The 72,089-nt window shown below is 42.0% G+C and overlaps 2 protein-coding genes across 2 annotated transcripts; one reads left to right on the top strand and one right to left on the bottom strand.

Annotated features, from left to right (window-relative positions):
* Window positions 1-7,963: 7,963 nt before the first annotated feature.
* On the top strand, window positions 7,964-15,874 carry ATP6AP2 (ATPase H+ transporting accessory protein 2). Its single transcript, XM_072360404.1, has 9 exons — window positions 7,964-8,119; window positions 9,993-10,123; window positions 10,670-10,798; window positions 11,306-11,401; window positions 11,713-11,850; window positions 12,165-12,218; window positions 13,440-13,589; window positions 14,384-14,500; window positions 14,840-15,874. The coding sequence occupies exons 1-9, from the start codon at window positions 8,065-8,067 to the stop codon at window positions 15,032-15,034; spliced, it is 1,065 nt and encodes a 354-aa protein (XP_072216505.1). The 5' UTR covers window positions 7,964-8,064; the 3' UTR covers window positions 15,035-15,874.
* A 9,676-nt stretch (window positions 15,875-25,550) lies between these two features.
* MED14 (mediator complex subunit 14) lies at window positions 25,551-61,291 on the bottom strand. The gene is made up of 31 exons (XM_072351072.1): window positions 60,901-61,291; window positions 58,889-58,915; window positions 52,940-53,045; window positions 52,121-52,294; window positions 51,220-51,349; window positions 49,340-49,468; window positions 48,879-48,986; window positions 47,908-48,040; window positions 47,074-47,224; window positions 44,953-45,064; window positions 44,155-44,280; window positions 43,473-43,551; window positions 41,780-41,939; window positions 41,205-41,399; window positions 40,481-40,615; window positions 39,970-40,046; window positions 37,917-38,077; window positions 37,506-37,652; window positions 37,328-37,419; window positions 36,056-36,208; window positions 35,546-35,815; window positions 35,066-35,218; window positions 34,426-34,537; window positions 33,266-33,397; window positions 32,410-32,592; window positions 31,532-31,767; window positions 30,701-30,880; window positions 30,406-30,513; window positions 29,849-29,974; window positions 29,060-29,249; window positions 25,551-26,217 (listed from the first exon to the last, which is right to left on the bottom strand). Exons 1-31 carry the CDS (start codon window positions 61,080-61,082, stop codon window positions 26,144-26,146), a joined length of 4,341 nt encoding a protein of 1,446 aa, XP_072207173.1. The 5' UTR covers window positions 61,083-61,291; the 3' UTR covers window positions 25,551-26,143.
* Between the last annotated feature and the right edge of the window lie 10,798 nt (window positions 61,292-72,089).

Genomic DNA, 72,089 nt, shown 5'->3' with positions numbered 1-72,089 from the left:
ATCATAGTATCATAGTATCATAGTATCATAGTATTGTGTGAGTTGGAAGGGACCTTAGAGATCATCGTGTCCAACTCCCGGGATTCGAGCCCTCTGTGTAGCAGAGCGGCACTTCTACCCCTTGCACCACAGGGGGGATTCAAACCCGGGCCCTCTGGTGTTGCAAATTTTGCTGCTTAGGTCCATAACCAAGACCTTACAGAACAGAGCGTTACTATGCTCAGCTGCGAGAAATATTCACCACATACGCTCCCACAGCCTTGCCCAAATCTCACTCTATGTTTCTTTGTACGCCCTGAGAAAGATCGCAGCCTTACTCTCATAAGTAAAGGGGAAAAACTGCATATCACAGTGAGAGAGACTCGAGAATAAAAATGTTGCCTGCACTTACACATGAGAAACAGGCAGTCTCTACTGGGATTTCTCTGCAAGGAAAGACCAAACCAAATGGATTTTCCCCTGCAGCAACAGAAATTACTGCCAAACTGTCCCCACTGAGACCGCCCATCCATTTATGTCATCTTCCAGTAGAGGAATGGAGCAGCCCATTGCCCTACTCAGTGCCCGCTAGACTGAGATAGATTTTCTTGTTCCGCACATCATTTTCTACGTTCTGTTTCTGTCAGTGGAAAGGACTTGGGAGCATTCTCCAGGCTGTCAGTAAAGGAGGGTGGGGTTTCTGTGAAAAAGAAGTGATGAGCAATCAGAATCAGCCAAATCACTTAAGAGCAGCATTTGGAGGAGTTTAGGGAATTATGAGAGGTTTGTGTCAGAATTTCTTTCGATGCAGTATGTTGAGAGAGAAATAGTATCTGGTGGAAATACCAGTTCAGCAAAACGTTAAGTGGGTACTTAACGTAAAGTTAAATATAACATTAAAATTAATTGAAGACAAATACAATCCACAAAACTCCCAGGAGTCCTTTCCCCTATTTCTTTGCATGGATTTATTGCTTACCTGACACAAGAAACCACCACACTGAACTAGTCCTATTTTCTCCCTTCCAGGAATGGGACAGAATCTATTTTTTCCCCCCAAAAAAATGCTTTAGGAAAAAAAAATATATACATATCTCCCCCAGCCTCCTGCTTATGTACAAGATGTAGAAAGGATTACATACAAGGGGTTATACCATGGATTTAACTCATAATTACATAAGTGTTTTCTCAAATGAGAATTTGGAAGAGAAACTGGAACAAGCAGTAAAACACTAATTATAGCCTACTGAAGTCACTGAAGTTGGCCTGGCACTACTATGGCTGAATTTGATCTGACATGAGCACATGTTGAGTGTTAGTTTTAAAAGCACGTGAGTACGGAGCATCAAAAGGAGAAAATTAGTATAGTTTGATATATTCTCATCTCAGAACACTGTGCTCAGGTTCTGAAGTAATAAGTTTGATATAATCTCTCAGATTCATCTATGCCACCCTGTACTCTTTAGAGGCACAGGGAAAAAAGATACATACCAAAGCAAGAATAATAAATTTTGGATCTGAAAAATTTTAGATCCCAGGAGAGTAACTATGCATGCAGTTATAAAGTAGAACTGAGATGAATGCTAACCTCATCAACCTCAAGTGAGCCCAAAGATGGGAAATCTTCGCTTTGCTGAGTGTCAGACACACTTCTAGCTCAGTAGCACTCACCTAAAAGTAAAGCAAAAACAAATCCACAAGATGAAATTATGACACGGGTCACAGCCAGCCAACAGCCCTCGTCTGCCCAAAACTAAACTTGGTGGAACTTGAACCTTATCAGAGAATCATAGAACTGTTTGAGTTGGAAGGGACCTTAAAGGCCATCTAGTCCAACCCCCCCGCAATGAACAGGGACACCTACAGCTACATCAGGTTGCTCAGGGCCCCTTCTGCCTGACACTGAATGTCTCCATGGATGGGACATCCACTGCCTCTCTGGACAACCTGTGCCAGTGTCTCACCACCCTTATAATAAGAAACTTCTACCCTACATCCAGTCTCTGTCTCCCCTCCTTAAGCCTGAAACCATTTACCCATATCCAATCACAACAGGCCCTGCTGAAGAGTCTGTATATAAGATTCTTTATCATAGCCCCCCTTTAAACACCGAACTGCCACTGCGTAAATCTTAATGCACATATACTGCACGCTGTAGAAACCAACTTCCAGAGTGAAGCACTACAGACTCTGAAATGGCCCACTCTTTTCTAAGTACCGGTCTGTTCACAGCCTTGTTTATGGAATGCTTTATACAAAGGCTTTTGGCAGAGTTAAAAAAGAAAAGAAAAGAAAAAAAAAAGCATGATTTAACTAACATACGGACTTCAGCACGATAGGCAAGATTTGTTCCATTCTTCTGATGTAGTTCCTTTATTTGCCCTATTTACAAAGTTGGAAGAATAATGCTCATTCTTCCCTTCTACTTCAGTAGGCTGCTACGTACCATACATGCAGTACACCGAATATGCAAAGCTGTATTCAGCTGTGATATCTGGTATCATATTCAGTAATTGGAAAATTACGTTCCTTTAAATTCCAACTAGCTTTACTGGAAAATTATTTGCTTCGGGAAAATCGTCTGGCACTTTCAAAAACTGTATTGCGTGATAACTTTGTTTTAGCCCCATCTTTTACTGGTTTGTTAAGCCATTTCATATAGTGTTAATGATGCAAACCATCTTATTTAATGCTTTGATGCTGCCTAACACATTATTGCGCTGGTCCGCAGAATAAAGCGCTTTTAATACCTCTCTTTCAAAAAACATTTCACTGTTTAATTTTTATTACATAAGTTTCAAAAAAATGCTGTCTCAGGACAAGTCATTTATAGATTAACTAATACTGCAGCAGCTTCTAAACATCTCCACATTGTTCCAGAGCATTGGCCCTAGACATCGCAGCACGAATTTTACAAGCTGTCATGTTTGGGACAAGTGCCGTGACTTATCCACACTACAATGTCTCTCTTCAACAGCCAAGCAGTGTACAGTACAACACAGTGTCAGCACAGCATCAGCACGCTGGAATGCTGAATTTATTTGCACAAGAATGTTCTAGGCAGAAGTTTTCCAATGAAAGAGACAGCGTAGTTCTGAGGGTAACCCTTACTGGAACAAAGCTCCTTGTTCGGTGTCAAGAGAAAGTGACATTTCTGATTCTGATAGGATTCTTGACTGTAAAAACACGGGCTGAAGCAATTGGCAGAGGCAAGATGAGCTGCTATGGGGAAATACTGCAATGCTTTCTTACAACGGCGACTAACTGGCTGGTGGAACACCAGCGGGACCACCCTGAGATCTCAGCAACATTTTCCCAACCAGAGCTGCCAATGAATGTAGCCCTGTATTTCTTACTGGAGGTCAGGGAAAGAATGGGAATAAGTTAAACAACCAGAATTCCTGCACGGTGGCATACAAGCACACCAGAGGTACTGTACTTGTAGCTCCCAAACCACCCCTCAGAGCACCCTTACTAATATACTTCAACTAGAAATTTCCTCTTCCTTGAGTAGTCCTTTAGTTCCAGCAGGTAATTACAAAACCTCTTTGGCACCAGAACGGCTGTGCTGCAGTGCAAATCCATGTATTCCTTTCGGGCAGATGTTTATGGCATCACAGTCCCAACTCAGGTTTAACAGTGCCACTGATGCTTCTATATTGTTCCTAGTGAATGTAGCAGTCCTTTGGGCTTCATTTAGATTTTGAATGGTTTACAGGGAGGTGAATATTTTTACGTGCTCCAAGAGCAGACAGTACAGAGATCCATGAGAAAAAAACAAACCAACACTGAATTCTGCAAATGCACACTAGACATGGTTACATGATTAATAGACATAAAAGCAGCACATAGGGCCTGTACAGTAGGGTCTTCAGAAGGTAACTGCATATTAGAACGACATTTGTTTTCATAGGTTTTACTATGCTTATTTTCTCTAAGAAATAAGCAAAATTTAATCAGTCAATCTAACATATTTTTTACACATCTCCAAAATAGTTGTTTATTTGTTGGTTTTTTTAATCAATTTTCTCCACTATTCCAGATTATTCAGATCATTATCCAGACTGTGAGAACTGTTCCACCAGTTCTAGTAACAGAATTGTTCAACTCAAGGCTGTTTCTTTCTGCGTGATCTCTAGCTTGTGTTAGGACACTATATGAAAGACATTTTAGAGGCTTATCTTTATATCTCATTTAAAGTCACTTCATTCAAACCAGTTGAGATTATCCATCTCATCCCAAATCCACAATTGCTAGGAACGCTTCTTCACAGAGCTGGTCAAGGAAAGCCCTCCTATTTTTAAGACTACTTCCTTGTCTTTAACCTGTTTGTTTCTTTCATCTTCTCATAAGCTTTTTCTGTTCCCAGAGGTAGGAAAGCTCCCTTGACTTGGGCTCCGGTGCAATGGAGACAGAGCAAATAAGGGCAGAGAATGTAGAATTCTTCTGACAATAGCAGCAGCTGGATTAAAATGAGTGTTTAAACATGTCCTCTGAGCTTAGATGTAAGGCAGAGACACAGTGTGGCTTGAGCTTACTGAATGCTATCAGGTTACTGATATGGGAGGACTTCTATTGCCCCGTACCCACCTATGCATACTTGCCTCTTCCCCTGCCCTAGCTCTGATGCTCATCTCACTTCTCAACAAATCAGTTCAGTTTTCTGAAGTTCAAGAAAACAAGCTCTGCAAAAATGGTTTTCTGCAGAGCTAAGAGATGGGTTAAGTAACAACACAGTGACTGCCATCCATGTCAGTGATGCTTTTAGCCACTGTTTACCAGAGAGGCTTGGTAGTGGGGAAGAACTGGGCCCTATAGAAGGGACACCATACAAAGTGCCCTTGAGAAGCTGTTTTTGTTTAACTTTTGGTTTGAGTACAAATCCATAGAGACTGCAGCGGTATTTTCGACCACAAGATGGTGCCAAAAGTGTTCCCTATGAAGCGATGCTTATTGAAATCATCCACCAAAGGCTGCTGGCAAATCTGCTTTGCTTAAATCCTTTCTGCTAAAATTAAGAAAATATGAATGAAAATTTAATGACCAAATCAAGTATAATTCACATGCATCATGAACGCATCTTAATTTCTCTCTACGGTCTCAGGAAAATCCTGTTGTTTGTTTTTTTTCTCCCAGGCTTCCTTCCTCTTTAGTGCAACAGTCTCAACCTGTAGAATCTGTGTACATTTAATTAAATCACGTATCTTTAAAACCATACTCTCTGCCTATCCTCAGTGCCACTATAGCACATTCAACTGTGTTCTGACTATGCTGACTTCATTAAAATATAGTGAGTAACGTGACTTTGAAACTACTGAAACGAAGTATCTCTCTGGTGGGTGTTACAGATGACCATCTTCCTCAGACCTGTTAAGTGAAAAAGATATTCTTACCAGATTGCAGCGTTGTGTATGGGAACAAGAAGTTTGTAAAATACATTTCTTAAGATCAGCCATGGTCACTGAGGGCAGACAGACAACTCACAGGCTGAGAAGGCCGCATAGGCCTAGGGGAGAGAGGCAAGGCCCTCCTCCATGTCAGCTGCATCACCGATACCTTATTCCAGCCCTTAACACTGTTCAGGCTGCAAAGGCCACACCATGGGGACTGCCCTCTATGGCATGTTGACCTCCAGTGAGCCCTTAGGTTCTAGCAATGCAATAAACAAAGTAGCGGAGAGAACTGATATGAAAACATGGAAGAGTATAGCTATCGTTATATGAAGCATGTAGGATCTAGAAAGAAGAAGACTAAAGTAGGCTTCTTGTGCATATTTTGTGGCTCAGTCCCACATATGAGAAAGCTGGTAATCACTTTCAAAGCAACAAAGCCAGCTATCAACTGACAGAAGAGAAAGGCTCTTTCACAAACAGGTCTGGAAAACACCTCCGCTTTTCAGAGATGGCAGCATTTACACTTTGCATATGATTTCAGTCTTCAGGAAATCAGCTCTGATGCAGCCTAAGCCTTAGCTCATTAACAAATGGTGTTTTGTTTTGTTTTTCCCCTGAGCCCTTTTGAAATTGAGATGCCTCTGATTAATTCAGCCGCGGTGACCACTGTGGCAGGAACACAGTTTCTGCTCACATAGATAGAATCTGCAAACAAGGACAGGAGAGCTGAAACCACAAAGCAATTCAGTGGCAGAGGCTAACAGCTCTTCACTTGAGACTCATTGTTTGCAAGCAGTGTAAACGGACAGCCAAGATAGTCACATGTGCTTCTAATCAATCATCTCACCTCCTGGCCTCTCAGCATGTCAGCAGTCCCAAAACTGCCTGTCAGGCTCTTGGACTTGCTCCGTTCCTTCAACACACAGGCTAGGGGATGTCCAACCATACTGTGTTATGCATGCTCTGTTAGCACGCCAAGATGAGAAAGTGCCACAGAAGACAATGTTTTATGTTCTCAATTTTATTTTAAAAGCTTACGCTTCGTTTCTGTATATAAATTTTTTGAGACAGTGTAACGCCTGGTACCACAGGGAATGATTCTGGACCTGGTAGCTCTAAATCATAGAATGGCCTGGGTTGAAAAGGACCACAGTGCTCATCTAGTTTCAACCCCCTTGCTATGTGCAGGGTCGCCAACCACCAGACCAGGCTGCCCAGAGCCACATCCAGTCTGGCCCTGAATGCCTTCAGGGAATGGCTGCCCAGTGCCAGGAATTCATTCTCTCCTGCAGAATAGGACTGGCCCGGTGTCTACAATAGTTATGCAAATATTGCTCAGTTACAGCAGGATTTGGGAAATGATGGTTAAGCGGATTACTTCTGATTGCAACCACCATAGCAATAGAACGAACCCAAATGATGAGGTAACAGTCCAGTACAGCCAAATGGCTGGCTCTTTGACTTAGCCCTTTTCTCATACTCCCTCTTCTACCATCTCCGATGCTGTTAGTATAGACAGAGCTCGAGGCAAAGGCAGCATCTAAACACCACATGAGCAATTGCTGCCGCAGACGTTTCTGCACAGCACAGTGCTAACACAGGCAGTCAATTCCGGTGCTTTGCCTACAGCTGGCACTTTGATTTTGTGACTGCTACTACCAGTATATGGCTTAATAAATATCATCTCTGACCTAATGTGCATGTTGTCTCAGCTTATTACATTATTTTTCTCCACTTTGCCCTGAGCAGAAGCTCAAAAAGAAATCAGTTGAATAGAATAATGTAGATCTGGTCACAAATACCGCTCACAGGGCTACAAAACCCACTCTTTGCCAAGCACAGCTGGGATCTAAATGAAGCCTGGAGAAAACAGTGAGAGCTCTGGCAGCCTGTAAAGCAGTGGTATGACGTGCAGACACCAGCAGGCACCGGAGAGCATTTATTTCACAGCATCACAGAACGACTCGGGTTAGAAGGGCCCTCAAGGATCATGAATCTCCAACCTACACTGCCACAGGCAGGGCCACCAACCTCTTTGCTATATAATACTACACCAGGCTGCCCAGGGCCCCATCCAACCTGGCCTTGAACACATAAGTTCATTAAAACAGCCTTATTCGCCCTACCCTCTGCTTTTACCCCTCACACTTAGAACCTAAGCTCTCCACTTCGCTGTCCCAGCCCGCGCCAGCCGAGCCGACAGCCCACAGCCGCCCAGCCCTGACACGGAGCCTTCGCTTCCCCACTGGTTTGTTCAGCTGTCAATCAGAGCTTCTTCCCACCCCCCGCGCAGAGCCCGCCCACCCGGCCCGCGCCTCCGCCTAACGCAGTGGGCGGGGAAAGGCTTCGATTGGCCAAGTCAGCTGTCCATTCGTTCCTGTGAGGCTCGGACTCCTTACACCGGACGAGTGAGGGAAATGTTGCGGAGCTCTCCCGCGATCTGATTGGCCGAGTGGAAAAGCCATTCAAACCAAGGCTCCTCCCCCACCGCGGCAGCACTCAGCTGACCGCTCGGTCCCATGACAAGGTTGGGGGGGTCGCTTCTCTGCCCAATGGTCAGATCCGCTGTCACTCTCGCAGAGTCCCGCCCCTCCGTCTGAACCTCGCCTGCGGATTGGTCGCGGCTCCCGTCCTCGGCAGGCGGGCGCTGGGGGTTTTCGGTGCGGCGCTGTGTGGTGGTACGGCGGGCGGTATGGCTCTTCGCGGCCTGGGGGTGGCCGTACTGCTGGCTTCGGCCTTTCTCGCCGGTGAGCCGACGGGGCCGGGGCGTGAGGGAGCCGGGCCGCGGCGGTGGGGATGGGGCGGGGGTTGCGGTGAGCCTCGGGCCTGGGGGTCGTCACGCGGGCTCCTGCGGCCGTCACCGCTGTCACCGGGCCTCAGTGGCATTGGGCGAGGGAAGCGTGGTGTGAACTGCTGCGAGCTGAGCCGCCGGTGAGGCAGCACCTCCTGTGTTGGGCCTCGCTGTGGGAAAGGCACTGAGGCCCTGGAGCGTGACCGGGGTAGGGCAGTGAAGCTGTGAGGAGTCTGTAGGACAGATCTCATGGGGAGCGGCTGAGGGAGCCGGGATTGTGCAGTCGGGAGAAGAGGAAGCTCAGGGGAGACCTCATAGTTCTCTACAACCGCCTGACAGGGGATTGTGGTGACTTGGGGGTCGGCCTCTTCTTCCAGGTAGCAGTGATAGGATGAGAGGTAACGGCCTCTCCTTCCAGAGGAGATTCTAGTTGGATATTAGAAACCATTTCTTCTCAGTAAGAGCAGTGCTGCAGTGGCACAGGCTGCCCAGGGAGGTGGTGCAGTCACCGTCCCTGGAGGTGTTCAAGAGCCGTGTGGATGTGGCACTGAGGGATGTGGGCAGTGAGCATGGTGGGATGGGCTGCTGGTTGGACTCAGTGATCGTAGAGGTCTTTTCAGACATTAATGATTCTATGAAAAGCGCATATAGCAATTCTGTGAGTTTCTTCTCAAGCAAACGAGCATGGAAACATTGCTGCCCTGGAGAACACGGGGATGTGTGCTGCTGTACCATTGATGCTGACGGCAGGCTATCCAGAGAACAGATACCCAAATAAAGCCACATTTGGATCTACACTACACATCTATCAGTCCAGCCCATTTTCCTTCTGCCCTCCTTTTATCCATGCGCAGTACTTTGGTCTTGTGGTGTTTGTTGTAATATTGCTCAGGTTTACTGTCAACACTGTATGCAGGGTCACAACCAGGCTTTAAAGCAACACCCTGAAGGTCAGATTGGTTATCATTTTACTTAACATTCATTTAACCTCAGTGTACCACCTTTTTTTCTTTACCTTTTGCATTTGCCTGTTGATAGACAAATTTGCACCAAGTATGTTTTCAAATGAATTCAGACAGGCAGCTTGGTGCTTGCCTGCACATAGTGTTGCCATCATAGGAGTTAGATTGGACTATCCCATCTGTCCACTCTGACTTTATTACAGAATCATCATCCCACTGTACTGACTTTAGTCTGTTACTGAGGGTAATGTGGAAAAGAGTGAAGAGGGATCCCAACGTGAGACGTCCCGCGGGTTGTGGCTGTGCACTGCCAGCCTTGGCCCAGTGCTGCATGATGAAAAGAAATGTCTTGTTGCCTTCTGTGCCTGAGAGGGCAACTGGAGCTGTTCTGCAGGAGCCAGATCACTACTAGTAGTACTCTGCTTCAGCCGGCACAGGTGGACTTAACTGGTCCTGTCTGCTCTGGGTTCAGTGGCTCAGGCTGTTTTCTGCGCAGAAAGAGTTCTTATGCCAAGCAGTTCAGGAAGAAATCAGCTGTGCTGGCGTGTAGCTGGGTGTTTTGAGCCTTCCTGACTTTGCTGAGGGCTGGCTTCACTGGGTCTGCATCGTAACGTTTAGTCCACTGTTAAGTGTACATATATGTACTGTGCTGTTGCTTTAATCCAAATGTAGATTTGTCCATTCTTAGTCTTAGCTATATAGAAACCTTATCCAGAGCACAAAAACAAGCGTTACTCATTACTTAACTTTGCCTAGATGGGTAGCTATGAGAAGGATAAGAATGAATGAAAATTCCAGCTTGCTTTGTTTCTGTGGAGGGGAGGGAAAGACTGTCTGAAATTGACAGCACTTTTTCCTTGCTTCTAGGTGTGTGCGGGGATGAGTTCAGTATCTTACGGTCACCTCAGTCAGTTGTTTTTCAAGATGGAGGCTGGCCAATCCCCGGCGATCGGATCCCAGATGTAGCTGCATTATTCATGGGCTTCTCTATTGAAGAGGTACGTTTGAGGTCTTGGCTGCAAAAGGACTCTAGAACTACAGAGCTGCTCGGTTAACATGCTTCCTGTCATATATTGGAATATATGTGAAATATATGTCCTGTTTATTGTGAGGCATGTGTGACTTAACAGAGTGTGGTTTCCAAGCACAGGGTTGTATCAGTCATATGAGCACAAAAAAGGGCTGTGCTTGCTGGCTAGTTTGAGTCATCAGCTACAGAAGGAAGCCAGCCTGCAGAGGCTTTAGCTTTGTTCTTCAGTTGTTCTGAGACCCATCTACATGCAGTTCCCACCCCCCTGCACTCAGCAGACAAACAGTTTCACTTAGGATGCTTAGGAAATAATCCAAAGACTTGAAAGTTAAGGTGGAAGTGTTCCAGTGGTACATGCTTGCCCATGAATTTCCAGCAGGCTGTCCTTTATGGAGATATCTACAAGGCAGTAGTTAATTTTGCTGTAATGGTCAGGATGGGTTCCTTTGACTTCCTCTGAAATACAAACTGTGGTGGTGGTTGTTGTGGTTTATTTTTCACTGTTCTCTAATAGGACCTTCCCTGGCCTGGGCTTGCAGCTGGCGATCTGTTTCACAGACCTCGAGCTGCTGTGTTAGTGACTGTGAAAGGGGTGGACAAGCTGACGTTGCCTGCAAAAGGAATCTCTTACCCTATTGAGAATGTGAGTATGCACATCTGGAGCAGTTATGCAACTTCTGTAACTCTTGCATTCTGAGTACAAGACTTCCTACCGTAGTGCTTGATGTTCTCATCATTTTACCTTTGCTTGAAGTTCACGTATCCCCCCCCTTGAATGATGGGTCAGGTTGTAGCCATGAATAACCCAGTCTGACTCTGATCTAGGCTTTCCTTTTTAGGTTCAATAAAACTGGTTGAAGATTGTCCGAACCATACCATGTAGCATAACTAACGTGCAGAACCCTTAAATATAAAGAAACCTTCAGTCATGTTCACACTTGTAACTTCATGAAAGTTCTGAATCCATATTTTCTGTATGTTTCTAGTCTTTAATTGTTTCAGAAATTGCTGCTGTCGCTCCAAATGAGCTGCCCCAAAGTTGCTCTGGTCAACTACTAGATCTCCAGTATTTGTGAATAATTTCAAGTGATCACAGCTGAGTAACTGGGTTCTGTTTTACCCCAAAATCTAACCAGGCTTTGTGTTTCAGGCTGTTCCCTTCAGTCTGGACAGTGTTGCGAATGCTATTCATAGTTTGTTCTCTGAGGAAACTCCCGTAGTCTTGCAGCTGGCCCCCAGCGAGGAAGTGAGTATTACTTCGGTTCTGACAGCAAATGCTCTAGGTGGTAAACACTTGTATGACTGGAGCGAAACCAGTTACTATATGAGAATATTTTGCTTTGGAGGGTGATTTGCAAGTATGGTTGATGATTATTGTGTGGTTGGAGAAGGTAAAAAGCTAAGGAGGACTGTAAAATAAAGAGCTAGCAGAGGGCTGTTAGTTAGGGTAGTATACTTAGGTTGTGGTTGGACTCAATGATCTTTAAGGTCATTTCCCACCTGAGAACTTCTATGGTTCTAACCTCTGTTCTTACTGTACAATGGCTGTTCCTGCAGAGGGTGTACATGGTGGGCAAGGCAAACTCTGTATTTGAAGATCTTTCTGTCACGCTGCGCCAACTGCGGAACCGCTTGTTCCAGGACAACTCCATTCTCAGCTCTCTTCCTCTCAACTCCCTCAGCAGGAACAATGAGGTAAAAAAGCCATATTGAGTACTTCTGGAGTTTGTTTTCTTTTTCCTAATATGCTTTTCCATTTTATTTCTTTCCCTTTGCTGAGGAGGGCATCCCTTTTTATTTTTCCCCCAAATTGACTTCTAAGAAGTCTTAGTAAACTAAGGTTTAAGTTCTTGTGTGAGTAGCTTTATTAAAAGAATAATTTCCATCTAGCAAGTTCTGATGCTGCAACAGTTACAGTCTGCTCTGAAATACGTAGAGTTAAAACATAATGAGGCTTCTCAAATTCTGGTGCCATCAAAGCAATTACCCATTTTTGTCTTTGTCCCCAGGTTGACTTACTTTTCCTCTCAGAACTGCAGGTTCTACGTGATATCGTAACCCTGGTAAGACTTGTTTTTTTTATAAACACTTTAGTTACACCTGAGGTCTCAGACTTCCCAGACATTATTTAAAGGTAGCAAATCCATGGCCAGGATACTTGGCAACCTGTTACACACTCAAGCCTGCCATTACTGGGTTGCAACAGTTTAAATAATGCATTCTTGAGGTATTTGTTACTGATGGAAGAAAATGAGACCTTCAGTCATCTGTAACTTCTTTTGTGTTGTTTATGGAGAGCAGAGGGCATTCTGAATTACTATTTCTCCATACCAACAGGAAGTGCTCCGTGTGAAACTTGCAGAGCTTTCCTTATTTTCTTACTTGAGAAGCCTGTCTGTCATCTACTTCAAAATGTCACTAACATTTGCTTGAAAGGGATGCAGTGACTTATGCAGCATGAACAGTGGTGGTGATAGAAACGTTACAACAGAGAGATGAGATTTTAATTACAATTGTTTCAAGCTCATGTTAGGTGAAGGACCGTCTGAAAGCAATGGGACTCTTAGAATCATAGAATTACCCAGGTTGGAAAAGACCTTGAAGATCATCAAGTCCAACTGCAGCCTAACCATAGTACCCTAACTCTAACAACCCTCTGCTAAATCATATCTCTGAGCACCACATCCAAACGGCTCTTAAATACATCCAGGGATGGTGATTCAACCACCTCCCTGGGGAGCCCATTCCAGTACTTAACTACCCTTTCTGTAAAGAAATGTTTCCTAACATCCAACCTAAACTTGCCCTGGTGCAACTTGAGGCCATTTCCCCTCGTCCTGTCACTTGTCACTGGTGTGAAAAGACTTGCCCCACTCTCGCTGTGAGGACCTTTCAGGTACTGGAAGAGGGTGATAAGGTCTCCCCTCAGCCTCCTTTTCCCCAGACTAAACAGCCCCAGCTTCCTTAGCCTCTCCTCATAGGGTTGATTCTCCAAGCCCTTCACGAGCCTCATTGCCCTTCTCTGGACAAAGAAAGACTGCTCATTTTTCTTGAGGAAAATGAGGTAAACTAATTTGTTTCGGTCCTGCAGATCAGAACTGCCGTAGTTGAAGTTGATGGGAAGATAGGAACAGATTGCTTGTTTTTGGAGGCTGTTCCCATCTGCAGTCAAATGTCAGTGCTGCATCTGGGGTCACTCCCAGCAAACTGATGTTGTGGCAATGTGTTTCTAAAGTAACCTATTTGTGAACTAAATTCTTTCTGCCCTCGATGGTGTTCCAAAGCTGTCCCGACACAAGCACTTGGCCAAAGATCACTCTCCAGACCTGTATTCCCTGGAACTGTCTGGTTTGGATGAAATTGGAAAACATTATGGAGAAGACTCTCAGCAATTCAAGGATGCTTCTCAGATTCTCGTAGACGCTTTGCAAAAGGTATATTTCCTCTCTAACCAACACAACTCACACCGGTACCATGGAAGCCATTTTTTATGTTAACTACGAGGGAATTAGCTTACTGATGTGTGTTTTGTTGTGAGCTGTCACTTCACTAGTAACAGCCGTACGCATGCTTGGGTTCTGGTTTCGTTTCTTTTTTCCCCCTTGTTTTTTCAATGCAGTTGTTACAAACCTCTCACTCTACAGAATCATGTCAGTGATTTTCAATGTGTTTGCTGTTTTGGATAAAGGAGTAGGAAGCTATTAAAACTTGTATAAACGTGAGCTCAATAGGTCTGTTTTCCCTAAACAAACATCTTTCACTTTAAAAACACCAGTATGTCTCACAGAGGCTGGCCTAGTGAAATGTGAAAGCCCTTTTTATCCCAGGATGCAGTGTTTAGTTTCCCCTTGCCTCAAAGTTGTATAAGTGTAAACATCCAGGGCTCTAAGAGAGTAACTCTTTAGCTGGTCTTACATAGTGATTAGCTAAAACTCTTTGTTAAGACCTGAGGCCAGTATGTTTTGAGTGTCAGAAGTGTGATGGAGAAGTGTAAAAGCGTGAGTTTACCAAGTTGAATAACTGTTTAATCTAGGAGATGTTGCAAGCCAGTTGAAACTTTGTTGGTCCAACTATAAGACGGTGGCGTATCAGGTTGGTTTGTTTTGTTTTTTAACAACTTCCCCCAGCCTTGGTGATCCTGAAGGTGATGTGTTATGGTTTATTTTGCTAACAAAGCCCTCCTCAGTTCCAGTTGAAGTTTTAAATTAAACCTCTTTTGCTTTTCCAGTTTGCAGATGAGATGTATAACCTGTACGGCGGGAATGCAGTGGTAGAAATGGTGGCTGTAAAGGCATTTAATTCTCCCCTCACAAGAAAAGCTCGCTCCATTCTGCAGTCTTCAGAGGTAGTATCTGTACATGGTTCTCTGTCTTGCCTATTGAAAGCCTGAACGTATCCAAACTGCATCGCTTCCTTACTTGAGTAAATCTTTGTACTTAAAGAACAGAATACTGACTGATGTAGGCAAGTTTTCATTGACTTTCATGAGGCTCCTGTCAGCTCAGTCCTTTGGATTCCATTAATGTCAGTCACAGAATCACTTCAGCATTTTGTGCCCTGGCATGAGAATCACTGGACAGAAATGCATCTCTTTTATTTAGACTGTTTTGATCTTTGATGTAATCAGCACGTGTTTTGTATACAGGCAGACTTTCAAGTAATGCACTTCTTTTCTTTGTTACAGGGTGAAACAGATAATCCATATAACCTTGCCTATCCTTATAACTACAACTACTCTGTGATCTTCAACATTATTCTGTGGATGATGATAGGCTTTGCTTTAGCTGTGATAGTAATCTCCTACAACCTCTGGAACATGGATCCTGGCTATGACAGCATTATTTATAGGATGACGAATCAGAAGATAAGAATGGATTGAACTAAACTGTATTCCAGCACATGGAAATGATGAGTAAGATCTCCCTTAAGTTGAGTGAAAACAAATATGTGGTTAATTGTGGAATTTTAAAAAGGTGTATTTATTTCTAAGTATGTTGGTTTTTTTCCCCCTCTCTTAAGCCTATTTTAATAGTAAGTAGCACTAGATTGGATTTAGAAATGGACAGCTACTTGTTTAAGAGAAGTAATAATCCACCAAGCTAACTGTTATTAGAGTACCATCATTCCATTTCTTTTTTAATCATGTTAGGAAATGCCCTGTCCGGCTGTGTGCAAAACAGATAAACTGAAACGATGATAGCAGCGTTGTTTGAATCTTTTTCACGAGGAAATGATGAGTTATAGCTAAATATTGTGTTGTATATTATGAACCAGTTGTAAATGTTTGATGTAAATATTTATAACGTCACTTCGGAAAGGATAGTCGTTATTCTTTAGTAATATATTAAATGCAGAAGTATTTCTATGAGGTTAGGAAACTTGTGGCAGAAATGGCTTTTGGATCACACGATGATGGCTTAAATCCGAACCACAGCCAGAATGGCTGAGTTTACCTCGGGCTTTAATGCTTTGCAGATAGTGTGGCTGGTCTATACAGTGGAGAGTCTAGAAATATGGAAGTAGCACCAGTCTGGTTGTGGTGTAACATTGCATACAGCTCAGAATTCCTGTTAGGATGCTTCGTATTCCTTCCATTTGTGTTGATATTATTAAAGAATAAAAAGCAGGCTTTTTGATGATAAGACTGGACCAACGCCTGATTTAAATCTACCTGGATTGTAGTCCTGCTTCTGTCGTTCAATAAAACAAAGAATAGTTCCTGGGTGTGTTCACTGTTTGTTGATTCATAGGTGCGGCTGCTTCTCTTCAGTGCTGCTGCTTAGCTGAGTAGAGCAAGTGCAGTCAGCTGCCTGTGTCTGACAGCGGGCCCGTTTGAGACAGAGTAAGCTTCTTTGAATTTTCCCATTACTGATTGACGGTTCTTATGTCCTCTTCTATTAGTTCTTATGTTCCTTAAGGAGATGCTCAAGCTCCATTTCTGAGATCTCTGCGTGGACTTCCTGGTCAGTTACAGCATCTTTGCCACAACGTACAGTTGTGCTGGGATGACCTTGTGTACCATAAGAAACGAGGAGCTCGTGTCTCCCACAAGAATATGTGTATCTCTGGGGTAAAAAGGTATTATGTGGTGATTCTGGTAGGCCAAGTATTGTTGTGTCACACATTTTGATAGATAAAACAGGCTCTGCAGCTACTGTCTGATACCAGGACAAGCAATAGTTTGGAATCTATTCACCATCTGTTGGAAGGGCACTTGCAAATTCCCTCCTGTGTTAGCAGTGCATTTGTTCGTATCGTGGCTGTGGGCCCCCAGTGGGTACTGAAGATGTTTTTGAGCGCTCCAGTGTGCTTCTTAAAGAACAGTTGCTTCATACAGGACAGACTGCTTGTAGAACCACTGTAAAGCCATTGTGCTTTAGTTGGAGCAAGACGTTATGTTATACAGTAGTACTGCTCTGTCACTAACCAAATATACAATTACAATACGGATTCTTGAGCCAGGAATAGTCTTTTTTAGGTCTTTGTTAATTGGAATGAAAGAGCTGTCGACACCATTAGACCTGCGATTGATCATTCCCTTTAGGTTTGATCTTCCTAAGAACGTAAATTGTGAAAAGATTTGTCATGTGGCAGAAATTGCAGGTTTTGCAAACCTTCCTTCGAGGAAAGCAACATGACTTGCATGGGAAGCTCTGAAGAGGACAGCGGTGTGAGCAGAAGCCCACAGTTTTGTTTCCCAAGGAGAAATCAGCACAGTTTCTTCAAAGCACTCCTACAAAGTCAAGAAAGAGTGAGGAATCAATGGATTCAGGATGTACCTGCTGTTGGTGGAGTGCTGGCTGCCAAATGGCACTTCATCCCCAGGCAGCTGATCTAAGGGGAGCCTGGGTCAGATGTCTAGGTTCAGGCTTATTTTATACCTTGTCCAGTTGCGGGATGGGAGAGGATGGGAATTTGGATATCTGTCCTCATAGTGTGCCAGCATTCAGGAACAAAGAGAGAAGTCTGAGGCAGCTGAAGCCTGAGTGTTGCTTTTGATAGTTAGAAAAGAGAAAGTGAGCCATAAATATAAGGGATCTTTAAGGAATCAGCATGCTGTATTTTCTAGATGATCTTCCAGCCCTCTTTGTGGCAACATGGCAACCTTTAGAGTTCTTCCAGCCCCCATCCTACTGTTGTGACATACAGGCAGAGGAAGCTCTAAGTGGATCTGAAATATGCAAATGTTGCATTAGTAAAAAAAAAACAGTCAGGAAACCACATTGAAATGCAAATGTTGAGCAACTCTTCTGCTGCCTGCTGGGCTTTATGGGACAGTGTGAGTGGAGGCGACAAGGACACTGCTGGTGTTTAGGGAGATGAGCTGCTGTCTCCAAAAACATCCCAAACCACAACAATCACACATTTGTATCCTATTGCTGATGGTATTTTATGGCTGCTGTGAAGTGGATGGTTGGAGCTGAACCTCAGTGTTGATCTCTTGGAAAAAATGGAAACATTTCTTGATAGAGCAAGTGGTGGTGATGGGCACTTAAAGATCTTGTGCAGGGAGTGATGGGGGAGCAGCACACATAGCAGGACAGAAGGAGACAGATAAGGGTGGCTGAAGTGGAAGTGGACACTTTCACGTCTCGCAGAAGAAAAGACACTGAAATAAATCAGGAACTCAGCGTTTGTTGCCTGTCCTGTTCTGCCAGTAATGCAGGGTGGCTCTGTGGAGGAAATACACTTACTTGGAAGGCACTCAAAGCACAGCGCTTCTGCAGCTCACGGCTGAAGGAGAGAGGAGCAATGAACGACAGCCATCTGGTGTCTGCAGAAGCCGTATCCCTGCAAGAACAGCTACTGGTGCCACTGCTGCCAAAAGCTCACCCAGGTGAACACACTCTTTAAATAAGACCAAGTGATGGTGTTGCACATCCCAATAACCTTTGGCAGTTTCAATCCCTCTGTATCAGAGCCTGTTGCCTTCTGTACCGATGGGCTTTTAGCAGTTTGGGAAGGAGAAAACAGTGAATATACATCATAAAATGCCTTAATGTTTCATAGGGGAAACGGAATTAACGGGTGCACCAAATGGTTTTTATAAAGGTAGTCAAACCCTGCTTCCATTGTGCTCCAGTGCGTGAGTTTATGATGACAAATTGACATGCCTTTAATTTGGGGAGCACATGCTTTACATTAGGCCATGGGGATATAAGCAGTACGGCCAAGCCGAACTCACAGTAATTTAACTGGTACCACACAGCCAATGCTGTGAGCAAAGTGGCTGCTGGAGGACTTCAGCACTGCCTATCATGATCACCCCCTCTGTCTAACACAGTTCCTGTGCTCGGAGTGCCCAAGGAATTGATACGGTCGATAGCAATACCCGTATAATCAATTAGAGCATTTGAGCACAGCAGCGCTAAAAGGGTGCTCTAACTACATCCTACAGCAGGTCATCAATCAAACTCTTGACTAATGTGCAGCAGAAGCTTGGAAATAAAAATCCATTTAAGTGATCAGACAGCTCTGAAAGCTTAAGAATCTGTTTCTGTCACCAAGTGCTGCAGCAGCAGGGGAAGAAAAAAAGGGAAGAAATATATAAAAGATGGAGGCTGTTGTCTAAAGGGAGCACTTGTCTAAGTTTTACAGCTAATCCTGAGAAAAATCATAGGATGTTTCAAGCTGATGGAGTGTTACAGTCTAAGCTGCGTGAGGCAATGTGCAGCTCTGCCCCATAGAGAGCTGCTGGGAGGTGAGAGCTGGGTGGGTGAGCGTGTCCTTGGGAGCAGGGAGGCTCTGCTTGTTGGTCGTGGGGAGCGAAGAGGTCTCCCCTGAGCCTCTTCTTCTCCAGACTGAACAATCCCAGTTCCCTCAGCTGCTCCCCATAAGCCTTGTGCTGCAGGGGGAATGCCAGCCATTTTCTTTCCTGCTCAACCTCCTCTTTTCCAGACCCTGTTCAATTTTGCTGTGGTTATCTCTCCTTTTTAAAGCCTTCCAGCTTCTGCCTTTCTTCCCTTTAGGAAGTTCTTTATAATCTGTGTCTCTTACGAGAGCTAAAGCAATAGACTTAAATAGACAAAAACATTCCGATAGCATGAAGGATTCCCACATCAAGCGCCTCACTTTCTTGGCTTGTGATGTCTAATCTGAAACTTGTCATTCTCCAGCCAGAAATAAACTCTTTGGCTCTGAGCATCTCCTGTGAACTGCAAAATAGGGTGCTTACAATTATATTAAGTGCTATGAAATCACAAGAATCACACACACAATGGCCTGGGTTGGAAGGGGCCTCGAGGATCGGGAATCTCCAACCCCCTGCCACGGGCAGGGCCACCAACCTCCACATTTAATACTAGATGAAAGGCCAGGTTGTGGCAATGACAGTGGAGGAAGACTGCAAAAGGGCAGGCAAGATTCCTGAGCATGTACAAAGAAGAAAGAGGTAGAAAATCCTTCCAAAACTAAGTGCTGTCATTTGCTTTCAGCTGGTCCACCCATACCTACAGAGTGTACAGAAGAGCCAGGGAACAAGCAGCTGCAATATGTTGCTCTCTACAATGATGCAAAAGTGAGATGGGGGTCAGCCTCTTCTCCCCGGTAACAGTGACAGGACAAAAGGGCCTTTGGCCTTAAGTTGTGCCAGGGAGGTTCAGGTTGGGTATTAAGAACAACTTCTCCTCAGTAAGAGCAGTGCTGCAGTGGCACAGGCTGCCCAGAGAGGTGGTGCAGTCACCGTCCCTGGAGGTGTTCCAGAGCCGTGTGGATGTGGCACTGAGAGACGTGGGCAGTGGGCACGGTGGGGATGGGCTGCTGGTTGGACTGAGTGATCTTAGAGGTCTTTCCAACCGTAATGATTGTTAAAGGTTTGTTAAACCTTGTTAAAGGAAAAGAAGTGTTTATTATTTTCATGCTGATATACTTAATGTCCTAAGTAAACGTGAGGTTAAAAGTAAGGGTATAAATTGAAGACCTAATGCTTTTAGGAGAACGTGGACTATAGAGAAAGCCAGGCAAAAGGATATTTTTCTCCAGAGCAATGAATACTTGATGTAAAAGAACATTTTCTTGCTATCATTTGAAGAATTGCTGCTAAAAACAAACACCAACAAAGCCTGCTGAAGGTAAAACGAGATTTGTTCTATAAAATCAGCTGTGACAACAGCAGAGCAGAGGAGGATAAAATGCCACTTTTGCTAAAAGCTTTTCTAACTCCTGAGCTGTGGAGGAAAACAACACGGAGCCACGCATGGAGGAGGGCTGGAGGAGGCTGCGATCCACACAATAGCCTTTCACTTGGAGCAGGAAAATGGGATCCTGACAGCTTCCTTCTGTAAGTGTGTGTCCAAAATGAAAGGTCAGAAATTACAAAGCTTCGCTACCGAGCCGTGGCTATTCTTGGCTTTTCATTCCTAAGGCTTCAGCGTGGTGTTCTGCACAAAGCTTCGAGGTGCCTCTGGTCAGCGCAGAGAGGAGTTCCAGGAGGCAAAAAAACATGACCTAATTCTGTTGTGCAGGGTATGATGGAAGCAGCCAAACGCAGTCAAACTTGGGCCCCAGAGACTGGTGAGTGGACTCACCTGAACTAAGAACAGCGTGTGCCCGTGTGGATTTCAGGCTTCCTTCTATGGCTGGGAGTTAAAGGGTGAAAGAAAATACATTTTCCCTTCAACGTGGGTTCAGAGCTGCATTTGTAATCAAGAAGAAAAGAGAAAGGAAGTCTCTGCCGTAGCAGAAGTGATGCTGGAGCTCAGGCAGGCCCCGTGCCAGGCAAATCCTGAACAATTCTGCACACAGTACGGGGGTGGGAAAGGGAGCTGCGTGCTCACCTTTACTTTGGTGCCCATGCAACTCAAAGGGGGATGAAAAAGTGAAAGAATGAAGGGAAATCAGAGTAAGGTTCTCGTGTCTTTCCTTCAGGGCAAAGGTGTGGGAAGCACTGAAGTGAAGCAGCGATGAGGGTTAATCAGCCACCCCTTCTGGTTGCTTGGTTGTGCTGGTTAGCAGAGCGCAGAATTCAGCTTTGCAAAAACAACGGCAGCGATCACCTTACAAAAAGGCCTTCAGCAACAAGGGCAGCAATCCAAACCCCACTGCTCCCCAGCTCTGCCATCTCCGTGGGAGCCGGGCGCTAGGATTTGCATGGAAGAAGAATTCTCTAACAGCTCAATTGTAAATAAATGTCTTAAGGTGTCCTCACAGCACTAAATCAAACCACGCTGACAAAAATAGGTGTTCAAATCGTTATATTTCCTTCAAAATCTGAACATGACAGCTTGGCTTTATTACTGTATTAAACCATTTGCCTGTATGAGCTTTGATAGCTCACGCTCTCCAGGGGTATGGTGTGATGTGTAGGGAATCTTAACTGTGGGGCAAAGGAGCACCAAGAAACCGTGCAGCAGGGGAGCTAAAATAAAAAGTAAATAAAGCCCAGCAAAATCAATTCCTTTCACACTGACTGAGCAGCAGTGCAGCTGGCAACAGCACGCAGGGGCTGAGGTGCTGCATAACCGCACCACGGAGCTGCTCACGAGAAGCCACAACAGGTTGGATATTAGGAACAATTTCCTCTCAGTAAGAGCAGTGCTGCAGTGGCACGGGCTGCCCAGGGAGGTGGGACAGTCACTGACCATGGAGGTGTTCCAGAGCCGTGTGGATGTGGCACCTTCTTAAAACTTGTCTCTCCAAGATGATAACCTGATCTCACTGGGTAGGGCTGAAGTACTTCCTCAGACAGCCTCTCCTGCCTCCAGGCCTCTCCTCCAGCTCCTTCCACTCCTCTCTATCCATGAGCCATGTCTTCAAAGATCTGTTGCCAGGTTCTCACAAGGGAAGAGACTCCTAAAACCACAGTCTCGGAGGCTGCCTGTGATTCTAATGCTGCCCAGAGGGACCTGAGCTCTGAAGCAAGCTGGAAGAGGTGCAGGTCACTGACAAGCCGATACTCCTTAATAAATGCAACACAGAGCTCCAGCATTTTATCTTTTCCGTAGCTATACAAGCAGTCAACCTCTAGACACCTTCTGCAACTTGCACAGCAAGTGCTGGACCTTCATTGCAGGCTCTGCAAGGGGGAATGAGCAGCTCTGCTACCTGAAGGAGATACTATGCAGCCCCTGCAGCCTCTCGCCCCAAGGAGAGCGGCAGCGCCACCACAGGGCCCAACAAACAGCTCTGGCAGCCCTTGGTGTCCTGCCTGGGGTCAGTCACTGTTGCTGCATCTGAAATCTGGCCCAATCTGCCCAACCAGCTGCAGGAATCATCCTAACAAAGCACACGCTCCTCCTGGGTCACCTTGGGCATTAACGTCACTACCAGGCCAACACTACTAAAGCTTCAAGGTCATATCAGCTGAAGTAAATGAAACAAACCTAATAACCCTCCTTCAGGATGCCCAGAAGCCCACGTGCTGTGTTTGCTCACCGACTCCATGTTTGGATAAAAGGTTGTTTCCTTCAGACTTAAATCTTCCCCCGTTTGACCAGCTGATTTCTCCAGTGAGGCCACGCTGTGACCAACCTATGTCCAGTGAGGAGGTGGTGGTGGCAGCGCACCTTGTGTTTTAGCACCTATCTGCAGCTTGCTGATGCTGTGCATATGCAAACACTTCTTTTTCTTGCAGGTTTTGGTGAGAGAAAGGCGGGGGATAGATGTAATTAAACAAAATCCAGCCGGTACTACTAGCTGATGCTCTAAAAGATCAACTAGTTGAAGTATTAGCCCTTACTAATATTAATTCTTATTAATTCTGTGCTAATTCCAACCTTGCTCAGTCCCATAGAATTGTATTGTGGAGGTACACAATAACACTGCTTCTTAGCTCTGTGTGAAGGTCAGGACACATTCCTCTGGCCTTAGTGCTGTGTGAGCACAGGACACGCTGCCTGAGAGCAGTAACCTTGATGAACAACACAGGAGCCCCCAGCTGAGCTGCACCAGAGCAGCAGCAACTATAGTTTGTCAGTTGCTTTGCAAGCTTGCCAGATTATTACCTGGTCATATTTAATGACAAGGAAGCAACAACGTGAGGCAGGCCTGTCAGCACACTTTTGTCAGGCATCAGGCTGTTTCTGACAGAAGTGCCCTTCTCTCCCACAGAAAGCCTCTGGTGAAGCTGCTACTCCCCCGCTTAGTGGGATATTCACCCTCTGCTATCCACAACCTTCACACTATCCTTTTAAAAACAGCCACGTCGCCCTGTACAGCCCCCAGCACAACCCTCCTCGTTCAGCATCTCTTATCTCTCCCAGCAGCAGCCAGACGTTTCCTTTAAAATCTATTACATAGGGGTCACTTACCGAAGACTCTAATTATGGTTCTGGAAGGGAAGAACGTGCAGGGCTGGGAGCACACACACTCACGCACCGCAGCACCCTTTCCTCAGTTTATGGTGCTGCTGGAGACTTGTTTGGAGACCAGAAGCATTTCCCCTCTAAGTGGCACACTGCTTATGATGGACCCAGCTTAGGAATCACCAGCTGCTGTAGGAATCTCTACATGAAAGACCCGCAGACGTTAAGGCTGTGTGATATAACTGAAACATACATATCTCCATTACAGCCAACACGTGATTAAAGCTCTGTTTCAAACAAAACTCTCACCTTATTTCAGCTCTGAGTGTTCGCAGGGCTCAGGAAAGCCTCCATCTCCCTTTCTTTTAAGGAAATCTTGAACACAACTCAACTGATGTTTATGATGCGGAAAACCACAAAGCTTCTGCTGTCATCTGGGTTTGCTTTTTGGACAGCCGGATCGTTTGGTGTCCCCATTCGGCACTGGCTGACATTACCACTCCAAACCTGGCTGCCGATACTGAATTGTTATTTTCTCCGTATTCTTTGTTTTCTCTCTCTCCCCGCAGGCAGATTTATGGGAAGCAACGTACAGGTAATGCAGGATGTGGAGTCACTGCAGATTTTTCTTTAGGGAAATAAATGCACAAACAAATCTCCTGTGGCAATGAAAACCTCGGGTCGGGAAGATCGTCTCGTAACCACAAGTCATTGCTTCACCTTGTTTTCTCTTCATCTTGACCTCGCCCCACAATTCAAGTGTCTGAAGTTCCGTGGAGCTTTTTTTCCCCCCAGTAACACTCCTGTGCCAGTGTGGGCAAAGAAGAGCAGACATTTCCCTGTGTCAGAAAGCTGCCTTTTGGCATGGGAATGCTCAGACCTCCGGTCCAGACTAGTAGGCAGCAGAATATCCGCTCCTTTTTTCGATGTCATTCCACTGCCTCTCCATTTCATATCATTAGTTTAGCTGAGAGAGACAGAAATACTACATCTCTCCAACTGAGTAACTGCAACAGTTTAGCATTGCAGAAAAGCTGCGTAACCAGAGGATAAATACAAGTTAAAATACCGACTGACAGAGTACCAACGCTCAAAACCCACTTCAAGGCTGAGATCTGAAGCCAACACTAATGAAAAGAGGAATTATTGTATAAGAGTTTTGACACAGACACATTCAATACTAGAGAATGAAACCTTGTGATGGATGAGGGGGTAACAGCAGCCTCAAAGCCAAGAAGGTAGGATAGAAGATACCCACAAAAAGATTAGAATCATAGAATTGCTTAGGTTGGAAAAGACCTTAAAGATCATCGAGTCCAACGACAACCTGACCATACAACCCTAACTAACAGCCCTCTGCTAAATCACTCCTAAAATTAGTTGAACACACCCATCAGCTAAGTGGGGAGCAGCTAGGGCTGCAGATTGCTATACTCTCAAGACAGGAAACCAAGCTGAACTCAGTAAAAACTGGAGAATACGAATCCATGCGGACAAATGATTAAATGATAGGGGAATTCTTCAAGACAGAAGCTTTCTTTCATTATGAGAGCTTTCTATCTTCGCTGACAAACTTATCCAAATCCAATTCAAAGCACTAAATGTGAGCTAGCTTCTATGTTTATTTATTTATTCATTTACTTTTGTCACCTTCAGCTTTTTTGGATCATCCTCTCCAATTTCAGGGCATACGCTTCAAGTTTCTATCTTTCTTACCTGCTTTTACAATAAGATCACAGAACGGCCCAGGTTGGAAGGGACCTCGAGGATCATGAATCTCCAATGCCTCCGCAACAGGCAGCGCCACCAATGTTCACATTTAATACTAGACCAGGCTGCCCAGGGCCCCATACAACCTGGCCTTGAACACCTCAAGGGATGGGGCACCCACAACCTCTCTGGGCAGTTCTGCCAGCAACTCACCACTCTCATAGTGAAGAGCTTAGGATGAATCAGTTCTCCTGTTTCTGAGGTGTCTAAATATTTCATGACAGATGAAAAAGGTGTTTCCTTAAGCTCAGAATCAATCAAAACCACACCGCTAAGATTTTTTCCTAAGCTAGCAGCACACGGGGGAAACAGGGTAATAGATAGCCAAGTACGCGTGAATAACAGAGATCTGGCCAGTGACTACAGCAGAGAGGAATAACGTTTAAGATGATACAACATTCAGATTAAGATACCTTTTTGTTTTTTAATCCAGTTTATTAAATATTGCTTTTTGGGGACATGTTTACAACAAGCCCAAATAAATTGTTTAAGGATTCAAAGCAGTCATATTAAAATACAGCTTCAATATAAAGTTTGTCACAGTTTTACAGTATTCAAAAATGACAGACCTGCCTTAAAAAAAGACTATTACACCAAAACGTAAGAAAAAAAAACAACAAAAAAAGCAAACAAGTTTGGCATCTTCATACTCTGTATAGTATAAAACAGAATAGTAAATCTATTACCAGCAAGCTGATACTTCAATCTATTACCTAGTCTGAAGTGTCTCCCATCAAAACACACTATACAACAGCACTATACAAAAGTCGCGGTGATACTCATTTGATGAAAGTGCATCCCTGAAAGTTTGCCAGTTTATTATCCTTAGCTCTTTAAAAAAAAAAAAAAAAAAGTAAAATTAAACGTCCTCTTTTAATTGAAGGCTTAATTTCAGAGAGATTTTTTTTATTATTTTTTTATTTTTTTTATTTTTTTTTTGCTGTTTTGTCTCATTTTCAGCCTTCTTTTAAAAGTGTCTATGGACGCCCACCAGGGGGCAGCGTAAGATTAAGCATCAAATCCCGAACGGCTGCAAATATTGTGCATTCACCTGGAACAGGGAAAAGAGACATGTTAGCATCACACGCAACGGCAGAGCAACAGGCAGGGCTTAACTCTAATGGGCAGGTGAGGAAGCGCGCTACTCGCGCTCCCTCTGAGCTGGGCCAACGCTCTGCCTGCTGGCGTGCTTCAAGCGTGGCCATTACTGCCCTCATAGCCCAGCACGAGGAGCATCCTGCTAAGAGAATACGATTAATAGCCGCTACTGTACCCTGTCACAGTTTTTTCCTGCATATTTGGAGAAACATCCATTATAAGAGCCTGAATTTTGCTGCTGAAGAAGCAACAGCGTGAGCAAGGAGATACGAGAGGAGGATGCATTAATCCTAACTGCCAAACTAGAGATTCCCAAGATTGTTTAGAGCGAATCATTACCATAGCAAAGACTCAAACTGGGGCTAAGTACCATCCACTGCATCACTGTCAACCAGACTTTAGCCAACTTAGTGGTAAAGCCTTTTAAGAAACACCACACAAGTCCCTGGAGCTCCTCTGTAGGAAACACCTCCTGCAGCTGTAGGGACTTTCCTACCAGACAGAAGCCCGCTACAGAAAGCAGGTTGGAGGCTCACAGCTCAAACTTAACTCTCTTACTCCAGGACATTGGTTCCATCTCAGTTCACACGTAACTATAGCCCAAAAATAAAACGGCTTTTTTCTTTCCCCAGGGAGGTATTGGCAAAGTGATGTCAGAAGGACAGCGCACTGGCGATGAGTCAGCGTTCTACTGTTAAACATAGCACCACGTGCTTGCCCACAGATCTGAAAATAAAACTCTCCCAAAAGAACTTACTTTTCAGTTACTGCCATTTTATTAGGAGGAAAATTATACTGAATACAAAATACTTTCTCACAAAGAGAGAAAGGTGGAAAAAAAAAAAGATACAGCCAAAATGAGGCAACGCTGATTATGGGTTACAATGACAGTGTCAATAATATCATCCGTGCTCAGTGGGAAGCCCCAATCCTTTCTGACTGTGAAAAATTCACTTAGCCACGCAAATTGCAAGTAGGGCAGCAGAAGGCCTAACACAGGTAGGAAATCCTGAGTACAGCACAGTAGCATCCTAACAGGAAGGATACGCACTTGGGATCTCCCAACTGTCTGCTATAATCTGTTGGCTCTCCCACCTCAGTCAGTGATAAAGAACAGAAGGTATCTTGTTGTCTTTTGTCAGACACAGTAATGTGAGTTTTGAAAGTAAAAACATATGAAACTGCAATTTAAATGTCCTCAGGAAATACCCTACTTAGGGTGGGAGAGGTCAATAGAGACTCATCCTTTCTTTCAGAAATTAGAGGAAAGCCTATCAGAATTGTCCTCTGCTTAGCTTGCTACAACTGGTTTTTTTTGCCTGGATACAGTCCTGCTTGGGGCCCATCAGCTCTTTCTATCTGTATTTTTCCCTGTCTCTACTCTGCTGCCTGTACTGCACTCCCAATTTACTTCCAGACTGGTGTGACAAACAAAAACTGTCTCTCCTCGTCTACTTAACAATTACCAGGAGACACCTCACCTGGGATACTCAAGAGCTGCTTTGACTCCCTAAGCTGTAGGACTCTGTGGAGGGTTTACTTTAAACACAATTGACTGCAATAATAAACAGCAAATCAAGCATCTGCTCCTTCCCTCCCTAGGGTAACTCAGTGGGGAAGCACCTTGCAAAAGGAACACCTGCTGTTTAGACAAAAGCATCTTGAAATAAAAAGAGCTATTTAACCAATGGTTCTATCCTATCCTATACAGAACTCTTACAGGCAAGCTTGAAGCTACTCTCCCTATTTACCTACACTATTACTACATGTCAAACAGGAAACGTGTGTTAATTTAAATTTCATCACAGTTCTCCAAAATGTATGCATATCCACACCAATTTAAGATAAACATTACTCATGTTCTAGCAATCAAAACAAACCATCAGGCATAGTTAAAATTACCACATGATGAGATGACTAATTACACAGAGTAGAAGTAGAATTCAACCTCTGGATTCACAACTTCAAACTACTCAGTGGGTTATTACTGAAAAAAATGCTTTGTTCTTCAGTGTGCGACTACAGCAGAACTGAAAGTTGGTTCTTGTGAGCCATTAGAGCATTAGCTTTTCAAACCATGCTTACAGACAACACACTGCCCACAGAACCTGCCACTGCTGCTCAGCGTTGTCAGATGTGTAAAAAAAAGAAACCAAAAGGTATAACGAGGGAAAGCAAAGTACAACGCTGCTCCCAGTGCGCTACCTACCTACGGGCCAATGAACATTCAGAGCAAGCTATTTAGCTCAAACACTTCACAGTACGTCTGGCAGGCAGAACTGTGTACACCTCTGCTAGTGAACACGCTGACAGAGATGTATACAGTCACACCAATTACTTCTTAACCATTCACAGCACATGGACAAGTTATGATAACTATTTTAACATTCCCTTATATTCTACTGTTAAGCTTAATAACTTTATAGTTAAGCATGAAAACTGACACTTGACCATAGAATATTTATCGTGACTCATTCTGGGCACATTTGTTAAGAACTCCTACTGTGCAGGAAGATTTGGGCCAACGAGAGGTGCATTCTATTACTTTGGAGCAATACTTTGACAGTGATATTCAGCCTGAATCACCAGTGTAACCTTCTGGCATAGAAGTCTGCTGCACTGTCAGCGCTTGCTAATAAGTTACGTATTGCCTGTCATATCAGGAGTTTGTGATCACTAAAGAAGTATGACAGGAACCAAGAAGAATTCAGACTTAAGAGAGATTTAGTTTTACACTGGAGATTTGTCACAGATGTCTGGGTGGAGAGAATATATCTACTGGACATGTACAGTACCTGGTCGTGGTGAATTCAGTTCAGCAAACCTCTTTAGAATATTGCTAACCATCATTGGAGCAGCAACAGAAGAATTCTGTTGCCTGGGAATGTCAGCCTGTTGAGTTGTACCCGAAGCCATATCATAAATAATTGGGACGATAATACTAACAGCTTCCTGTGAGACTGTTGTTTTCTGTGTTAGCTGGAGCTGTGGGGAAAAAAAAACAACAAAGCATGTTAATTGAACAACACACTTCATCACAACTTCTCATTTTGATGAACAGTCAAGACCTACAGGTAGCGCACACCAGAATGATAACTTCTCTGTTACAGAAGTGTCTGAAAACTGAGAGGGTGGACTGGGGCACTCTCTCATTCTCAGAATCACCCTACACTGAGCATTGCTTCGGAGATGACACCCACATATTTGCTCTAATAATCTCATTCATGCTCTCCCAGAATTGTAAGTGGTTCCCCAGAACCTCTACTATGTGTCACTCCATCGAGGCACTAAGTGTTTCAAAGAGCAAAACAATCAAAAGTTGAGCGTACAAAGCTACCTGCAGCTCAGAGGAAATTGAGCTTTGGGATATACTGTCAGCATTTCCTCAAGAGCACAAAACACAAAGCGGTGTTGTGCTTTTACAGGAGTGAGGCATTACTAAAGAGATACATGCAAAGCTATGCTCCCAGACAGCACAACATTTGTAGCTGCTGTGATCATCGGACACAGCACATATCTTATCCCCAACCAGTGGTGATTTCAAAGATACGCGGCCCACAAAATTTTACAACAGCCCTACTTACAAAAAACAACATTTTGGATTTCAGCACAACAGCAGGTGTTCCTGGAGGTGCAATTGGTGGTGCACTGGGAGGAATTGTTAAACAAAACTGCACGTTCCATTTCAGCTGACTTGCCTGATCAGGGAACTGTTTAGAAAGAGCATCACAGAGGAAAAGAAAAAACAGCAAAGTCTCACATTAGTGACATATATATCCATAAAGCAGGGGAGAGTTAGAAAGTAGACCATTCCTCTAACTAACAGATATTTCCAAGTTCAGCACAAGTCAAAATAACTCTGAAGAACTGAGAATATAGCAGACAACAAGAACACAGTGATAAAGACTCCAACCAGGCTATGAATGCGTACAGTGTGCAGTAGCACACTTGCAGTTTCTTGAAACCATCGGTTTAAGGGAGAAGTTTTGGGAGTTTCCAGAAGAGCTAATAGTAAAACACGACCATCTTTATTAACACTAAGCAATATATACACAAAGTAATTTGTGTCTTTGTAGATAAAGCTTTTTTTCCTTCCTAATTACAGTAATTAAAGTCGATTGAACTGAACAGGCTAACTTACCAGCTCAAGTTTCATGATGTGAACACAGTCCCTGAGGATATGCGTTGGAGCCCCTAATAATTTTGTGAAGGCTATTAGGGTGTTTGCTTTAAAAGGTGGTCCTGCAACCTACAGAAAGACACAGATATTATCTAAATAGGCAGTACTAAGTGGTATCATTTAACATGGTAACCATGTGCTGTTAAATTCCCATATTTTGCAGCCCTTACATAACCCAATCAAACACAGGAGAACCAATGCTGAGAGACTGAAAGCAATACACAAAAACATAAGCATCAGTGATCTGAGTACTTACTCTTGTTTCAAAGAACTTCTCCAAAACTTGTAACTCCTCCGATTTCCACTGTCCTGTATTTTCAGGCGTTACTTTGAGTTGCAAGGTCTGGTTGGTTTTGGGATTGAGCGCAACCCTGCACTTCAGTGCCTCCGTCTTAAACATAATTACACCTGGTTCATTGGAGTTTATTAACTGTAGCTGTACAAAAAGAAGCAACACATTCAATGACTTGTTCATGAAATTCATTCCTGAGACTTCAGAGGTTAACTTATGCAGTTTCCAGGAAGAAATGCGATGCTTATATACAGGTAAAACTGCCTTGAGAATGAACCCTCTGCAGGGTTTGGCTTTTTCTTCATCACTTAAAGAAAGAAGCAAAGAGGTGACATCGTTTGTCTTGAACCCTAAAGCAACATTCATGACTGAGTGTTTTGTTTACTGTCAATTGGTAACTACTTTCTCAGACATTCCTGCCAAGGAGAGACATCCACAGTACACCTCTCTCTGTCTGCACTAGTTAACTCACAGTTGATGTACTAAACTCAGAGAAACCAAAGCATCAGAAAATCATCGTCCTGTTATTGTGTCAGTTATTGTATTTCACTTGACCAAAGAGGTTTTCCAGTTCTTGCTTGCATGGAAAGGAAACTAAACTATATACTTTCTCAAATTTTGATACTTGAGATGGGCACATTCAGAAGTACAACAGAACAAGTTCAATAGCAAATATTTGTGATATCTGAGGTGCTTCAGCTTGTGTCTAATTGAAGACGTGGAGTACAGAAGCACTAAAATGAACACCTCCAAAGTGATATTTGCATATCACTATTAACACATCCTAAACCATACCGTTTCCTGTTGTATGATCCTCTGAAGATGTCTCCTCATAATAACTGATCCAAGGAATCGCTCAAGAGGGGAGCAAAGATAGCTGCCAGCTAGTCCTGGCACAAGCCCAGGGGTAGGAGAGGGCAACAGCAGGACATTCAAGGCACTGTGGGTGAGGATTGTAGGTATGGATGCAGCCCAAGAACGCTGAGGTAGTTTACGAGGTGGAGGCATGCTTGTTGGCATTGCTTGGGAACCTATTAGTAAGAAAAAAGTAGTTGCAGTAAAGAAGAATTTAGGTTGAAACCTAAGACATGCGTTCACTTTATTTGCTATCACTACTCAAGCAATGATCAGCCTGGGCCAAAGCTTAAATCTTTCTTGTTTGAGAATCTAGCTGCCTAACAACAGGCAACAGAGCAAAGTCAAAGCATCAGAGCTTCAACCTCTGACTGGTGCAAAGTCTCAGTAACATTCATTCATATTCCCTCTTCCTCTTCCTTCAGTGTGCCAGCAGATATCACTTTTGTACAACAAACTGAATGAGATCCAAAGACAGCTAGACCAATCTTGCAAGAGCAGCATTACAGCTCTTTAATATGAGATGATATTCTTTTGGTAGGCAAATATGCCTATCACCGTTTTCATTCCAATGACTTTTTGAGTCATGGAGCTCAATAGTTTAAGACTAACTTTTGTATTTTAAAAGGCATCATCCGGCTGACATTAACGCTGTATGATTCAACTCATTTTCTAGTTTGCTAGAGAATACTTGAAATGGTCCAGAATAAAGGCTTCATTTCTTTACCTATTTTACTACGCCAAGAAAGTACCGATATGTTGAGACACAAACAAACTAGAAATGCTAAACACAAATGTTTCACAATAATGCAACCTACTTGTTCCAGCTCGTGGGGAATGAGAGGCATCTGGGATAGGTGAATGAAGGGAAGGGTTGGCTGGCGACATTCCAGGCATCCGTGCTGCTGGTGATGGACCAGAAACCTGGGGAGATCCTGGCCAGTTCCCTGCACGCTGACTGGGTGACATCATGGTGTACGGTGAGCTTGGATCTATGGTACCTGCAGATGTTACAAGACCATCATCAACTTAAAAATAAAATCAAATCCAAGGTTTACTAATCTAAAAAATACTTGCAAAATCTATACAATTTTAAGATGCCTCCAGTCTTTCAGGATTCATTTTACATCTGGACTAAACGGGCAGATGAAAAAAAAACAAGGTAGAAATGTAAGGGTTTCCTGCTTGCGTTTTTCAAAATAAAACAAAACTGAACATTAAGGCAAATCAATGTGTTTAACACAACTGGGGTGAAACTCAAGAGAGCTCTTGCATATGGATGTTTCTATTGCCCCTTAGCAAATGAAAGCCTCGGCTAAAGGATGAAGCCTCCAGCTGAAGTTGTTCTTAATCTAAGCTCTATCTTGGAACTGTTTCTGCAGAATTACCTTTGGTGTGATATCCTATTACAAAGGCTGATCAGAGCAAGCTTCTGAAACTGCCTACTGTACATCTATTCCACTTAGTTCATCTCCAGTTTTATTGGGGTGCTAAAATAACCACCTGAGCCTTCACTGATTGTAATCTGTGCCATGCAGCGACTTTTGACTGCTGTTAACAGTTACACGCATGTATAAAAACAGCTACTTAAGTCAGTGCCCAGGAAGAATCAATTTCAAGCAGAAAATGTGTTCTCCCTGTCCCTGCATACAGACGTGCCAGTAAGGAACTCACCGTGTGGGCTGGCAAAGTTTGCTGTTTGACCCATTGTAATTCCAAGGGAGGAAGGTGAAGGAGTTGGACCAAAAGATGCTGGTGATGGCGCTCTTAAAGCTCCGCTAGGTGAGCTTGCAGCATGTAAGTTTCCTAATCAAAGATATCACATAATAACAAACATATTTCCCATGTTTCTCTCTTTTTTTTTTCTACCAACTGCTACAGCTCCCTCATTTTAGGGAGCCAGCAAATGAAATTCACAAGGATTTTTTTCTTGCGCTAAAAAGGCTGCATCTTGTACATGCATGAAGATTATATTTTCCAGAGGAACTCAGCGCACACGCACGCAAAACTTTCCAAGATACCTGACTTGAAGAATGGCATTTTCCCCTCAAATTTAAATACTTTCAGCTGTTGCACTGTAGCAGTTAGAAACAGAAAGCTAATAAGCTTTGGTAATCATAGAATCATAGAATTACCCAGGTTGGAAAAGACCTTGAGGATCATCAAGTCCAACCGCAGCCTAACCATAGTACCCTAACTCTAACAACCATCTGCTAAATCGTATCTCTGAGCACCACATCCAAACGGCTCTTAAACACATCTAGGGACGGTGATTCAACCACCTCCCTGGGGAGCCCATTCCAGTACCTAACCACCCTTTCTGTAAAGAAGTTCTTCCTAATATCCAACCTAAACTTGCCCTGGCGCAACTTGAGGCCATTTCCCCTCGTCCTGTCACTAGTCACCAGTGAGAAGAGACTTGCCCCACTCTCACTGTAAGAACCTTTCAGGTCCTGGAAGAGGGCGATAAGGTCTCCCCTCAGCCTCCTTTTCCCCAGACTAAAGTTAAATTAAAATTAATTAAAAAGCTTTTCTGAAGGAGGTATTTAAAATGAACAGGTTTTCACTGAGCAAGCTATAAACCCGAAGAATAAAGCAGTCTCAAACATTATATAGCTCAAGATGACACACTTCTGCCATTTTTTTTATGCTTCAAAATACACTCTTCAAAACATGAACGGCAGGACTTTGCTTTGTTGTTTTTCCACGTTATAAAGTATATTATCGTGACTAACTTGGAGCTAAGCATAGCTTGAATATCAGAAAACTATGCATGCACAAAAAGCAGCCTATGTATTTTCAGTATGATTAGCACATATTCTCAGCCGTCTCACCTGGTGACTGTGTGTGCATCATAGATGGAGAAGGTGTCACTGTGTTATGATAGGAGGTGGGTGGCGAAGTAAGAGGATATGCTCCTGATGCTCCTGCCTGCTTTGCAAATGGCTGAAGGTGTTAACACAAGACAACAAAAGTCTTTTATTATTTTGAACAAAAACTGAATTATGTGCAAGAGAATACTAGTCAGAGTTTGATCCTCATCTGACATTCAATTCACTCTACCACCTTGTTCACAATATGCTTTTAATTATATTTTAATTATTTAATTATTTTATAGTGCATCTCATCCTTTCTTATCCACCTCTCTGTACAGAGAAGCCTCCTGACTCTTCCTCCTGCCCTTCCCCACCCCATATCTCCCAACTTCAACAGCCATTTTCCCACCCTCCACCAAAGCTTTGCTTCTAAAGTGGCAAATCTCACACTCCAAAATTGCTGGTCATCTGCTATAGGTTGTTTACACTGGAATAAAAAATGACAAATTAATGTTTTGCCCCAAGGGAAATTCCGTTGTGTAATGCTTTTATAGTCTCCCATTCGATTTTGCACTGCCACTCATTTCAGAGGGTAAGATCTTAAAAACCTGCATTTGTGGAAGACAACGAACACTTCCAACTTTCATCTGTAGGCTACCTGCTGTGGTTGCTGTGGCGGTTGCTGAGGCTGAAGCTGAGATATCAAAGAATCCATCATGTCACCTCCAATAGGAGAAGGAGGGTTATCATCTTCATTCACAGATCGTCTCCGTGCATCCTGGTTGCTGTCAACAAACATGTTCAGGAATGTCTGAGGATAAAACAGTTTTGTTTGTTAGTAAACAGTTGCTTCCATTTGCATTGTATTATATGAATGACCCCAGTGTTTGTTGAGGTCATTAGCAACAGCAGAACTAACCACTGGTAAGCATTTATTACAAGTAGTATACAAAGTTTACAAAACATATGAATTCATAAACAGAATTTTTCAGTGGATCTTTAAGCTCAACTCACAGCCATCCTCCTTTCTTTCAAAAAGAAGTCTTTCATCACCACCAAACAGTGAGCCTTGCTCATTAATAGGAAATATCTCTAGTTACCTGACATATCAACCTAAAAACAACTTAGAAATAGTCACCTTTAATCCAGGCGCAGGGTAAAAACCTTCAACTATTTTGCTGTTGTCAAAAAGACTGTATGCTCCATCACGTATCGCTACAACACCACGGCTCCGGCAGTAGATGTCAATGCAGTACATGTTCCTAAAAGCCAGTCTGATATGCGTAGGCGACTGTGGCAAAATGGAGAAACACTGATAGGCAGTGTTAGTGCGTTGAGTCAGACCCAGCATGGGCACAGTTGGAAGTTTGTTGATGGCATTTAATGGAGCCTGAGTGTCAAACAAAACCTGAAAAAGAACAGATACTGAGAGACCAGAAACCAGACTGTTAAGCAAAAGTCTGCAAAATCTGGGCTGGGTGGGGGCAGAGATAATAGGGGCAGGAAAGGTACCATCTTTCCCAAGTCACCTTCTGCCAAGGAGATTCATAATCAATAACACACACACAACTTTGAAGATAACAATTTAATCAGTAGTCACCTCTCAATCACCTTGGACTTTTCTTGAGGGACGTGTTTAAAACATTACCTGTAACAGCAGCACCACGTTTGGTGTTTTATTAAACATCTCCTGGAGCTGGTGTAGAATCGTGTTGTGACAGTTACTGCAACCTGAGTTTGGGCCAACAGTTCCCAGTGAAATGTGGAACTTCTGGAGTATGGAGTTCCACTGAATGCTGATCTGCAACACCGAGAACAAAATGACCTTGGAAACTATAACCAAGAGGTTATTACAAGAAAGCTGGTCTGCTCTCATTTTTATCCTTCTTCACAAAACCTCAGATTCCTAACTCAGCGCTGACGTTCTGAAAAGACTTCTGCTAGCTTTTGTATAACTTTAGTTAGCTGGATTGTTGGCAACCAGCAAACCGGACAGTTACTTCAGCAAGTCAATCAACTTGAACAAAGTGCTTTTTTTCTGACAGGCTTGAGACTGCAGAAATTAAACACGAGAGACTCACACCACAAAGAACTGATCAAGAGCTGCTGGAGGTGGACTGATTACTGCCACCACGGCACAAAAAAAGAACTGGACAAGCTAATAAGTAAGGAAGTGACACATAAAATCCACAGTGCTACTCCCTCTGCTTGCTAAGACTAACAGTCACAATAAAATGCACATAGAAATGCTTGTAAAAAAAAATGAACACCGAGACTTCCTGGGATGCAAATTTTGAGTGCATCAGCTACTTTGCATCGGTTGCACACTCAAATATAGTCTTAGTCTGTAATAAATGTGGTTACTTCCTTCCTTGCCCTGCATTTAATGCAAGGGAGTGAGCAAGCACACAGACTGCAGTCAAAGTCATTAATATGCTGTAAATTCAAATGCTACAGAGTAAGCTAGACTTCTGAACAAGAGAACAGTACTGCTACAAAATAATTAGGGATTGCCCCATTTAAAAGCACAGTACTACATTTAAAACTGAGTCCTTCCTCTAAAGCAGCATGAAGCTTAGAAGACCTATACATCCCAACATAACAGCAGCAGCAACACATCGTAAACCTGAACTAAGCTGCTAGGCCAGCCCTCATCAACCATAAGTTATGCTGACAGATCAATGATACCGGAAGGACCAACTCTCCTTCCCTTACACAAATTCTCTAAAATTCTAGACAACAAGGAATCTAGCAAATTACTAATCCCGCACCCCTTATTTCTGTCTTTTTTTACATTCAATAATATTAATTACACAGTAATATAATGCCAGGATACGTTTTGTTGCACAATTCTAAGAGCTCTGGGCCAACCCAGTGTGTTTTCAAATAGACATTTTAAGTGGACTTAGGAATTACTTACTGAGCTCCCCTTGGTAGTTCCATAACAAAGGATAAGTTTTCGGTAATTGTAGATACGAACCTCTGAAAAAATGTTTAAGTGGTTGGGTATGTCTTTGAAGAGAGCAGAGAAAAGAGCATGAGAAAACCATAGTCATCTGTAAGTATAAGTTTTAAAGAAAAGGAGACTATTTCTGTACCTGGTAAGGACCGTGCAAACTCCAGGACACATTCATACAGCCGAGCAATGCTGTTCCAGTCATTGAGGAACATCTCAACAACTTTGCGACCTCCAACTGGTTCAGATAACTGGTTCTCATATGTTAGGTAAACATGACGGGTTGGTCCTACAGTGTTAGAACAGTAAATACTAATTAAACAAGTGGTTCCTAAACTGGGGTTTACAGACTATGATTAAGCTGTGTAGGGAGGCCAGGAAGCATGCTTAAATAATAGAAGTGCATCAACTCAACCAAGCGTCAAGATTGTTAGATTGAGGTGCACTGTGCCTCATTAGAAATGTTAAGAGTGGATAGTTGTCTCTTAACTCAAAAAGAACGATACCAGAGCAGACAACACATAAGACACAGTGTTTACCTGACCTCTCTTACCTTGCTCCCTGGATGAAGTGCTATTAAGTGGACAATTTGCAAACACCAGCTCAGCGACCCACGTGCGATTATTTCTACCTTGTAATCGGAAAGTGCAATCAAGAAGAGATCGGTCCAGAGCCTTCTGTGTTTCCTCGTTTACACCTTTACAGGGAGGAATTCTATTTGAGAAGAAAAGAGGACCTCAGTTGCACACAGTATAGTCCCCAAACTGAAAAATACCACCTTTTAACATTTCCCGAAGGACTTACACATCTGGGCATGAAAAAATGAATAATCAATAGCAAGACAGACAACTGGACCACACAGTCAGAGATCTTACTCCTCTTCAAGGACTATTGCTTGTTATAAGAATGTTATAAAAGCACAGTGAGTTAAGACCAATTTTTATATGGATTCAACACTTGCAGATTACAGACTTTCAATGGAACCGCTGAACTGCCCTGATCTCCAGATAAAAGTAGGAGCACACCACCATAAAGCTTTCCTACAAAGAAACAAGCTAAAAAAGATGAAAATAAAGTTCTGGGGCAACCTGAATTTTGTGTATCAGGTTCTCCTTCTGAACAAGTTCACTTGAAACGCAATGAGTAATCTAGCAATTATCTTAATACCTACTAATTTACTCATATCCCAATGGGAGAACTGAATTTAGAGGACAGAGTAAATAAAGCTAAAGTAAAACTATGCCTAACTTCTCTACAAATTGAGTTTGTTTCAGAAATGTCATGCACCACCCTTAAATCCAGCTTGTCTGCAGTTAAAAAGGTACAGCCTGATGCATTTAAAAACTGATGCCTTTATACCACAATGTATCTCAGCAGAGGAGAAAAAGTTAAGCAGTTTATTTTACGCTTTAGAAGACTGTGGGTTTGGTGGCATTTGCTGTAGTTTGTTTGTTGTAAAATTGGTATAATTTGTTTGACTTCATAACATAATCCGAAGTTGAACTGGTGAGGCTTGAAGTAAGCCCCAAGGAACGTCAAAAACCTGTCTGGACTGATGGTAGAAAGCACTGTGGCCAAAAGTTCCAAGTAAAATTGGTGGCTGCAAATGGTTGGCACCCCTTGGGGTTAATACAGAGGCCAATACTACTTAACTTCAACAATCTACATGATGCTAAGGAATACACAGGTAATGTCAAACAGAAGGGAGCAGCACTCAGCACATTGGAGGACAGGACTGCCATTTAGACAGACCTCAGCTGGCTGAAGGCATGAGTTAACAGAAACCTCATGAAGTTCAGCAAAAAGAAATGCAGTCCTGAACTGAGGGGAAGATAATCTTGTGCAGCAGCACAGGGTGAGGGCTGACTGGCTTCATAGTAGCTCTGTAGAAACAGAACTTGAGGGCCTGAGTGAGAAGCTGAATAGGAGTCAGCAGCATGTCCTCGCAACAGTGCCGGACCACTGTATGCTGGACTGTATTGGCATCAGCAGAGACAGTCAAATCAAATGACTACTCCCCTCAGGTCAGCATTTGAAATCTCTGTGCCATAAATTCTTGGTGACTGGAAAATTCAGCTTTGAGCAGGCAGCTGGACCAGATGACCTCCAGAGGTCCACGTCACTTTTTACTGTAAGAGCCTCAGATGTTTCCTTCACAAATTCTTAACCATGTAATTGCCTTTTCTGGGTTTCCTTGCATTTTCCTCTGCAGTACCACATACTGGTCCCTTGTTAAACAACATATGGAGTAAGCAGGTCTCTGACCTAATCTAAAATGGCAATTACAAGTTCATCAGTCACCATAATGATATAGATTCCTTTGCGGTGCCTGGATGTTAGGATTGAGGACTGTCAGAGACTGTTTTCATAGCACCCCAGTTTAGGCTAATGAGAAAAACAAATAATAGCTGGCTTTGAGCGTATTCTTACTTTCCTCTTTGTACAGCAATGCTTCACACAGGACTGCAAGACACACAAGAGTGAAACAAATCAACTCCCTCCAACCCCCAGCCCCCATGACATTTTTAGTGTTACACTCTGAACAATCCTTTTTTCTCTCAATCATATGTACCGTAATGGAATCAAACAGGAGTATATCCCCTTACTTTAATAAACGTATGGCATGGCTGAAGCCATCTCCTTCTACTTGTACTCCTTGGTGAGGAATGTCCATATTGGATAACTACGAATGAACAAGAAAAAGGTTCTCATGCAAAAAAAGGCAAGCAAAATAAGTGCAGCTTTCTCAAGGATTTTTATTATTGATTTACTTTTTCCTCTTTTGCTAAGGGTGACAGACATTTCATATCCTCTAACACTGGAAAGCCAAAAACCAGGTTGTGTAAATGTGGTATAAAAAGTTGTCTCTCATGCTCTCCCACACACCTCTCTTTCATCCTCTCATTCTTCCTTTTCCCTCAGCTTCTGAAGTCAGTGCTTGGTATTAGAGAACTAGCCACAAGACTAGAGCAACCCAGAATAGAACGTCAGCTACCCAGGCTCAGCTACAAAGGGGACTACAGAGCGAACATGTCTAGATGTAACTGTTCAGAGAACATGCGGACAAAAGAATCAGGAGCAGCAGAAGAAGCAAACAAAATATTTCTTAATACATACCTCCAAACGGAGCCCTATAAATGGCATATTTGTATCACACATGGCTACAATATGAGCTAGGACTTTATTGAAGGCACACATTTCTCCCGTCCGTTTTGGTTTTTTAGGTTCTACGGAACACGGATCGCCAGACAACTAGAATTAAAATAGAGACAAATACATATTCCATGCTCATTTTGCGGTAAACATTTTGAGCAGATGTCAGAGAACAACCTAATTCATCCAAATCTGAAATAAAACACACACTGCAAAAAATGCCTGAAAGGTCAACTTCAGGACTACAGCAATTACTCTGAAGTAATTTTATAATCACCTCCTTCCTCAAAACAGTATTTACACACCAGTAAGCCAGGTCAACCCGACCCCATAAAGCAGCTCTTATCAGTCCCTGTGAGTCTTTCAAAGACTACACTTCTATGGCACAAAGCGTATCATGTTGATATCAGTGTTTTGCTAATACAAGCTATGCTAACTACCTCTGCACAGTGCTCTCCCTTGGCTTTAAGACCAACTGAGAAGGCTCAGCACAAATTCAAATACAATAACTGTTGGAAAATAGTTTCCCAATACCTCTCTGGGGAAGCAGCCCAGTGTACTAAGCCTCAGTGTAAGCTGTCAGCCACACAAACTTCGAAACAACTGCACTAAGGCTGGCAATGATGCTAAGAACACGTGTTTGGCTTCCATGCTTTAGAACTAGCCTGAAGGCTTTTGAAACACATACCTTGCGCTTGACACCACTTTTCATTTGTTTCCCACTTTTTGTGTCTAATACCAACTCTTCAACATTTGGTTTGAATTGCTGTAACAGAAGTGCGGTAGCAGGGTTGTCATCTCCTTCAGCATAGCTCACTGAGAGAAAGTAGTATTTATACTCTAGTTCTGTGGGGTTGCCAGGAACATCAAACATCTCTACAACCTGCATTTAAACAAAATAACAAAATCAACAAGACCCTCAGTTAAGCTTATGCCTACATCAGCTTCTATTCTTTCCCCAATTCCTGCAGGAATACACAGCTTTTTTTTTTAAGATATTAATACTGTGGCTACAAAAGGGATCAAAGAAGAGGAGAAAGACTAGAATTTCAAGAAATATAAAGAGAACAAGAGAGCTGATGAGTAGTAGATCTCTATGCTCCCCCCGCTCTGTACGAACCTGACTGGCTAACAGACCCAGAGAATGAGAGAAGGCAGAGATGAGAGGCAGGGATTACAGCAATTAACTTTCTTCCTAATCTAAGGGTTACCATTACAAATTGCCTGAGGAGAGAAGTTAAGAAGTATTTTTCAGTTACTTACAATGTAGTACTGCGGAAGACGAGTGAGTTTGATAAACAGTTTGTGTTTGGAAAGGTTTCCCACTGGATGGCTAGCATAATTAGCTAGCTGAAGTGTTTCACTGCTCACTGTAGGCAGATGCTTTATTGACTGTTTGCAACGTTGCTGTCCAAGCCAGAACCTTGCATTGAAATAAAGGCATTAGTATTTTGAGACTGCTTTAGATTATTTTAGTGACTAATTAGGAGCCAGCCATAATCTAAACCAACATCTAATACTGCTGCACAAGCTACACACAGTTAAACAGACTTTTTTTCCTGCTGAGTTTGTATTTCCTTATTGCTATATTTACATATGGCTTTCAATTTGGTAACAGATAGCTGCTAGTTTAGGAAGAAAAGCCTTGAAATCATTTGTTGAATGAATATACATATATATTTATATTCCAGTATAAAATTACAATACAAAACGAATGACCAAGATATAAAACAAGCACACTGTATGATTTAGAATCTCTCAATATTTTGGGTATAGAAAAAAGAAACCTCCACTCCTGTGTGCTGATGAACAAGACAGTAAGAAAGTCACCCAAGAAAGATTAATATCACCTTTGATTACACCATAAACAAATTAATACTTCCAAACTTATTCAGAGGAAAAGAACCACAGCAAGACAAGCAAATTTATTCTGATGTTTGGAATTAAACTTGATTCTACTCAGATTGATTTCAGCCACAGTGGCAAGACCAGAAAGCCAACCTAGGCTTGAAAGGGGGAAGCAAAGCACGGTGTGGTTTCTCAGTCAATCTTCTAAGGAGAACAGCAGTGAGAAGCATGGCTGTTCAATGTCTCTCCAACAGGATGCATCATCTTTATTCTCACAGAAACATCTGAGGTTAATTGTCTGAAAAGACACTTTGTAGGACTGTCTAGCTTACTCAGAAACAGCAGCACTACCCAAGCTATTATCTCGAGCACGTTATTTATGACAAAGGGAGGCTGATTAGTTTCTCCAGGGTGCCAGTGCTTCATGCGTCATCATGCCTGTTTTAGAAACAAAACTCCTTAAATAGAGGCTTCACTCTGCAATTAGCTCAGAGTACTGGGAATTTCCAAAAAGAAAGAGCAGGTGGAATTTGGTTTTCCTGCAGATGCAAGTTGTATTTGTATTATTTGCTACAATTATGGGGGAGCCAAACATATCTTGTGCCTCAATCTCAGGGCTCTGTAGAACAAAGATATGAAGTTCAATACAGCCAGGGCAGAAATATTAGAAGATAAACGTATTATTTAAATAATCCTAGACCACTTGCCCTTTGTATCATGAAAAGGGAAATTGGTTTTCCTGAGAAACAAGAAGAATTCAGATGTAAAAACAGAGTGGAATAAAGGAGAAGGAAAATGACTATAAATACAAAATGAGGTCCTCAGGAAGCAAGTGGTCTGCTACTGATGAAGTGAGAAGACTTCATGCAGAGTGTTCATGCAGCAACACCCGAGGCTATGTGCAAGAAGGCAAACTAAAGGAGGACTGTGCAAGCATCACCCAGCAAAAATTTCTTCCACCCATTTAAAGGAGTCAAAAATCACTCAGAGTTGCTTAGGACACAGAAAAGGTACATTCCCTACACAGAGTGTAGCAAATACAAACATCCAAAATGCAAACATGGTAACTTGTTCTATGCAAACTAAATGAATTATTCAAGTCTCTCACTTAAGCTGCTGGAGCCAAGGAATGATCCGCTTCATATCATCATTAACACACTTCTCTATGTCATCCAGTGTCACTTGATCTGTAAGAATATCAAGTGAATAAATACTCTTAACATCGGCTCTTAAAACAGCAAACTTTTGACCTTTTAATGAAAGTGTTTTGTTTAATTTAACAAGTACAATTAAGATACAAAACAAACGATCTGTAATGCTTACGGAACTAAAGCAGTATGTTCTCAGGCAAAAAAGCCAAAAGAATTCTCTTTATCTAAAAACAACAACAAAACAAACACAGAAAGAGAGAAATCTGAAACAAAGTTAGACTCAAAAAATATCTCAAAATACTTAAGGTCAGTCATGTCCACATGAAATGACTGCAATCATTAGCAGCACTGCCCAGGGAACATAAGCCCTAAAGAAAATGAATTGCAAATCATGTCACACAATATTCAGTCATTTCTTCTCATAAGATACACTGAACTGCGCATCATAAACACAACGGTCTACTTATCCATTTATATTCAACTAAAATCCCTAGGTTAGCCAACACACAACTTTATTAGCTTAACCTTCACTTCAGGAATTTCAAAGACTTGACACAACTGTTGACACAAAATAGCCTCATGATATTGCCTGTATTTGATATCTTGCAACCCTATTTATTTTCTTTTTAACCTACTTACCAACACCATAGAGCATCAGCTGAAACATTCCAGAATGGAGATCAACAAAAACATGCAGACACTCTGATCGACCACATGGTTCCAAAATCGGAATTACAAGAGTTGGAAGAGCCGTCTCAATGAATGCTATGTTAAAAAAAAAACAGTTAATAATTAGCCACAGGATTCAAGTTCATCATATTAAAGTTCAGCCCATTACAACCTCCAAACATGTTTGTTTTTAATAGAAAAAATTTTTACTTGTAGCAATTCTGAATTCAGTATAAGCATTTGCACATTATTACACTCAAGATGAAGAGGGAACTGAATACAGTAATTTACTGGTGAAAAAAACAGTGCTAATAAAAAACCGATCAGAAAAGGTAGACTAAAGAAATCCAAACAAACAAACAACATGAATACCTTTTAACTTACTGCTTCAAGACTGTAAGCTCAATTTGAATCTCAAAGCTTCAACAGCAACTGAAGCCTCACCCAAAGTCAGCTCAATACAGTGGAAGATTTGCTTTCAACTCCAAACTAGTTTTACAGGAGACAACTTTTAACTCTTCCGCAGCAGATATAATACTCCAGCAACTTCAGCTATTACATTACATTTACAGGTAGATATCACCGAGTATCTTAATTAGCAATGCAGAATAATTTACGGCTGGATCTTTTTAATACTGAACATACTGTCCTATGTTTTTATTCTTTGTTGTTTTTTTGTTTAAATTAATGAAAGCAAGAAAAGCAGAAAACATTCCTAGGGATAAAAAGGAGATAGATTTGAAACACAGTTTGGTAGAAAACACATACAATTGTCGTTAGCATTGTAGCTCTTCAGAATGGCTTTTAGCTCCTGGAGTTTTTGATGAGATCTCGCATGGACACTGTCTATTAGGAGTTTTTCTATTGATAGATGGTCAATCTGAAAACAAAAAGGTTCCCAAGCAACTTCAAATTTGACACATGGTCTTTATGCACTAGCACACAAAAACAAAGCTTAATCAAATGATTACTCTGGAAATAATTTGCTGAGAACCTTGGCGAAACATAAGCATTATTAACCTGAGTATTTGGTTCACTACAAAATATAACAAGCATACAGTTATCAGTCCCTGTACAGATCTACTTGCTCCAGATTAAGGTTGGAATATTTTCCAGCTCAGCATGCACCAGTTCATAAACAAGCTTAAGATATGGAAAAATGAACAAAGCTTCTAGAATATGGATCATAGATTGGTCTGGGTTTAAAGAACCTTAATGACCATCTAGCTACAGCCACTCTGCCATGGGCAGGGACAATTTTCTCTAGATCAGGATGCCCAGGGCCCCATCCAACATGGTCTTGAATGCCTCCAGGGATGGGTCATCCTTAGCTTCTCCAGGCAGCCTGGTCCAGTGTCTCACCACCCTCCTTGTGAGGAATTTCTTCCTAATACTTAATCTAAATCTACCCTCTTTAAATTTAAAATCATTAGCCCTTGTCCTGTTACTATACTTCCTGGTAAAAAGTCCCTCTCCATATTTCCATTAGGTTCGATTTAGGTACTGGAAGTCTGCACTAAGGTCTCCCTGAAGCCTTCTCTTCTCGAGGCTGAACAATCCCAGACCTCCTAGCCTCTCTTTACAGGAGAGATGCTCCAGTGCTTTGACCGTATTTCACAGCTGATCATATTTCACGTAGCTGTAGAATGAAATGTAACATATTTATTTTAGTCTTGTTAAAAGGAATAACAATATAGTGAGATGAAGAGGAAGATTGTGAACACCAGCAACCCCACTGAACCCAAGAGTATAGGCTTGCTATTCTTACAGTGCTAAAGCTCTGTCATCTCCAGCTCATATTTGTTATAACTGACTTAGCAACCTAATTTGAAGCCATTTACATTTATATCTATTCACTTTACAGTTGTATTACCTACATATTTTGCCTAAGTGAACCACAAAACCTTCTTCTTCGTTATTACGTTGCTCTGAAAACTGTTCAAGATAAATTAAACCCAAATCCTATTCTTGCATAAAAGATAAATGCAGAATAGATTTCTACCAGCACAGAAGTATATAACATTTCAGTACCTACCTTCATGTATACCAGAACAACTTTCTCCTGTATGTTTAGCTTTCCAAGACAAGGCCTTAAAATCAAGCATTTAAACATTCACAGGAGTATTTCAGTTCAGCAGCTGCCATCAGTTATGTAGACTTCACAAACAATTCTACAACTATATTAAATTTTCTGTACACTAATGCATAACAACCCACTTGGACAAATCTGTTTGTGCCAGACAGCCAGAGTAACAACCTCAGCTGTAATTATATAACAACAGAAAAGCAAACCCAGTAAAATCTCTAAATGTAGAGAATCAAAGAGGGCCAGCATTAACTTTGATGAATCTCAAATTTACAATGGCCTCATTGGTCACAATGTAAAATCAGGTTTTGCATAACCCTTGTAGCAAGCAAACCACATCAATTCTTTTGTACAACATTTTCCAATCATAATGCAAGATTTGCCAAACTGAATAGCACTGCTGGGTAGTCAGCTCAAGTCACGTGTGGAAGCTGATTTTCATAGGAAGGTTGCACAACAACTCCAAGACAAAAAAGGGAAGCTCCTCATAAGAGCTCTTTGTAAAATATCTCAAGCCAAGCACTAAGGATAACTGAAGCTTCACTGCTGCTCCCCATAGCCCCAACATTCTGTCATCATAAGCGGTATATAAAGTACTGAAAAGTAGGTGTAATGTTAAAGACAAAAGTCAAGACCACTAATTTGTAACAACAACTTGTGGTCTCAACATTAACACCCTGTGATCTACAGCGACAGGTTAGTGTAAGTCATAGTACTGCTCTTCAAACAGAATCAAAGCAGAACAAGTATTTTTATGTTGCTGATTCATAGAAGTAGAAGCTTCTTGCAAAGCAAACTTTTACCTTCATGGCTCTTTCCATCAGTTTGGAATCACAGGCTGGTAGTGGAGGTTCGTGAGATATTTGCAAGGGTTTTGAGACATCAGTCTCATCAATCTTAATAGTGACCTTATGAACAGAAGCAGTCCCCGTTTTCCTGCCAAGCACCTGTTGGCTTAAAATAAAGGGAAAAATTAAAACATGTACTTACAATAGCAGAAAAAATGCTTTTCAGTAGCTAATTCTGGGAATGCTGCAAAAAAGCAATATTATGTAAGCTGAACTGAATAAAATACTTAGTTTAACCTTCTAATGAAGAAACATTATTAAACTTTATCCACACAAGGATGGCTGCAAACCCAACATGGGGATCAGAAGAGCACTTGGATCTTTTTTTTATTCTATCTAGTGTAAGTCAAGCAAAATGTCAGTTTATTTAGATATCCACAAAAGTGAGCTGATTTTATCATCATAGTATCATAGTATCGTGCGAGTTGGAAGGGACCTTAGAGATCATCGAGTCCAACTCCCAGGTTTCGAGCCCCCTGTGTAGCGAAGCGGCACTTCTACTCCCTGCACCACAGGGGGGATTCGAACCCGGGCCCTCCGGTGGCACAAGCAGCAGCTTATACCACTGCGCCACTGGGGGCACACACTATGATAACATCCACTGCTTTTATGCAGATGAATGCACATCGCTCACTTCTTCACAAGTAAAAAGATGTGCTCAGGAATCTTGGAATTCCACATCAAAAAGAAAATAGAGTTCTGAAAATTCTGGCTCAAACGTAGCAAAGGAAAATGCTCCTCTTGTTTCATTTACTAAGTTTGTTAACAGCTCTCTTAAAATTAACTTACTTCCAAACAGAGAGCGAAAGGCACTTCCCTGCATGATATCGCTCCACTTGCACTAGGTCACCCCAGCGCTCTTGAATCAGCATTACTGTTTGCGAATGCAGGACTTCCAGCTGAAGTGCTAGGCAGAAGGAGTCTAAGGAAGAGAGTTAAGGAAAGGGAGGACATCCAAAGACTGTGTTCACTATGCAAGTCCACTGCTACAAAAGTAAGACATGATGCTGCCTGAGAACATGCTAATGTACTAACCTAGAGATAAATGTATGTAATCAGCATTGAATATTTCTAAAAGTTTGTTGATTTCCTTTTAATCTAGGACAGCTTACTAGGCAAGAGCATCACAGTAGCTGTAGTTTAGAGATTTCAACTCAAACCATGTTTTCTTTTTTTTAAAGATTAGTAAAAGAAATTCAGTTTATCCTATGATTACCACTAAGCCCACCTTTCACAATCACCCACTAGTAGCATGTGTTTGCTTCTGCAGGAACTGTTTCATTGAAAACTATTACATATCATCAAGTAATTTGTTCTCTGCACATACAAAGTCACTGTGCTGCTTTTCTGTACATACTATATCCCATTTCATTATTGATACAGGTGCAATGCAGTTAACACCCAGTATGGTTATCATATTACTATGGTTCTATAGTAAGAATTGTAAGCTCCCATACCTTTTAAGTCAGCATCCTATTCTACCTCCAGAATCTGTATCTACTAACAGCTGCTGCTTCACTGCCTTACCATACAGCGTGCTGTCTCAGGTTCTTCATCTTTACCGTTTTAGATCAAGTATGTAAAATGAAATTTTACATGCTAGCGAATGAGCTTAACCGTCTCCAAGGCCATTGCTTTCACTCTTCTTCCAGCCATTTTGCCTTAGCTTAACAGGAAAGCTACATTTTTTGGCCTCCACCTACTAAACAGAGCAAGATTACATTACACAGCTTATTCAGAAGGAACTTTCAGAAGGATACGCAGACAGTTGTACATGTCCTGAAGTGGCTTTTCATCAGCAAACAGCCGCGACTGGACTAACTGATGGATGAAGTTGATCTGCATGCTGTGAACCAAAGCTCGACCATCTTTCATAAATTAAAAGTTATTCACATTAGATATACTGAAAACAGGCATTTGAATAAATAGTAAAATAAATACACATTAGAAGGTAACTGTACCAAGAAATTTCCGTACTTGAATTTTTAACAACATAACACAATCCTTGGTTTACCATGGAAATTTCAGTAAGTCTGTTATACCGTCATTGACTAGCACTGATAAGATATCTGAAGTATACAGAGTAAGGTGAAAATTGGATGTGTATATGCAACTTCATTAAGTTGTGATATGCAAAATACTGCATAAACAAGACTTAAGCAACACCACAGAAAAAGAATGTTAAAATGAATGTGTAAACTTTGTTTTCTGTATTCATTACCTCCAGTTTCCTTGTCTTCAACCAAAATTTCCAGTTTGAGAAGGCGCCAGGGGATGTCAGGGTCATCACCCATCACTGTCAAAGTGGCCTCAAACTCCCCCTCAACTCGGAACTTCACACGACCATTGGCTAAGGAAGAAAGAATATTTTATTTCACTCAGTCTCATAAGATGCTTCATGTTACCAGTGCAGTGGTTTCTGGCACTCACAATGAATTACTTCCCTATAGATTTTGTTCTGCTGCATTCATTTATGTTCAATTCTGAAGTTCTGAGAGCAGCTTATGTAACAATAACAGTGTCAATAAGCAGCACGGACAGAAGTCCCCACTGACTCGCACAGCAGTAGTTTTGTCATAATAATTTGTCAGCATTTGTACTGCTTCAACACAAGGTTACACTGAGCTGACTACTAATATCTGTTGTTACACAAACCGTATGTCTAGCTCAAATTTTCCTATTCATGGCTGAATTCAAGGAACATCTAGAAGAGGTTCACAGACAGGAAGCCTAGGCTAAAATCTAACACTAGAAGCACATTTCACAGCAAACTATTTATTTAACATTAAAATAATTTAAACTCCTTCTTAATGTGGAAATAACGCATTTCTGCATACTTCATATATATATGCTCACAAAGATTATGTACATTATTTATGTAATTGACATATACATCCTTACACTTCTGTCAGCATAGCTATCATTGGAACAGAGGTGGCCAAAACTATGTAAGAAAAGTCATAAATGAAATGAGAAGCAAAGTAAACAATAAAGTACAAGTTCTTACAATGAAGTGCGGGCTGATCTTCTCAATCAGCTACCAAGTATGCCACATATACACCTTTACAATTCTTGATAATTAGTAACATTCTTATATGTTTTATATATGCTATATATGAGCTGAAATGGTTAGAATCTGATACCATTTTACCTCAAACTTGCACATTAAAAAGCAGCCCAGATACGCTCTTAAAAGAAATCAAATTCAAACCAGAAATTAGTATTGAAATGTTTTGTTAACTGAAAAATCTCATGACTCGGATGTAAATCCATTTACACCTCATTAAGATAAAAAATGGCTCTAATATTGATATTGAAGTGTTTGCAAAGGTATCAGCAAAAACTACTATTACCAATTTTCAGAAACAGCTTCACTCTAGATCTAGGGGATATAATTGATACAAGGCTAACTCTGTCTGTCAGAAGTACAGACTTAGTCCGTTTCAGGTCCATTTTCTGCAGTTCTGCCATAATCTGGTTTACAACCACCCTTTTTCTAGCAACAGCAAAAAAAAACAACTCCTCATAACATCAACCTGTACTTGGACTAAATGAAAACAGATCTCTATAATTTAGAGATCTGCTACTGCAATGAGTCACAGAATAAAATGTGTGCACAAACATCAACAGATTTAATTCATGAAGATGAACATTAATACAGACACACACAAAAAAAGTAATATTAACGTGCTTGAGTTAAAATTCAAAGACTTTCTAGGAGAAATACCCAATAGCTTAATTAAGCTGAATTTTTAAATTAACTTTAAAAAAAAGCAGTTGAATTGCGTGGCCTAACATTGACCAGGCACTGAGCACTTCTATCTTGAAAGAAGGGGAGAACCTTTCATAATACACTTGCTGAAAGATCAGGGCAGTCTCTGCACTATTTTACCACTACCTGCACAGGATTTCCTGTTGAAAGTAATTATTATTCCAGCAAGATTACTGGCGTCTTCGTTGCTCAAAAGGGAAAAAGATAATTCAATGTCTTAAAGAGACAGAATTTCAACCTTACTAGATTAAGCTTTTTTTTAAGCATTAAAGTAACGACTAAGTCAGCCGCCAATAAACTGTCCTCCAAAAAGTGACTGAAGTTCTTACCAACTGTAAGATTTGCCAGCTGGGGAGGGAGATCTGTAGTCACTAAACGATGTCGAAGAATCTGGTTCAGCTGATGAAGGGTGGTTTGCTTCTCACTCTTTGTAATTGGGTCAGGAGGGATTATTTTATCCTGTTAAAATAAACATCAAAAAATAAATATACATCTCAAACACGTCTCATGCATTACCAGTAACAATGACAAAAACGAACCAGACCAGAAGTCTGCAAATACAATTACATAGGCCATTACAGTATTTTTTGATTGTTTTAATCTGACGTTCATCTTTTTTTCCTAGTTATTTACAATTTGCCTGAGATTGATCAGTGAATAAAACTGCTCAACTTGGACAAATTAAAACAATCTTGGGCCTTACTTTAGGCTAAACTTGCTTTTAAATACTAACATTTGAAAGTCAATCATTATCTGTAGCTGTAGATCCAAGTCACAGATACTATTGTTTGTATTATTCCATAAGTCTGTCATTCTACATTTCATCAGTAAGAAAATATAACAGCATTAAAAAGAGCCATAAGTAGTTCACTATATCTCAAAATACAGTATGATATAGCCAAAATCTCTGAGAAAATAGGCGTTTGTATCTTACTTTTTCACTGTACTTTTCTAGCGTGATGGCTTACCACATACAAACACTAAGTATCAAACAAAGCACTGCCATTATATTCACTCCAGAGATGAGCTAGTTCAAATCCAGAGAATGTTTCACTAGGAAAGGATAACTTGCTCAAACAAGAAGTGTCACCTGTCAAAAATTCACACTACAGAGCCTTGGCACTATTCCTGTGGCAAACTACACTTCCATTTGCACACATCAGACTGTTTCTTTAATGTGCATTTGATGGGGACCCGCCTCACACCAAGTAATACTGTAACATTATTTACCCTAATGCAGGTAGGTAGGCGTGGGTATGATCCAGTTGTCAGAACATCAATAGCATATGGGATAGCAAAACTAGGTAGACGAGCATGAACCAAAGCATCTCGAGCTAGAGATGCCAGACGATCGGCAGTGTCCACAAACAGAATGGCTTGCTGATCTAAAAAACTTGATATCATCTGTAGAGGACAATGGGAGATGGGGAGAAGAATAAAGAAAAAAGATGTGTCAGAAATGCACAAATCAGTGGTTCTTTATATTCAGCTCATCTAATATACGACAGAAATGATTCTGTCACTTCCCTCCAATTCTAGGAATCACATCTATAAAACAAAGTATGAGCGCTCTGCAATAACGTTCACATGCAAAGACACTTTCAATCTATGCACTTCTGGAGCTGTGGAGGATCTGTGAAGCCTCACAGCTCTTCATCTGATGTGACTGCTACTGGAATCCAACCTAACTTGTCTGTAATCACGCAAAGCCCGGTGTTTGCAACACCGTGCCTTACTCTTACTTAATTAAGAACAGAACTGAAATTACAGCAAGAACTAACACACTGAGATCACCACCTTCTCTGTCCTGTTTAAGAACTCTTGAAAGGAAGCACAGTTTTATTTTTTAATTTACTGAGAAGTTTTGGGGAACTGTTAAGAACTGTTTAACTTCTCAATAGGAAGAAACTGGCTATTATTTAATGTTCATTTGCTGTGTAATACAGCTCTGGTTTTTTTTTACACTTCTATTTTAATGAAAAATCAGATGGTACCAAAATCCTGTGCTACTAAAAGATTGGTTCATACTTAACTCTGTTGCCAACTTACCGCACACTTTTCCACCTTTCCAGCATTATTAGCCCATTTGACCAAGGCTAATAAACGAACAAAGAGTTGACGAGTACGGCTTGCAAACTGCACTATTTCTATTTTTCTGTAAAAACAAAAACAAAAGCAAACAAACAAACAAACAATTGAATATGCATTAAGCTGGTGCTCAGACACGCAATTAACCTGCAATTCAACTGTGTGCCATTAAAGAAAAAAAGTAGTTACCATAACTTCTAATTGTGCCAATGTAGGCAATCACTAATAGATTGCTTGTTTAAACAGAACACGGGGAAAAGAAGATTCAGCTCACTATTTTAAGCACCTAAATGCCAACAACACACAGGGATTTTAACCAACCAAGAATGTCTGGGGAAACAAAACAACACACCTACATGAATTACTACTAATCTTAAGAAAAACAATTCACTAGTGAATTCAACTGAATTACCAAGATTTCGTAGCTGAACAAAACACATATTAATTACCACAACAGATATTAGCTTCTACCAAATAGGATTTGTACCTCCTTCTGATCCTAATCTGTAACACGCATACTCATAATACAGATAGAGCTTGTTTCTGATGAAAACGTTAGTGTAATGAGGTAAACCCTCCTGCGCAATCCATAAAGCATAATCTGATTGTACCAGGTGAGTATGTGGACCAGAAGCACCACTAACACCATCTGGCTCAGTCTCCTGAATTACATACTACAAACCTCAGCCAAGATCTTGGGCATTAAGCTAATAATTTCCTGTATTACACAGCATATACTCTAGAATAATCCATAGCCTGATGTTATAACTTGAAGCGGTAGACAAGCTGCTATAGGTACATACTGCTCTACTAGGATATAACTATCCTACACTATCAAAGTCAGAGGTGGAAAACTTTTTAAAGGGTCACAAAACCATAACGGAATTTGGAAGACATTTATAGCGAGAGTTGAGAATGTCACTAATCTTTCAAACAAATTCTCTATAGAAGTTGTTAAAATATAGAAGTAGTGATGGCAACCAAAACTTTGTGGTGACAAAAAGCATGATAGCAAGAAAAATTCAGGGTGCTTTTCTGTAGCTGGAAATGAAAGATAGACAAAAAATAGAAAACAAACAAACAAACAAAAAAACAACACAGCAATTTAATAATGATAATTACTGAAAGGAGTATTCCAGGAATTGCTTCATTAATACTGCTTTATGAAGTTACAGGCAGCCTGTCAGTTCTAATTGACAAAATCCTGCTTCCATAACCATGGCTGTCACCTTCAAATCACAATCGCACTGGGAATTCACATCCATCTACCCCTCTCTAAAGAACCCAAGTCTTTCAGTGTTGCTGTTTTTCTTTGTTCTTCATTATAGACACTGAACTTAATTTTGGGCTGCACAAAAAAATGACTTCAATGAAGATGAAACTTCCAGAAGTAATACATTTACAAGGCCTGTAAAAGCAAAGCAGAGCACATTAAAAAGCTTCTGAATGACCACACTTCAGAAACAACCCTTCAAAATAATTCAGCTTTAATATAAATAAGAATCACTAAAGCTTTGTTTCTAATGAAGTCTGTTCCAATGAGCAGAAAGCCTGATTAAACAAGAAACCCCTGAACAAACTGAATGCAAATAGGAAGTACAAAGAAGGTGGGAGAGGGCAATACCTAGAAACTACTCAAGCATGCAGAGACAAGCATAGAAAATGAGAACTCAGAAGAAGAACTAGCAAAGGATGAAGGTGAACAAGAACTTCTATACTACAGGTCTATAAACAGCAAAAGACAAAGGAAACATGAGTCCAGTGCTCTGTTGTGCAAAAGAAAACTGGCACAGATGAAGCTGCGGGACTGAGTATATCCTCTACTGTTAAGTTCTGATCTCAGGTATTTCAGATCCTTCAGCTTAGTGATGGAGCCTAGGGGAGGGAACTATTAGCAACAGTAGAGGAGTATCAAGTAAAGGACTACTTCAGTAAACCTGACACACAAAAAGCCATCAGAGCAGATGGGATGCATCCAAAGGTGCTGAAGAAGCTGACCCCTGAAAGTGCAAAGTAACTCTATCATTTCCAAAAGGCCATAGCAATAAGAGGTCTTACTGACCGGAACAAGGCAAACAACACACCCATCTTCAAGAAGGACCACATGCCAGAGAGCCAAAGCTCAGTTAACAAGAATTATGCAGAAAATCTTTATGGAAGCTATATCCAGGAAAACAAAAAACATGTGGCCTGGGAACAGCCTGCACAGATGTACCAAGACCAAACCATCCCTAATCAACACGACTGCGTTCTATATGATGTCCAGCTCCACAACCAAGGGGAGAAGAGAAGATGCATTTACACTGCTGTTTGAGCATCTTTTGACAAGATATCCCACCGTATCATTGCATCCAAGCTGGTCTGTTTTCAGTAGTGCGTGGGGACAGGACTAGGGGAAATGGGCTGAAACTTCAGCATAGGAAGTTCCACACGAATGTGCGCAAAAACTTCTTTACAGTGAGGGTGACGCAGCACTGGAACAGGCTGCCCAGGGAGGTGGTGGAGTCTCCTTCTCTGGAGATATTCAAGACCCGCCTGGACGCCTACCTGTGCGATGTGGTGTAGGGAGCCTGCTTTGGCAGGGGGGTTGGACTCGATGATCTCTAGAGGTCCCTTCCAACCCCTACAATTCTATGATTCTGTGATTCTGTAACATATGGAAGGGATCAGTGGACTACAGATGAGATGAAAAACTGGCTGCAGTGCCAAACACGAAAGGCTGACGAGCTACCAGTTGAAATTCCTTAAAGGCAATTACTATTCATGTTCCCTGCTGGTCAGTACTGGGGCCAATACAATTAAACACCTCCATAAACAACCGACACGAGGTGAAGGAATCCAGTCTTTGGAAGCTTGCAGGTGATGTCAAACTGGACAAGACAAAAGCTGACTGGACAGACTAATTGACAGAAACCTGATGAAGCAAAATCACATGCAAAGTCCTGCACCTGAACCCAAACAGCCTTAAACAAAAGCACAGCCTGAGAACTAAGTAGCAGCCAAGCATAAATGGATTTGAGGGTCCTGGTGGACAAGTGAACAGATATCACCAATGTGCCATTACAGCAAGCTGTATTAGCACAAGCACTGCCTAAGTCAAGGAAAGCACTTCTTCACCTGGAGACAGCATCTGTCTGAATGCATCTGAAGCACTATGTCCAGTTTTTAACTCTATCCAAGAAAGATATTTGCCACACAGAAGTAAGTTAGAGGCTGGAACACATGAAACAAAAAGAACTGAAGCAGTTGTTTGCTTACACCTAAAAAGAGAAGGCTATGGGTGAGATGCTACTGCTGTCTTGAAATATCTAAAAGAGCATTACAGAGAAGACAGCAACATGGTGAAGGACAACAGCCACAAATTAAACCAGTAAAACACACTAGATTGACATTAGAAAAGCAAACAAAAGAAATACATGAGTTGTTTGAAGACTGAAGTACGCTGCCCATAAAGACTTCAGGAGATCTATGTTGAAGATATGTTTGAAACTCAACAGTATACAACCTTGCACAGAAAACAACTTTCATTTTAGTCTGTCTTTTATTTCAGGCAGAGGTTTGGACCAGGTATCTCCAAAGTGCTCTGCAAACCAAAATGACGTTTATCTACGAAATTCACGAATTAGCAACCACTTTGTCATTAACAAGAAATGGAAATGAATATTTCACAAGAAAGATGTGTAGTAACTGCACTGTTGTTGAAGTTATGAATAACCCGTTTTCACAGCAGCTCTGAATTTTTGTTTAGATGGCAGTCTTTGCTGCAGATTTAAGTAGTAACAGACCGCTTCGCAAGCCTCTGCAAAAACAGGAGAAACCGTTTTCCTTTAGAAAAAACAGTGCCTTCATGTAGTAGTTGTTGGAAGAGTAAGAGCAAGGACTGCTTGTTAAGGAACAGGGGTATAAAGTTTTACCGTCCATTTCCCCACAACAGAAGGTACAGCCTTGCAAAGTCACTGTAATCCAAGTTCCAGTTAAAACCCTATACAGCAGCTACTGTATTTGGAAAAATAATTCACACACACTATCCTTTATTGGAGGATAAAGGAAAAGATAACAAATACCAAACATTATCAGTGAGAAAGCCCCTGGACTTTCCCCAACATTCAGCTTTATTTCCACACCACAGCACTAACACTACATCTTTTAATCCAACTGCTTATCTTTCTCGTTGCGAGAATACATTGAAAGTGATTTATTCCTATTAGCGACAATGATGTAAATAAATAAAAGAATACTCTGCAAAGAAAAGTCATATATTAAGACTCATCATTTCCTGTGAGCTTTTTTTCCCCTTCCATAGCACCTTTTAGCTTGTCACCATAAAAAAATGTAGATGTTATATGAACTTCATAAGAAGACAACACCATCACATCTTCATCCCATATATACTGTGTCACTGGGCCAACTTCAGGAAACACTGTTTAAAGCACAACTACTGCTGCCACGGCATCTTGAACTTGGTAAAAAAAACAAACAAAAACATAAAAACTCAACACAACAGAATAATCTGGACAAACTATGCACCTTAACAGATGTCCTTGGGAGCTATAAAGCCTCTTCATTAAGAAGGACTAAAGTAAAATTTAACATGGATGCTAGCACTTAATATCAAGATGTTCTCAGTTACAGGACATGATGAAGCACTGGAACAGGTTTTCTAAGGAGGCTGTGGATGCCCCATCCCTGAAGACACTCAAGGCCAGGCTGGATGTAGCTCTGGGCAGCCTGGTATACTGGTTGGAGACCCTGCACATAGCAGAGGGGTTGAAACTACACAATCATTGTGGTCCTTTTCAATTCAGGTTTCTGCTTGACAACAAAATGCTCAATGTGTAGATAGATGAAGTCCCCACACCAGTAAGAGAGAGCTCTGGACCCAAGCTGAATGTCACTGTTTCAGCAAATAAAGTGATAATTTAAAATGCAAATAGATCACTCTTCTTTATAAGATATTACACATAAGAAAAAAGACACGCAAGGAACCATTCCAGGTTATGAATTCCTGAAATTCTGATTAGTTTCACAGCAGGTTATGAGAATTTTAGAAGGCGTGAGATGACTGAATTGATGACTATTCTGTTACACAGAATTCTTCATCAACATTCTTTGCATCCTTAGGAATAACAGAGCTGTTACATGTCTCCAGAGAAAATTAGGTCAATAAGGGTGTTAACGCAAATAGCAAAAGAAGTGAAGCTTACTCAAAATAATAAAGAATAACATTTCAGGGTCCACTCAAAGAAACAAAAAAAAAACCAACCAAATCAGGTTCTTTCATCCGGGGGAGAAGGAGAGAGGATTAAATAAATGAACAAAAAAGCCTGTTCTGGCTACTTACATTTGTTTTCAATTACTCTTTATACTTCAAAACAACACCAAGCAGGTAAAAAAATATAGATACCAAATGGTGCCATATGGTAGGAAAGACAGGTAACAAAAAGGTAGACAAGAAGTATTTACCTTGTTGAACCGCTACTTCTGAATGAGATTCAACACACTATCTAGAATCTAGGCTCTCTCGCTCCCTTTCCTATTAGATGTACTGTCACTTCACTGCTTCAAGTTTCATTGTAATTAAGAGAATAATGCCCTTAACAGATTTCACCTGATATAATAACAATATCATGTTAATGAACTGGGCAAAAAAACAAACAAAAAACAACCACAATAACTAAATAAAACAAAGCAACAAAAAACAATATTGCTGTCTATGCTGAGGGAGATCTTGAAACTCCATACTGACAGCAAGACAAATAAGGTTTATTTTCTTGCAGAAAATCTGAAATTAAGAGAAAAATACTCCCTTGAGACATCCCTTAACATCCTAAACAAGGTGAGACATCCCTTAACATCCTAAACAAGGTTTTGCGTTTAACATGTACTACAGACGGTCTTATTTTAACTCACCTTTCCATATCAGTCTTTCTTGGTAATCTGTAATAAAAAGAAGAAAAGACAGTATGTTATCCATTGTTCCATTGTGTTTCATACCACTATAGAAAAAGATTTATTAGTGATCTTCAGACCAGTGCAAGCATTTCTACATACCTATGAAAAGCATTCCAAAAATCCTGATTGTAAATGCCTCCTAAATACATTTGATAAAGGAAATAGCTCAACAGCTCTGCAGAGCAGCCCAGTTAAAGCAGCAAGGGTGGTGGAGTATGGGAAGAAGGAAGAATCAGGCATATAACAGGACCGTGCCACAGGACAAAAGCCAGAACCTGACAGTTAAGCTGGAAATGGTCAAGTTAAATGAAAAGCTTAGTGGATGAAAGACTGAGCATGAGCCAGCGCTCGCAGCCCTGAATGCCTTTGGTAACCTGAAGGGTTATATGAAGCCCTGGGCAGCCTGATCCAGTGTGAAAAATCCCTGTCCTAAGGGATTTTATCATTCTGTGAAGAATGTTCAAATCTCAACATTTCTGCTAAGCCAGCCACGCTATACAATATCACTACCTGTGCTTTGTAACTTACCATTCCCATTAAATACCTATGAAAAGGGCTAGTTAATACATAATAGCAATCATAGAACACCTACAGCAAGATTAACTTTGGCTGTTTCTGACCTGCCTGAAACAAGTTTATCTTTCAATAGTCTAGAAGTGAAGAACCGTCATACTGCAGAACTTTATCACTACCTGCACAACAGATACTACTGCAGAAAAAAAAAGGGGGCTGTATTCTCATCACCCCTAATGTCCTAGAGTTATTACTGGCACTTCATTTCAAAGTCATTTTTCATTCACGATGTTGGTAAAGGAGCGAGAGATCTTTGCTGAAGGGAAGGAAGAGAATACTTTCCAGTTGGACTTTTTAGTAGCCAAATTCACCCTTTATGGAGAGATACAGTAGAAAAATGTAGCTCACTCCACTTTTAGAGGAGACACCACAAGCTTAAAATCTTACTTGGTGAATCAGAGTACCTAAAGCATCCTTCAACTCTTCTTCACACCACTTGTCTTAGTTCGTACCTCAACTATACACTCAAGTCTAAACAACCAGTTCTACACCATAAAACAAACATACAAGACATCACAGACAATTGCTCCTAAAAGAGCATGTACAAAATCATTTAGTGACCATAGGTATCATAAACATACAGCAGAGACTTTTCACTGGCATTTTGGAAGTCTTCTCAAGACAAAGTAAAATTCCTTGTCCTTTCTATAATTTGAGTGCTCTTAACCTCAAGTCAAGCAAAACTCTGCTTGCATACTTACCACATATGGAGTTTCACAAGAAAATACACATGCCTTCCCGCCCACCAATTGCTCCATAAGAGATTTCATATAAATACACAATCTCCCCAAGAATCTTTATTTAAACAAACAAAAAGGTGCACACTTATTCATTGACAGGATGCTTACAGGAAAGCTTTTCATGGCCTTTTTTTTTCCCCCTTGCAATTTCAAGCAAAACCTTCGCACAAGAGACTGTGAGTACAGCAGTCTCCTGTTTTCCCCTCAGAAGCACTCAATTGGTAATTCAGGTACTGTGTAGGTAACTTCAGGAGTTGCAGCCCTTGAAAACAACTGAGTTTGTCCACTTTTCATTGACATGTATTCTGAGGCCAGTACAAGCACTACAGGTGGGCTTTCTGCCAGGCACTGAACTAGAGCACTGACTACAACATCTTACATCCATCCGCTCTCCACTCCCCAGCCTTTTCCCCTTTTTATGACAGGGGGCTCGTTAGCTTCCACTAGGCCCCGGAACACAACCCTTAGAGGGGCAAAGCCACACGAATGTGGCCTTTTGTCCGGGCAGGAGCCAAGGAAGGTGCAACCACCTCCCCACGCTCCAACTCGGCTCTGGGTCAGGCCTCAGAGAGTCCTCCTCACCGCCGGGCTGCGACACGAGCAGGGAAAAGAGGCGTGAGAGCAGGCCAAGGCGGGCAGGGGGTGGGGGGCACTCACAGGTCTGCCAGCACGGTCAGCTCGGCGTAGGTCCGGTGCAGTAGAAAGTCGATCAGGGTGCTGAGCCGGTAGCCGGGGCTGGCGGCGGCTGTCACTGCGCCGGGTGCCGGCGGGGCTGGGGCTGACGCGGGGCCCCCGCCGGCCGGCACCAGCTGGTTGCTCTCCAGCTGCACTGGCGCCATGGCGGCGGCGGCGCCTCAACCCCAGGCAGGATCGGCTCAGCGGCCCGGGGATGCCGGCACGCTGCCGGCGTCGCCGGGACACAGCCCGGCTCGGCCCGCAGGGAGGACGCCGGGCAACGGCGGGCAGCGGTAGGGAACGGGCCGAGCAGCGCTCAGAACTCACTGGGCGCAGGGGCTGCCGCCATGTTGGGGGCACGGGACCGGAAGCGAACAGCTCCGGCGGACCGGAAAGAGAACCTTTCCGGCAGAGCTGAAGGGAGAGCGGGTTGGGAGGCGGAGCCGAGCTGGAGGGGCGGGGTGGAGGGGTGGTGGGGCGGTGGGGCGGTGGGGCGGTGGGGGATGCGGTTGCATAAGGGGGAAGGTTGCGGGGGCTGAGCTGCACGCTGAGGGGAAATGGCACTACGTAGGGAACATGCAAGGGAAAAGGGCTGGAGCTGCCCGCCCGCCCGCTCGCGAGAAGCAGCTATGGGGTCAGCCGTTGTGTCTGGGTCGTGCTGTAAGAGTAGTGAGGAGCGGCAGCCTGCGTTGGCGTCGGGGTGAGCTCATGCGTGGCTCATAAGCTGGGACATGGGAGGCATTCCTAAAGAGCAGAGGGAAGCTGGAGGTGGACTTGGGCGTATTTCTCTCATCCGGAGTAACCGACGTTCCTGGAAGGGAACGGGGAGCGTCTGTAACAACCGAGGTGGGGTTTTTGTGTACTGGTTACCAAAGGGCACGGCGTAAGGAAGGGAACGGTGTGAATCCCCATGTGTTTTGTGCTACGGTTCACACCAGTATTAAATCATACATTCCTGGCGCGTGGCTACAAGCAAATCCCCCAAACAGATACAGTACAAGGTCACAAAGTTTAAAAGATGAAGTTACGCTGGTTTCGTAAAACTTAAAATATCTTTTGTTGATCTCATTCCAGGGGGAAAGAAAGCAATAAAAGGAAACGCTTTTTCGGAGTGAGAAATGGGTACTCAACCATCCAGAAATAAATAGGCGTCTATGCCAGTGGCAGAGAGTCCGTTCTATACCAAGAGGGAGTGTTTGTTGTGCTGGGTTGACAGGGAACAGCTTCACTCCCTGTAACCTCTGTGAAGCTCAGGGCAACGTACCAGCTGCTGCTGCTGGAGCCTGCACCGGCTGTGACACTGCTGCAGCAGAAGGCTGGTTGTGAGGTGACTGCTTTGCTCCAGAGGAGAGTTGTGCCAGCTAGCTTGGTGCTGTGCTCTGCCAAAGAGAAGTTTGCCGGCTGCTTGAGTGGCAGTGGGATGAAACCTGCAGTGGGTAAACACTGCTGGTTGGATGGGAATTCTTTACTCATAAAATCTGAATAATGAGTTTAGAACTAAGTTTTATTCTCTCCTTCCTCCCCCCTGTACGTGTGAGATAAATGTCTACACTGTGCTGTTACAAAAAAAAGTAACTGAATTATGAAGAATGGAAGAATTAATACCATCTGGACTGTATTGTGGACCTACTGTAGGGAACCTGCTTTAGTAGGGGGTTGGACTAGATGATCTCCAGAGATCTCTTCCAACTCCTACAGTCCTGTGATGCAGATAATTGTTGCTCACTCAATGTAAGGTCTTGCATGTATGCATTCTGAATGTGTGACAGCCTTCTTTTCCCCTCCTATATGTGTGATTAAATGTGTACCCATTTTATGGCCATCTAGTTGCACTGCTGAAGATAATTCCAGTGTACATGAACTGGAATGTGATTTGGCTACGTATTATGAGAACTATATCTTAGAAATGCAAGCTTTAAGTTGTTGTTGTTTTTTCCCTCTTCCCATCTTTTCTCTCGCAGTTTAGTCCAGAATAAAATTCCCATTGATTTTGAGACTTAGCTTTTGAAAAGGCATGTGGAAATTGCTGGGATGCAATTTTGTTGTGATACAATTTGACTTCGCCCCTCCGTGGGCTGTTCCTGCAGTACTCTGCTCTAGGCTTAGTGAATCCTGGGAGGGGCTGAAGGAAGCTGCCTTTGCCTACTTTGCTTGGAGAAGTTAATCAGAACCGCTGCAGGGATCATGCTGAGCTGTCCTCACATGGCTGCTTAAGAAACAAGGGAGCTCTTGATACTGCTTTCAAGGAAAGGAAGAGCAGCCACGGAGAATGTTCAGAAGGTCAAGGCTTACACATTGTGTGCAGACAATTCTGATACTGGGAGACTGCAAGATTTGTTGTTTCAACAGTTGGAGATGAGTATAAGGTGTTTGATAAATGAGACTGGCCTAAATATTATTCATGGAAAAAAGAAATCCATATACATGTGTTTTTGCTTCTTGTTGCCTTTCCGAGGTTGGCAGCGCTGCCTGTTTTTGTATAAGCACTTCTAAGACGGATAAGCATTGTATCTAAATTCAAAAGCCTGGCTTAAAGAAATTGGAAACAGGTTTCAGAAGCTTATTGTGGTGGCAAAGGCACCACCTGGGAGGAAGAAAGCAAAGGCTGTGGGGATTACGGGGAAGAGTACCAGGATGTTTGAGGGAGAGAACACTGCGCAGTGCTCTGATATAGACCTGACAAATTATATAGCTGTTAGGGAGACAATAGATAAACTCTGTATAACTTACAGTTCTCCATAAGCTTGACAGACTGAATTTGGATGTATTGAGTTGAAATAAAAGACAACAAATCTTCAGTTCTGAGTGGAGCTATTGGTTCCTGCCATCTTGAAGGTACTCGGTTTCTTAACACATAAGTGAAAAATGGTATATTGAGTTGTGGGCTGTGGCTGTGGACTCTGAGTTGGACCTGCAGTCATTATATAGGTGAGTTTGTTGCATGTAGATAAGAAAATGTTTTAAATTAACGTTTCAAGATAAGCAGCACTCTAGATACAATTCTCCAAATAACAAAATGGACTCCTGATATCAGATAATGGTGTGTTTAAGCAGAACAGTAAAGCAGAAGCAATGAAAATGGCTAAAAATTAATCCAAATAGTATTCTTAGGTACAGTTGCATGTGTTTGGGGAGACATTGATTGGGAATTACTGAATTTTGCACTTTGCTACAGTAAGAGGATAATTCAGCATAAAATATGACCTGATTTTATCTGTCAGGTTTGGCTTATATTTCTGTGTGTAGTCAATCAAGAACAGTTGAAGTCTTTCTATAGAGTCTTGTTACTGTGATTATAGTCATTTACTGAAGCTTCTAAATCTGCTGTTGAACACTTTTTAAAATCAGTGAAATTTTAGCAATCCCAGCTTACTACTGCACTTCTCTACTGGCTCTTTGCTAAGGAAGAGTTGGGTCCATTTATGGGGAGGAAAAGGTTGGCTGTGTTCACGGGGGTTTTTCAATTAAAGACAGACTTCTGTATTGTCATTTGTATTCATTCTCACGATTGAGCAGTTTTCAGTCTTTCTCCATGTAAAGCCAACAGCACATTTTCTAGTAGTAACCGTACAAAACCAGACCTGCTCGGTCCTATGTACGCAGTTGTCTCCCACCTTTCTTGCAGACCAGACAAACCTCACACACTCAGCTGTGCACCGTTGAGACCTGTGTCCAGCACTGCCACCTGATGTGCAGGGCACAGTCTGCTGCTGCACTTAGCTTGTTGCTCAGCCTTGCTTGGCTTCCTGGCCCTGGAGCACAGGAGAGGTCACCTTGTTGGTGCAAGGCAACCAACAGGAATGCCTGGCAGGAAAGCCTGCTGGGCACACAGGGAAAATGAAGCTATGCTCTTGCAGAGCATTGCAGCCTGTCCCATAGTGCAGCAGAACAGTCCAGAAACAACCACTGTGGTCTCATACCCCACAGAGCAAGCACCTGAAAGACACGAGGAAGCATCTCCCAGTGGAGGGAAAGTTTAATTCTGCTTGGCTAGGCACGTTTGTCCTCCTACTGCCCCCAGAATAGCTGTTGTAACTCACTGATTAGTCTGACTTAAAGGAGGTTTGTGCTTCTGGGACAGAAATACCCAATCCTCCCTCAAGTACTGCCATTTTTTTTTTCCAGTGCAGACAACACCAAGGAATCAGAACATCACATTCTCCTTCCAACATTATTATTAATATTCTGTGTGACTCCAGGCAAATGATTTCCTCTCTGTGCCTCAACTTTCTCATTTATGAAACAATGACAATAATGATTGCAAATAATATTTATTCAAGCATACAGGTAGACATTTGGTATTGGTTCATTGTTGCCATCATGGTGAGCCTAGAAGCCCAGTTTCAGATGGGGATTTGTTGGTCACACAAAGCTTGTTGTTATTTTGTCACTGAGCTAACTGTGATAGAGCTGGAGGGAAGGACTGTGGGTGACTTCAGATTTCTTGTTAATTTATAAAATACTGTCTGACATTTAGCAGTATTATATCAAAATGCCTGTATAAATTATGAAGACTAGATGTGGCTTTGAGCAACCTGGTCTAGTGAGAAGTATCCCTGCCTATTGCAGGGTGTTGGAATTAGATGATCCTGTAGGTCCCTTCCAACCCAAATTGTTCTATGAATAATAACATTTTCATCACTTCTATCCTTTTCAGAAGACTTTTCAGAAAACATTCTTTTCATGAGATCCCAAATATAGCACCAATTGTAGTGCTGCGTATTGTGAAGTTACAATGCTTCTGCTTTGTGTTCAATGAAAGTTTAAGTACGTATTTAAATTCAGAGAAGATAACATGCAGCACTATACATTAAGCACATTCCAGTCGCCAAAAAAGTTGAGTCTCTTCTGTTAGAGCATTTGCATGAATATATAAGTTTTTTGGCCGTGATAGAAGTCCAGTTGAAAAATATTGATGAGCTTGTACTCACAAAATAGGGAAGAACAAACAAATGACTTTATGGCTTACATTTGTATCAGTGATTATGTTATCCTTTGATAATTCAGTACTCTATGACACACATCACTGGTTTGTGGCCGTGCAGGGCTGTTGGACTTACAGTAAAGCATTCTTTGCAAAAGACTATTTGTGTGTGTTACAGGAAGAGGCTTATGGCTGGTTACTGTACAAGTGCTTTTCTCACTTTATTAGAACAGGTACAGAGGGAACAAATCCTTGGAAAAAAAAAAGTTTTTAGATAAGTTATTTCTCTTTTCTGATGTATTATGTTCATATAATTTAGTTTGTCAACTGTTTTTGGAACAGTAGAAAGTATACAGTAGCAGACTGAAAGTTTTTTGGCAGTCACTTATGCTTTGTGAAACAGTGTGCCACTGTGAGATAGAGCATCTCTTGTACAGGGTGTAGTAAAGTACCCTACAGTTCTAATTATATGTTGTGAACAACCCAAGAAAAGAAACATTCTCCAAGTCATAAAATAGAATCATTGATTTGATTTGAATTTACAAAAGTCCCCTTTCTTATAATAGCCCAAACATGGGTTATTTTTTAAATGCCGAACATAGCCGTATTCGTTTGAGATTTCTGGGCTTCTTTATTAACACTATTGATATTCACTGTAAATTTTTAATTGGTTTGTCTCTGTCGGACTAGAACTAAATGTAGCTGAAGGCCTCATTATCTCCAAAAGAGTGTATTTTCATCTTTGTTATTCAGTTAATTAGAACACAATTTACTACTTCAGCTGCACAAACTGCGTTTTTCTGTGAGTAAAAAATGCTTTGTTCACACGTAACTCTGACATAGGAGTGAAACTGTAGCATCCATTCTAGACCCCACATCTCTGAAAAGCTAACGAAGGAGAAAGAGTCCCTGATCTAGCTCGTGGCAGTGAGGTGATGAATTGCACTGCTCAGTCACTGCCTTGAAATAGTTGACAACGTCATCTATAACCTGTGATTTCTCCCTGTTTAACACTTCCTCACTCTTACTCACTGATTTTGAAAAACTACACCTATGCAGGAAAAATGCAAAGTGAGCGCTTATTTCAACAAGAAAGTACTTTGGGCAAAAAGGTTTTGTTTGCACAAACACCTAAGGAGATGGAGACACTAGCAGGGAAGTTGATCTGATTAGTCATACCCAGTGGGAGAAGGACTGCAGCTGTGAGGTATTCTGTCCTAAACTTAGAAATCGCTCAATTGTATTTAACTGCTGCTGGCTACTGCATTCAGACAGTGCAAATACTCATGCCCTTCTAAGACAAGGGTATCAGAACATGCTTAATTGCTATGTAGATCTGCAGCTGTGGTCAGATAGTGTTTAAATGCTGGCCCTTACACTTACTCAAAATAAAGACGTACATAGAGAATATGCCCGAGCCATTCCTTACTCAGAGTTTGGGATGTGAATGGACAGGCTGCCCGAGAGGTTGTGGAGTCTCCTTCTCAGGAAATGTTCAAGACTCACCTGGACTTGTACCTGTGCAGCCTGCTGTAGGGAGCCTGCTTTGGCAGGGAGGTTGGACTACTAGAAGTTCCTTCCAGCCCCCACAGTTCTGTGATTCTGTGATTTCTAGGGTAGGACGGTGTACAAGAATCACAGAATGGCCTGAGTTCAAAAGGACCACAATCCTCATCTGGTTTCGCCCCCCCTGCCATATGCAGGATCGCCAACAACCAGACCAAACTGCCCAGAGCCACATCCAGCCTGGCCTTGAATGCCTCCGGGGATGGGGTATCTGCAACCTCCTTTGGCAACCTGTTCCAGTGCGTCACCACCCTCTGTGTGAAAATCTTCCTCCTAATATTTAACCTAAACCTCCCCTGTCTTAGTTTAAAACCATTCCTTTCCATCACTCAGGGCTCAGTGCTTTGTGTGTGATGTTGAAGACAACCCCAAACCAGACCCTCTCTGTAGGGAGGATGCTGTAGCATCCTCCAGGTCCAGACTACAAGGCAGCATGGCGTCTAGAATTAGCTCTTTTTATTTTTTCCTTCTTCCTGAAAGCATAAATTAACACTGCTATAGAAGTTAGCAGAAAGTTATTTGAACTTCTGAACTCCTATCTCTGTCCAAGATGTCAGCTTTGACAAAAGGAATGTGGGAATGTGACTCCAGAAACCAAAGAGCTGATTACATGTTTAGTTGCTAACTTGGTGGACTGCCAGTGAATTCTGGATACTCTTCAATGAGAGATCTGTTCAAATTGAAAGAAAAGTGCAGTGAAAATGCAGAATATTACATTTGGAGCACTGAAGAAATACTTATTGTATCAGACCTATTATATCAAGCTAACGATTGCCTGTTCTGCTGGAGGGATATGCGTCGTGTTATGTGACATCAGGCAGCACCTATCTTGGTAATTGTTTAGGGATTCTCAAAAGAAAATAGAAGCACTTGTACAGTAGTGCTGAACTACACACTGAATAAATAATTTGGGGAGATGGCACCTCTATATGTCACATATTGGAACTGTTTCCTTCTGGTTTGAGAGCGTGACTGGAAAGACAAGCAACAGCAAAGCTATCTCTCTAGTGCCTCCGGAGCCAGACTTCTCAGTGCGACAGCTCAAAGTAAGGCTAAAAGAGGTGGGAAAAAAATGGTGTCTTTGTGCAGTGTATTTAGGACAAGCAAAGGAACATTCACAGCTAATTTTAAGCAGCCTTCAGAATGCAGTGTAACACCTTATTAACTCACTTGTATTTAATCCATTGCATTCTGATATTTTTAGAAGTCGTCGTGCAATTCAGCAGTACTTTCAGCCCATATCTTCCCTGCAGTGGAAGGCAACACTCTATTTCTTGTTTTAATTTAGAATTGGCTTTGACAATTGATTTAACTAAATTAATTTAGAAATGGCATTGAAAATGCCTACTTTTCATCCCTCTGCCCTTAATGTGGCATTTTTAAGTTGGCTGAATGTCTCTGTTGCAATTTAGGCTGAAGAGATCAAGGCCTACCTTCCCCACTTGCCTATGTTCTGATCCTCCTTAGCCTGATGAGAGTTTTGTCTACTTGAACCTCTTGTAATCTGAAACTATGGGAAGCTGAAGTCACCTTCATTGCCAGAGGGTTACCTCCCTTCATTGGATTGCAGTAATTTGAAAAGATCGGCTTTGAGTCTTTTGAAGATAGTGCTTCTTCCTTTGATACACAGTAGCTTATCATTTTTGACCACATGAAAACTTGAGGCACGCTCACGTGGAGTATAAACAGTCTTATTTTGTCTGCACATAGTTTTATCTTGATCCATTATCTCTCAGCCAATAGACTTACTTCGCTTTGGGCTGCCTCTAATGAGCAGCAAAGGAAAACAAAGTCCTCTAAGCCGTGGTTTCTCCTTGTTGTTACGTATTATCTAATCAGGGTTCTCTGGAACGGGCCTTTGGAAACTTATTCTCTGCAGAAGCTTATTGACTACATTTATCAGACAGTTTATTTAAAGTCTGCTCAGGAGCAGAGAGAAACCTACAGGGATCTTTGTTGATGACTTTTCTTTCTGAATCTACACTTAAAAATGTGCATTAAAAAAACCTCCCTCTAATACTACCTAGATAACAGAAATGCAGTATGTAAAAGACCACTGTACATGAGGTAGGTATTTAAAACAAGGTACAAGAATGTCCCAATGGATGGTTTCTGTGGGAAAATGGTCATTATTATTATTTTCAGTTGTAAATACTTGACATGACTGCTTGAGTATGGGAGAGCTTGGATTCTTTGCATGCTTTGAATTCTGTCTGATTTTGATGCCCAAATGAGCTGATGTGTACAACTGCACGGACAAAGGTGGTGGAGGTGTGTATGTGCATGGTATGCAGCAGCAGGAAGTTCTGAACTTGACCAGGGCCACTCTACTCTCTTACGATAGGGGTTATAAATCAAAGTATGCAGGAAGCTGAGAAGTAGCAAAGAGCAGAGAAACAAAAACACAGAGCTCACAAACTATCCCAAAGCAACTGATTTTCCAATGCAGAGCAGCTGCCACTTGGACTTTCTGACACCTGACTCCAAAGTCTCAGTGTGTCAGAAGACTCTCCCCGCTCTCCTCATGTTTTGAGGAGTCATCTGAGCCCTTTCTGTTGAAGACTGATCATCTGCTACTCACAAGAAAGGCAAATTAACACAATGCTGCATGCATGGTGCTGCATCAGGAAACCAACTTGCTACAGAACTGGGCTCTATTTATGATTGCAGTGAACCATGGGCAGAAACTCCTGACAAAGAAATTTTGGCTCAGAAAAAAAAGTGGCTTGTCATAGAAAAAAGGTAGAAAGATGGAGAAACTAAGAAACGGTAGGAAGGCAGATGAAGGTGAACTGATTTTAAATTGAGGAGGCAGAAATGTGTTCCGTAACTCGTCATGATTGATTGGAATGAGAACTAACTAGGGTCCTAATGAGGCCACTGGAGAACTATGGCTTAAGGACTCTCACAAAAAGGTGCTTTGTATTGAACCTATTGTTAGGACAAATGCCACTTTACAGTTCAGACCGTTTGTCTGCATGCATTCTGAATGTAAAAAGCTATAGTGAAAATGGGAAAGAAAGGTACTTCTGCTTAACCCATGAAGAGATGTACATCCTCTGGATGTGTGCATGCCACGTGTTCTTCAATCACAGCCTGACCATGAGAGGCTGCGGCAGAGCACATAATATCTCCATGTAATATGAAAGAAAGAAATGACAAAAGCATTTTCAGCACGTTGCTAGGAGAATGCATGTACATTCAGAAATGATTCTGATCAAAGGGAGAGCCTGTAGTTTCTGGTTCTATATCTATATCCATTGATCAAGAGAAAGGGAGGTGTCCTCGTGTTAGTTAGGGGAGGATGGTGCATCCAGTAGGGAGAAACTACTTATCTGAGATGGAGTAGGGAGAAGTCCTCTTTTGTTTTGAAAGAATGGGAACTGTGCTCATTGCTAAAAGGATCTTGCTTTATTTTCTTTTTATCTCTTTGTGTAGTCTGTTCTTTACATATTTAGAAAGTTATGTCTGTTCTGACCTTCTGTGTATCACAGCTCCTTTAGTTTCACTGAATCAAACCTGTTATTGAGCATAACACATTCAATGTCACAGTATACCTCATCTTTGACATGATGTGTCTTGGGGAAAGTGTTCTGCCTTGGTCTGAAGATATCAAAAGATGGAGCAGCCAAGATTTTACCTACAGTTTTGTTTCGGAAGGGAATCATACTTTAAATACTGTGCTGCTGCTAGCTCTGCTTTTGCACTCTTCCAATAGATGCCACAACAGGGGAGATCATATTTGATAATTACTGTTTTTCTGTGCTTCACATAATTACCCTAGCACTCCTAGAGACAGATGATCTTAGCAGTCTAGTGGTGTTGTGCCTTGAAGGGGGTCCCTATAATACTTCCTTGCCCTGGACTGTGGTAGAACATACCAGCTGGGTATAGAGGGGAAAGAAAATAAAATCTAAATGCATTACTGCATAGCTAAAACACTGAGGGTAAATTTCCTCCATCCTTAGGAGTCTAGATTTTACTCTCAACTAAGGACACCACTAATGGTGACAAACCGAGCTATAAAGGAGCACTTTCTATTGTGAAAAGGGTTCATCTTCCTTGCTCTTCACACTGATTCCTATGTGATCCTGACACCCTTGTGCTGATGTTCATGTTCTCTGGGGTGATTACTAACCCAGCTGAAAACTGTTCCTTTTTCACTTCTCTATATTTATTTTCTGCCAGTTCAGTGAGCTGAATTATCTCGGTGATGGGTAAGGTGAGTGTCAAATGTGCTACAAGGAAGCATGCTCAAGGAACAAAGGAATGGAATTAGGGGAAGGATGGAGGAAAAGAACAGGAAAAAGGAAAGAAGATGAAAGAACAGGATTGCTTCTTTCTATGACAGAAAGCCTTAAGATCATCTAAACTCACGTTGTCTAATTGCATCTTTAGGAAGCTAATTCCCGTAGATTTCCTGTGATGTCAATTCAGAAAAGGGATCTCCCTTAGGGAATGATTAAAAAGTAAGTGAAGGGGAGTAGCCTAATTTATACACATTGGTTAGGCAATGTAAATGTGCCTGTTCTTTACCGCAAAGATCACTGTGGGTGAAAGATTTAAAATGCATTTAATGACTAAATGACTCCATACCCAGAAAGCCAAAATAATGGTCTATAGATGAAGAAACAGTCTTCTGAGATCTCTAAAAGGCAGTCCCTAATGCCCTTACAACTAC

This window comes from Excalfactoria chinensis, chromosome 1 (genome assembly GCF_039878825.1).
Source record: "Excalfactoria chinensis isolate bCotChi1 chromosome 1, bCotChi1.hap2, whole genome shotgun sequence".
NCBI lineage: Eukaryota > Metazoa > Chordata > Aves > Galliformes > Phasianidae > Excalfactoria > Excalfactoria chinensis.
The sequence above is the reverse complement of the archived record's forward strand: the minus strand, read 5'-3'. Positions and strand labels throughout refer to the sequence as shown.

Coding starts and splice junctions, on each gene's coding strand:
- ATP6AP2 (XM_072360404.1), top strand. CDS start 8,065: ATGGCTCTTCGCGGCCTGGGGGTGGCCGTACTGCTGGCTTCGGCCTTT. Junction 8,120..9,992: donor GGCTTCGGCCTTTCTCGCCG/GTGAGCCGACGG, acceptor CCTTGCTTCTAG/GTGTGTGCGGGGATGAGTTC. Junction 10,124..10,669: donor TGGGCTTCTCTATTGAAGAG/GTACGTTTGAGG, acceptor GTTCTCTAATAG/GACCTTCCCTGGCCTGGGCT.
- MED14 (XM_072351072.1), bottom strand. CDS start 61,082: ATGGCGCCAGTGCAGCTGGAGAGCAACCAGCTGGTGCCGGCCGGCGGG. Junction 47,225..47,907: donor CTTTCGCTCTCTGTTTGGAA/GTAAGTTAATTT, acceptor CTTTATTTTAAG/CCAACAGGTGCTTGGCAGGA. Junction 29,250..29,848: donor AATCCAAAATGTTGTTTTTT/GTAAGTAGGGCT, acceptor TTTTCCCCACAG/CTCCAGCTAACACAGAAAAC.